Below are 72089 nucleotides of genomic sequence, written 5' to 3'. Positions count from 1 at the left end.
AGCTTAAATGAACGGTGACCCCATTTTTCTATTAAGTAAACAAATGTATATGATAAAGTTCATTTATGAAAAAATATAGAGAAATCCTATATTAGGAAAACAAAAATGATTTAGACCCCGCGAGCCCCCTTAAAGCCATATGCATGTCTTTTATATCTATGCTGTCACCATACCAGGCTGACCACAAACAGGTTAAAATATTGGGAATTCTTCATTGCTTTTTACAGATCAATTAATGGAAGTACAGATGCAAAATATAATTTTCAAAATATTTATTTTTGAAGTGTATTCAAGTAAAAATAATTTATTAATATTCTAATATGCATTTGCATTCAATTTGTTTTATATCTAATCTTTTTACGAAAAGAAACATAAATTTAAGTAATATATTGTGAACGGGTGATAACTAAGGGGAAGTAATCAAATTGTTTGTTAAACTTATTTGGAATTCACAAATTATTTATGAGTTAAAGCTAATTTAATTGGTGTTAATTAACAATGTGTTTGACACCAAAGTCGTCAGGTAAAGCCATACACTTAATGAGTCACTTAATTTGACAGCTTGCACAGGAAGCTGAACTTTTTATTCATGGAACAATTATAATTTTACCGATATTCAAAGGCAGAAAAATGCCGATTTTTCAGTGATAAAAACAGCAGGGCGCCCGAGGAACAACAGAAAAAAGGCATGGGCGTCAATAAAAAAGGGTGGCTCTGTGCACTGTTCAAACGTTGTCATAGAGACGAAACAAACAATTAACTTTGCTGTAAAGGCTCATGGTTTTAATATCAAAATACCACTTCATTCATTTTTTTTTTATCTTTATAGAGTTTTTGGTGATTCATATCTTTTCTTGTGTGGAACATTTTGAAAGTATGTCTATATTATCTAAAATTCTGTTATTTACTGGAAAACTAACTACTTTATGTCATATGGCCTAAATTCAGTTTAATTCTGTCATACCATAAATAACATATGAATAAAGTTTAGTGTGTACAAGATCAGTAGTTACATTTGTATCTACCACATGTAAAAACAAAGCTTGTAAATCTATAATAACATTTACAATATATTGATAATGAACTGGTTATCTACAAACCTCAATAGATTTTCCTGTATGTTGTGTGAGAATGATCATGTTTATCAATGTTTCTGGGTTGTTGGAATCCTGAAATGAATAACTTACATTTTAGTTAAATGATACAATTTAATTATTTTTTGTTTCATATCTTTATCGAGTGAAGGGAATCTTTTTTCTGAGTATTAAGTAACAGGAAAAAATCAACAAATGTTCTTATTTATTGCAAAATGCTACTTGTTGGACCAGATTAACACTCAAGTATAAATAATATCATTAATAACGTGCTATTCACATTTATGGACCAATAGAATTGATAAATCTCGTACTTTCAACAATTCTAAGTTTGAACTCACAACTCACATTCAATTCAGGTTTGACTTAAGAACGTAAGATTGCTCTATAGTAAAACCAGATGCTCCGCAGGGCGTAGCTTTATACGACCGCAGAGGTTGAACCCTGAACAGTTGGGGCAAGTATGGACACAACATTCAAGCTGGATTCAGCTCTAAATTTGGATTGTGATTAAATAGTTGACACAGCATAGGTTTCTGACACAGAATGAATGTGTTCTAATGAACTTAAAATTTTTGTTTTCTCTTAGAGCAATTCACTATGCTGTTGAATATTAATCCTCTCAAAAAAATGTTTGAAGAAATTTTCTTTTTTATTTATGAAATTTCAAATGAGAAAAATTGAACCCAATTTTTTTAATCACATCCCCCTTTCCCTTATTCCAAAACTAATCTCAATTAAAATTTCTAATGGAGTTTGCAACAATAACTACTCATTTAAATACATCATAAAATATTAAGATGTAAAAAAACTGCTTGTTATCACTGAATGGTAAAGATTATTTTAATTTATCAGTTGGTAGTAAAAAGTGAATATACATTGTATATTGTATATAACAAAGATTTAAGTTGATTCTGGACAAAGAAAGATAACTCCAATTAAAAAAAAATCTTGCTATTGCACAATATTTTGCAATTAGATATTTCTTGCTTACTATTCTGGACAAAGAAAGATAACTCTAATTAAAAAAAAATTTGCTATTTCACAATATTGTGCAATTAGATATTTCTTGCCATTGCACAATACTGTGCAATTGAAAAGACTTGCTATTGCACAATACTTAATATAATAATTTTAGATCCTGATTTGGATCAACTTGAAAACTGGGCCCATAATAAAAAATCTAAGTACATTTTTGGATTCAGCATATCAAAGAACCCCAAGATTTCAATTTTTGTTAAAATCAGACTTTTAATTTTGGACCCTTTGGACTTTAGTGTAGACCAATTTGAAAACAGGACCAAAAATGAAGAATCTACATACACAGTTAGATTTGGTATATCAAAGAACCCCATTTATTCAATTTTTGATGAAATCAAACAAAGTTTAATTTTGGACCCCGATTTGGACCAACTTGAAAACTGGGCCAATAATCAAGAATCTAAGTACATTTTTAGATTCAGCATATCAAAGAACCTAACTGATTCATTTTTTGTCAAAATCAAACTAAGTTTAATTTTGGACCCTTTAGACCTTAATGTAGACCAATTTGAAAACGGGACCAAAAGTTAAGAATCTACATACACAGTCATGACAGTTAGATTCGGCATATCAAAGAACCCCAATTATTCAATTTTGATGAAATCAAACAAAGTTTAATTTTGGACCCTTTGGGCCCCTTATTCTGTTGGGACCAAAACTCCCAAAATCAATACCAACCTTCCTTTTATGGTCATAAACCTTGTGTTTAAATTTCATAGATTTCTATTTACTTATACTAACGTTATGGTGCGAAAACCAAGAAAAATGCTTATTTGGGTCCCTTTTTGGCCCTTAATTCCTAAACTGTTGGGACCTAAACTCCCAAAATCAATACCAACCTTCCTTTTGTAGTCATTAACATTGTGTTTAAATTTCATTGATTTCTATTTACTTAAACTAAAGTTATTGTGCGAAAACCAAGAATAATGCTTATTTGGGCCCTTTTTTGGCCCCTAATTCCTAAACTGTTGAAACCAAAACTCCCAAAATCAATCCCAACCGTTCTTTTGTGGTCATAAACCTTGTGTCAAAATTTCATAGATTTCTATTAACTTAAACTAAAGTTATAGTGCGAAAACCAAGAAAATGCTTATTTGGGCCCTTTTTGGCCCCTAATTCCTAAAATGTTGGGACCAAAACTCCCAAAATCAATACCAACCTTCCTTTTGTGGTCATAAACCTTGTGTTAAAATTTCATAGATTTCCATTCACTTTTACTAAAGTTAGAGTGCGAAAACTAAAAGTATTCAGACGACGACGACGACGACGACGACAACGTGATAGCAATATACGACGAAATTTTTTTCAAATTTTGCGGTCGTATAAAAATTAAAGACTTTTCCCTTCATGCGGTAATTGCGTAATTATGATTTCAATAATATTGAAACAGGAGCCAAAGGAATGAAAAATGTTCTCTAAACTGATTAGTCTAGTCTTCATCTTAATGCAGAATGAATAGATTTAATTGTTTTACAAAGGAGGACAATTTTATCTGTACAGGTTTTTGGTATCTGGACCATAGAATATGAAAAACTTAAAAAAAAAATCCAGATTAAGAAGGATAAATCAAATTATCTCCCTTTTATTCTATTATGTCCAATATTAATAATGTACCTTATCCATAGCTTCCTGTAATACAGATTCAGCATCGTCAAATTTTCCTTGGGCCATATAACATGCTGCTTGGCCGTTCAGTAATAGTGGTGTAGCGTTATGTTTGTCTGACATTTCTTGGAAGATATAATATGCATCTTGATATTTGTCACCTCCCTGCAATTACAACATTATCTTATTATTTGAAATGAAATTAGTCAATTATCTATGCCTTATTGGTGACACGAATTAAAATTACTTTGTTAAACGATGAAACAGTTCATGGGTATTTGCTTCTATTTTAACAAAATTTATACAGATAGACCAATCTTAAAATAAAATTTGCTTCCCATTTTCAATCCTACCATCTATACATTTATTTGAAGGTATGTGACATTTTTTGTCTCTGAAAATGATCATATATTTCAAATAAACAATTGAAAACAATGAGAACAAGAATGTGTCCCCAGTACACGGATGCCCCATCCGCACTATCATTTTCTATGTTCAGTGGACCATGAAAATGGGGTTAAATCTCTAATTTGGAATTAAAATTAGAAAGATCATATCATACAGAAGATATATACTAAGTTTCAAGTTGATTAGACTTCAACTTCATCAAAAACTACCTCGACCAAAAACTTTAACCTGAAGCGGGACAGACGGACGAACGGACGAATGGACAAACGAACGAACAGACGGACGGACGGATGGACGCACAGACCAGAAAACATAATGCCCCTAAATGGGGCATAAAAATAATTGGTATGGGCCAATCACTATGTGAAATTACGAAATGGGGAAATACATATAATTTTTGCCTCATTCATTTGCAAAATTTCTCACTACAATTAACCACTATTCTACACTATGTACTAACCACTGATAAATTAAACCAAGCTTGTGCTAACTGTGTCAATACACTGTCTTCGTCTATTTCTTGCATTCTTTTCAATTCTTTCCTGAAAAATATCAATATTACTGTAAAATAATTGGCATGACATAGCCTTTTAAATACTTAAAATAGCTCTGAATCTAAGAATCAAAAACTTGTTCTTCTGTGTACATACTTGAATGAGATTAAGGAAAATTTTGAGACGAAAAAAAATGTCTCGGAATTTTGTATTAGATAAATTGTATGCAAATTTTAATAATTGATCATCTGTATCATTAACTAGTTAACTCCCCTTCATGTGGGAATACCACTGGTTTGCTGACATAAAGAGTGAATGATAAGCATTTTGAGCTTCACTGTTTTTTCTATAATTTCAATAACATATTTTGTTTGCACGAGTATTGATTGTTTGACATGAAACAAACATAAAACATGTTTTTAACTCATGTAAATAGCTTGAAATAAAAAAAAATCAACATCATAAACAATACATCTTTATAGCTCTGCACTTCATTGATATGTTGAAAGAAGAATACCTTTTTATCAAAATGTCTTTTGATGAGACAATTTAGGGTATTCATGATATATTGATTTATTGAATGTTGGTTGCTTTACGCCGCATTAGCACAAAAAGGCATTTAATATAAAATATCAATGCACTTATAATAAAAGAATTACCTTCCCAAATCAATTCTGTCCAATTTTATTAAAATCTGTATTGCTAAAGCAATGCTGAAAAAGATATAAATATAAATAAAATCTATTCTTGTATTTTTTGTCTTTTAGTTATTATGGTACAATTGTAATATCTCAATGTTTTGATTTTTTTCATCCAAGGACATTTAGTTTTGATGGCAGACCTTAGAAAGTTTCTCTAAAATGTATTTGCAATTTGTCTAGACTCAGGAAATTCACTGAAACCTGAGAAGTTCAAGAGCTGATAATTTCAACAAGGTTTTTTTTTATCTGTACCTGGCTCAAAAAGTATGCAATTATTTCAAACACTTCACTGACAACTATCATCAGATATTCTTACAACTGAATTGTTATTTCATAAGTACTATAACATTACTAATACAGTTGCTAATAGACATTTTCAGATTTATTTCAAACTTTTACCACTGGGTACCATTTAGTAAGACTTGAATTTTATTTCCAAAGTTTGATTTTTTTACTACTTCAATAAATTTGATATTTTATGAAACAAAACCTGTTTTTAAAGCATAAACATTATTATTGTTTTAATCTTACAATAATTTAAAACAGATGGCTTTTTTTTTACAAATTGTTACTTGGATGGAGAGATGTCCCATAGGCACTCATACCACTTCGTCTTATATATATTAAAAATAAATAAATAAAGAGTGCACACGCTGAAATGTCTCGCCTTCTATACTAATCATTGATATTATGTTGATAGTCCTAAGTATAAAGCTAAACTTTAATACAACTGTCACATAAACTTAACATTAACCAAGATAACTAAACAAAGACCAATGAACCTTGAAAATGAGGTCAAGGTCAGATGAACCATGCCAGACAGACATGTACAGCTAACAATGCTTCTATACAACATATAAAGTCGACCTATTACTTATAGTTTAAGAAAAACTTAACACTGTGCAATGAACCGTAAAAATGAGGTCACAGTCAAATAAAACCTGCTCGACTGACATAAAGATCATAAAATATTTCCATACACCAAATATAGATGACCTATGGCATATAGTATTAGATAAAAAGACCAAAACTCAAAAACTTAACTTTGACCACTGAACCATGAAAATGAGGTCAAGGTCACATGACATCTGCCCGCTAGACAGGTACACCTTACAATCATTCCATACAACAAATATAGTAGACCTATTGCATATAGTACGAGAAACACAGACCAAAACACAAAAATTTAACTATAACCACTGAACCATGAAAATGAGGTCAAGGTCACATGACACCTGCCAGTTGGACATGTACACCTTACAGTCCTTCCATACACCGAATATACTAGCCCTATTGCTTATAGTATCTGAGATATGGACTTGACCACCAAAACTTAACCTTGTTCACTGATCCATGAAATGAGGTCGAGGTCAAGTGAAACTGTGAAAACTGTCTGACGGACATGAGGACCTTGCAAGGTACGCACATATCAAATATAGTTATCCTATTACTTATAATAACAGAGAATTCAACATTACCAAAAATCTGAACTTTTTTTTCACATGGTCACTGAACCATGAAAATGAGGTAAAGGACATTGGACATGTGACTGACGGAAACTTGGTAACATGAGGCATCTATATACAAGGTATGAAGCATCCAGGTCTTACACCTTCTAAAATATAAAGCTTTTAAGAAGTTAGCTAACGCAGCCGCCGCCGGATCACTATCCCTATGTCGAGCTTTCTGCAACAAAAGTTGCAGGCTCGACAATAAATCAACTTACCATTCCAATGCATCTGAGGGATTCAATACTCTTAAAGCTGCATCATAATTCTGAAGAAAAAAAATATAGCAGTTTAATATGTTTGTTTTCTACTATCTTGAAATAAATCTTAATCAAACTATGATTTTAATAGTTATTTAAAAACATCTACTAGTATGTCATTTGGTCTCTGGTATAGAGTGGTCTCATTGGCAATCATACCACATCCTCTTATCTTTATATGAAATAATTTGGAAACATAAATATAACTTTAAATAGGACTTTCATATGTCATATCTACATGTACAAATGTATATGTTGATTTTACATGTAGCCATTAATCCTTTCAATGCATTTATATACAAGAACATGACAAATCAGTGGAAGTAATTTTGCATTAAATGTAAATAAAATACTTTTTGGCCACAACCATGACAGCACTTTAACAAGTCAATTGACAAGGCAGGGATACATGTAAATTTAATAATTTATGATAAGTTTAAGAGCAAGCACCAAATGCATAAACCCATCATCCCCTTTGAATCAACCACTGATAAAGTTTACCTGTTCATGAAAGTAAATAGAAGCAGCCATCACCAGGAATGTTGTGTTAGTGATGTCTACATTGGCACTCATTCTACTGTCTAAGTCTTTGACTATAGAATCTCTGTAAAAAAAAATTAAAGAAGTTTTTAAACAAATTTAAGAAATGAAAATGAACTATTCTTAGTGATCTTACATTTTCTAAATTCATAAACTACATTGAACACTTTATAATAATTTATCATCTATTTGTAACATGTTATCCTTCGCTTAATGATAAGTCTTTATTTTTAATGTTATTTTGATAATTAAAAGATATTGTTGTTTTCAAGCCAAAGAATACAGAGTTATCTCCCATATCCATACTATACCTTTTTGATTGATTGGACAGGTAGTCAGCAAAGAGCTTGACGGCTTGCATTTCATCAGGATGTGCTGAATTTATACCATCTAGAACAACTCCATATTTCCTTTGTGCAATGTATGCTCTGTACATAATTACATCTTTATCTACCTTTGACGTTGGATTATTTGTCTACAATATATAGAAAATCATTAAAGATGTTAAATGACGATCAAAATTATTTTCATTTGACTAAACACTCTTATACAAGTGATGACTGACTGTGATCTAATACATTTTGTACCAACAATTATTTCACACTTACAAGTCTTATAAAATCTAGTTTGTCTAATGATTAAATGAGCAGACTTACAAGGTAAACAACTAGCATACATGTATTTTGCAGCATTGTATATATACATAATTAGGCTGATAGGGGAAAATGCCTAATGCCACAAAGCAACAGTGGTTGTTGTATGACATCAATAGTTCAAATGTTGCAAATATGAAATGTCAAACTATAGGTTCTGAAGTTTGTATAACAATGAAATAGCTTTTGCAACATTTGACCACACTACCCATTTGTCCAAAGGTCGTTTAGCCATACTTTTTCATATTACAGTAATTCAGTGTTCTCCCCAGGATTTTTGGATAGCACTGTGGTAAGCGCGTAATTTTCGACAATTACTCTGTAACTTTGTCGCGGCGCGCTTTGTTTGTTATTTATTTGTTATGTGTTTTCTTATATTATGCTATTGATGCTTTCTCTTGTAATGCTGTCCTCATCATGCTCATGGAAGTTACCCCTTTGTTTGTTAATGTTATTGTCTGGGTATAAAAGAAGAGTCTTTTTTCTCCATTATAAATTCATATAATCCTCATACGATACATGTCATTTTATCTGTGTATAAAACCCAAGAAGAAATCTTTTTCCATGATGGGTCTATACCAGACTGCCTATGTGAAGATTTCTTAGTACTAACAGGTGCAGAATAGTTATTTTTATCTAGGACCAACAATAAAGGTCATTGTCAGGTTCTGTGTTTGGTTTTGCAACCCCGATAGCAGTGTACTGTTAACTTTACGACGTTTGACAGTAATTGACATTTTTTAGCATAATGATTTCTCATTTTTCTGACCTAAACGTTTTATAATATTCAAATGGCTTCATCCAAGCTGAACATCGAGAAAGTGAATTTCTCAAGTCTAGTATCAGTTTAGTGTTTGTTTCTAATCATATTCCTCTCAATTGTTTTCAAATGGTAAAATTCATTACTGTAAAAGTGCTTACTAAACGATTATTAGTTAGAATAGGTGATAATTTATACTTCAAAGACTTGCTCATTTTCGGGGTATGTATGGATAGTAAACCTGGCAAAAATTTGTAACAAACCCCTGTGTTTGATCGTTTTTAAAATCATGGTTTGTTCAAAGTTCGTAAAACAAGTTTGTAAGTGTCGTCAGGAAATGCGGTCAATTTATTTCATCTCATTTCATTCATATATGCCTCTATATATTCTTTTAATAAAAAAAATATATGTCAATGTTGAAATCTCTGTTTATTTTGATCTTTCAAAATTGCCATTTTGTAAAATTTATTAGACTGGTTCCGCCGAGTTACTTAACCCTTTCGCCGATGAGTCCCGGTTTACCGGGATTCACGCTTCAGACAGCTGACGATGAGTCCCGGTTTACCGGGATCGGAATACCTCTTTTATGTTTCCCGCTTAAAACAGTGCAAACATGAGTTATCTTTCTTTGATGGATACCCGGATGAAAGTGTAAACATTGCGCTTCCGTTTGTTGAAAACCGTGTCAAAATCAGAGGAAATTTACGGAATTTACGAGAATTTGAAATGAGGGAACATTTTTTTTGAAAGAATATGGAAGAATTGAAGCCAAACTAGTATACTTTTTTGACATAAAATGTGGTTTTAAGTACAAAACACTTGGAATGGACATCGTTCAGTGTGAGGAATTTGTACAGCCTCATAAAAATTTTCAAAATTTTGCCGTTTTGGGTTAAAAAATTACGATTTGGGGTCAAAGAGCAGAATTTTGAGAATTTCACCTAGAAAATTTGAAAATTTGAAAATTTGAATATTTTAAGAAGAAAAAATTATTAAAACATGAATAAAACTGTGAACATGGTGTTAGTGAATGAAATAAATACACAAATAACTACAAACAAGTTTTTATTGACATTTATTATGAAGATCTCCCACTTGAGTAATAGTAGCCAGGGAAGCCATCGTCTCAGAGTAGCTTCTGTCTGGGCAGCAATCGGTGAAAGGGTTAATACAACGGAAATAATTCATTCAGAAATAGTAAACCAGACGATCACGTGATCTGAAGTGAAAAATAAGCGGGAAATTTGAAAAAATTACGAATAAAATATAGCGACGCACTTGCGTTGGATAGCGGGATTAATGGATTTACCTTAACAAAAAAAAAAACAATCAGGCATTCTGTGTTCCATTTATGATGCAATTGTTGATACTGCAAAGGTCTACTTTAATAAGCAGTTTGTATTGTTATAAGAATATATAATCAGTTTGAATCAGCTTAGGTTTTACTGTTTTATAGTTTTCTATAATAAGCAATTATACCTTGTAATAAAATTATTATTCATTAGGCCAAAAAAAAATATATGTCTGTTTACGGTTACCGACCAACCTTTATTTGAGCGCCAACCCTGAGCCATTTTATTTCCGTTGTAAAGTGAAAAATTAATAGAATTTGTGTCAATAGCAAAGTAAGGGTTGCCAATAAATTTAATCAATTGCCTGATACATCCCAATGTTCACAATTTTGAATATGACAGCTGGTTTAATGAAACTCATGAAATGAAAAAAAAACATCGCCGCCATTTTTTTTCAACCAATAACCAAGGGAAATAATCCAATCATTAAAAATACGGGTAAACTCGGCCCATGGACAACTCAGACCACGGCAAGACACACTGCACAACTCAAAATCATGGCAAATAATAAAATGAAAATACCGACCTTCCTACCCTATTTATTTTGATGATGTAAGTACTAACCTTAAACAGATATGTTTTATCATGATTATGAGTGTCATAATGATATGATGATTCATGAGGTAGGGGAATTGGGATTGGCATACACCTTATCGCTATTTAGTAAAATCTGGAAAAAGTCATTTATAAAACTTCCTGTTTGGGTCAGGCCGCCGCAAATAGAGGTCATCAGAAGTGAGGTGAGGGAGGAAAAACTTTAGAAAGCGATCATCAAGAAACTTTGATAAAGTATGATCCACTTTTTCGAAATTAAAATTGAAGTAAAAAAATATTTTGTTTGAAGTATTTACGGTAGTTTAAACAGGTTTCATTAAAAAGTATCATGCATGGTGAATTGTTTAAACATGGTCCCAGATAGCATCAACTGGAGGAAAAAGTTGTGTAATTTTAGAACTGATCCAGAATGGAATAAATAGCAATCAGGTGTATGCTCCGCTTTATTAGTAGTCCAAGATTACTCTGACGTCCAACGGCTGCTTTGCCAGACAAGCTGGGGCTGGGAAAATGAACAAATTGATACTTGATTTATATAATTTCTAGGCCGATTGTCGGCACCAGAAGTGACGAAGCAGCACATCTATTTTGGACGGGCAAATATCCACTTTTTGGATATGGGACGAGCTCTGACATCTCACAGCCCCAGCTTGTCTGGCAAAACAGCCATATGTCAGAGTAATCTCGGACTACTGTATAATTTTGTAGATACATGTCAGCCGTTGGTGGTTGAGCTAGGGATGTACAGTATGTTCGTCTTAAGCTTAGTCGGTAAAAATCATGATTAGTAACACAAAGGTCCTGGTTTCAAGCCACTAATGAGACAAGCGTTTTAGTAATGAAAATCATGCTCTCTTGTTATCATGGTTAGAACCCACAAAATTTATGTAACTCCTCAGTCAGATTGAGGAATGACAGAGTCATTTGTTTTACCAAAATAAGAATGGTTGGTTGGATAGGGATTTGGTTGGAAGTAAGGAATAAAGCTATGAACTCAGAACCTAAACATGATCTTTTTATGCAATGTGTATCCTACGAGGCTACGTTGCCTGCTGAAACGAACAAAAAATATGGTGAAAATGAGGATAATTTGCTATGGCAGATAATGCAAGTAACCATTCTTTTTCCACAAATACGATTGGAGTGATGAAAGTACCTTTAGTTTAGGTGCCTCATTTATACATAGCTGATAATTTCCAGTATAAAATGCAGTTCTTATTTCGAAAAGTTCATCAACATCGGTGTTTGACATGTCTGCAACGATGGAGCTATAATAGCTTCTCATATACGGCTAGTAGCCGTAAGGATCAGCCTCAGTAGGTCTCGTTAATTGAAACCACGCGAGATGTGCGGGAGCATTTCTTTAATGTTATCGTATTCTTTTAGACGCTTATCGACTCCACATTTTAACCTCAACACGAAAGAGTAACATATAGAATAATTTGTAAACATTCCCGATACTTAACTTGATATACATGATATATATACATATGGAACTAAGCAAACAGGTGGATAAGATCATTCTTGCAAAACAGAATGCAAAGCGTTATCCTAGAAGGAGCTGTCTCTGAACAAGTACCAGTACTCTCTGGTGTTCCTCAAGGAACAGTTCTTGGACCGCTACTGTTCCTGGCCTACATAAACGACATGCCAGAAACAGCAACATCATCAGAGACCAAACTTTTTGCAGATGACAGCCTCCTCTATCGGACTATCAGTAACCAAGCAGAAAGTGACCTACTACAGAAAGATCTGACATCATTAGAGGAATGGGAAGATAAGTGGCAAATGAGCTTCAATGCAAAAAAATGCATTGTAATTAGAATACAACCCAAGAACCGTCCGGTAATACCAACTAATTACAAATTACACGGACACACACTGGACACCGTTGAAGCTAGTAAGTACCTGGGAGTTACTATCAGCAACAATTTAACCTGGGACAGACACATCGACAACATAGTGGGAAAAGGAAACAAAACACTAGGCTTCATACGACGTAACTTAAAGGATTGTACTAAACCGGTCAAAGCAGCAGCATATTCAACAATAGTAAGACCTTCAGTTGAGTATGCTTGCACAGTATGGGATCCTACGAAACAGGCTAAAATAAAAGCAATCGAACAAGTACAGAAAAGAGCAGCTAGATTTGTAAACAACAACTACACAGACCGCACACCTGGCTGTGTAACAAAAATGGTAACATCTTTAAAATGGGAAAGCCTCGAAGACCGCAGGAAACAAAATAGGCTATGCATGCTGTTCAAAATCCAACATGATCTGATAGACATAGATAGGCACCAATATCTGACACCAAAGGATAGCCGGACCAGAGGTAAAAACCGCTTCTTCCAAGAAAGGACCACAACAGACGCCTTCGGACAATCATTTTTTCCAAGGACCATTAGAGACTGGAACCAACTTCCAACATCAGCAACATCAGCTGACACAGTTGATGGATTCAGAGCTGCCCTGAAGGCATGCTCTGCTAAAATTTAGACAGTAACATCCTGTAAATAGTTTTAATTGTATATATATAGAGAACGTTTTATCCTGTAAATAGTCAAGAGAAAACTTTCTGTGTTGTCCGACATTGCGTTAGTTTTCGCGGGACCTCATACATTCAAAATTTGAATTCGGTTCCTTACCTGGAAGAAGAAGAAGAAGAATAAGCAAAGAAATTGACATTTTGGGCAGAACATTCATGAAACGACTACTATCTATTTTGACGAATGAGACCAATCTGGGAACAGTATATATCTGTATATATGTTCCAGGGGCGGTCCAGCCATTTTAAAAAGGGGGGGTTCCTAACCCAGGACAAAAGGGGGGGTCCAACTACACCTCCCCATACAAATGCATTGATCGTCCAAAAAAAGGGGGGGTTCCAACACCCGGAACCCCCCCCCCCCCCCTCTGGATCTGCGCCTGTGTTCCTGGACCAATAAGCATGATATTGATAAGGTAAAATGCACAATACAAAATATTGAGATTGGAATTGGCACTTGACTTGTTTCTGTCAATGTGGGGTTTACTATCCACACCCGTACGAAAAATCACAAGGTAGCTTAAACAGAAATTTTCAATGTGTTCACTTCAAACAATATTTTATTACTCCCCTTTCTTTTCTCGCAAAAAAAACATACACCAGTATGTCAGTAATTGAATTATTTTTACACTAAAACAACTTTCACGTACCTTGACACAGGAACTTGTTTCTATCTATTTGAAGACCCTCCTATCAACGTATATTTATAAATAATTTGTAAATATGCGTTGATAGGGGGTCTTCCAATGGATAAAAACAAGTGCCTGTGCTGTTGATTGTAGAATAAATGGGGGGAGGGGGTAAATCCCTCCACTATATTGAGAACCACAGGTAATCTGTGTAATCAGAGCAACGGGCTTAAAAATATGACACTAAACTCCCTCTGCATGTGGGATTGCAGGTCTATGTTTATATCTGCATACACAGTAGAATTAGTCTGTACAGCATTATATAAGCAGAACATATATACAATTCATCTGAATCTGTCCATTTGTCCCTCCCTCCTAAACTTAACCCCTGTTGTGTTCATTAATTTATACTGTCTGTCTGTCTGTCTGTCTGTCTGTCTGTCTGTCTGTCTGTCTGTCTGTCTGTCTGTCTGTCTGTCTGTCTGTCTGTCTGTCTGTCTGTCTGTCTGTCTGTCTGTCTGTCTGTCTGTCTGTCTGTCTGTCTGTCTGTCTGTCTGTCTGTCTGTCTGTCTGTCTGTCTGTCTGTCTGTCTGTCTGTCTGTCTGTCTGTCTGTCTGTCTGTCTGTCTGTCTGTCTGTCTGTCTGTCTGTCTGTCTGTCTGTCTGTCTGTCTGTCTGTCTGTCTGTCTGTCTGTCTGTCTGTCTGTCTGTCTGTCTGTCTGTTTGTTTGTTTGTAAGGAAATTAAACATAAGGGAAAGAAAAAGTGTTTCTTTTGTTCCTTTTTTTTTTTTAATGTGTTTTCCTTGCCATTGTCAGTTATGTATAAAAAGAGACATTTCTATAAGATTGTTTTTTTGGAAAAATCCTTCCTTTACAATGAATTATGCATAATTTAGTTTGTATCTAATGTTATATCAAATTTCAATTGCTTGATTGTTTAAACAACAATTCCATTGATTTATTTGTTAGAAAAATGTAACCCTAATCAAACAGATTTTCTTTGTAGGTGTTACCATGGCCAGTATCAAAGTAGAAAGCGAAAGAGCAAAATGCTCTGAAAAGAGTGAAGCATTTGGCCAATAAGGTTTGAATAAGTGTTAGCCAAATTATAGTAAATAAGTATAAAAAGCAAAAAAAAAGTCATGATCTCGGTTTTAATTACATTCAATTATCATAAAGTATTATGTACCAATTCAAAATTGAAATTATTCCTCAATAGATTTAGTACATGTCAAGCAGTTTTAACTTCTTTTTGTAATTGTAGCTGAACAACAGTTTATAAGAATAAAAACTCTTTGAGAAAAACAAAACATTACATCTTTGTTCATCAGGCAAAAGACTCAAACAAATATTTTAAGAAAGAGAAAAACATTTTCTTATAAATCATGAATACAGAATAATAAGATATGGTATGAGTGCCAATGAGACAACTCTCCTTCCAAGTCACAATTTGTAAAAGTTGACCATTATAGGTCACAGTAGGGCCTTCAACACAGAGCCTTGGCTCATATGGAAGATGGAACAGAAGCTTAAGGGCCCCAAGAATGACTGGTTTAAAACCATTCTCACAGGAAAGTGGTATAAAAGCATGAACTGAAATGTTCTATTTTTAATGTTCCCATCATATCTGAGGGGACATTAAGTTTAAGCCTTGTCTGTAAGTCTGTACATCTCTAAATTGGTTTCTGTTCTCTAACTTCATTTTGCCAAAACAAAATGCTATAAAACTTATACCCTATGCTTATTACAACAAACACAAATCAAGGCTTCTCTTTTACCAATCTAGAGTTATAATCCTTTACACATGGATAGAAATTCTGATTTTTTTCGTTTTTTGTCTCTAATCCAGATTGCATCAAACAAATGTTATATGTCATTCGTACACAGTGCATCTTTCCACAAAACTCAGATGAAGTTAAAATTTCAGTTGCCTCACTTGTATTGTTCTTAATTTATTCTTATTGTCATTTAGATTTGAAATACTTCTTAAAGTTCTTAGAATTGGATACCTTGGATAAGGGTTATGCTGTCTACTACAAGATATGCATTTTCTATTAAATTTATTATCTCTTATTTAATGGATTATTTGTGAAAAAAAATTAAAAAAGATATTTTTAGGTGTAAAGATTTTCTGCAGAAACAGCATTTCCAGCTATGTTTTTTTTATATTGCTGTACATGCATTTGGTAAGTAGTTTGACTTGTCTTTGCATTCATTTTACAGTTCAATGTTTAGTCAGTGGCTTTACTTATATGTAGATAAAACATATTAGTTTGGTTCAATTCAAACAGGAGAAAATTCATGTACAATTTTCTTATAAACATTTTCCTGCTGTTAATTAATCCCCTGGTGATTGAAGTATGGTTTTTACAAAAAGCTACATGAGAGACAACTGATCTCATTAACATTTACCTGCTGTTATAGAATCCTATGGTGATGGAAATATTATTTGTACTAACAGATACATAAAAAGGCTTCATCTGAAGGAGAATACATTTATTGTAGATTGGTTCAATTCCAATGGGAGACAACTCTTGTACTATTTTACTTATTAACATTTTCATCAAGATATTTAATCCAATGGTGATAGAAATATGACTTTTTACCAACCACTAACAGGTACATAAAAAGTCTTTATCTGAAGGAGAATACATTTATTGTAGATTGGTTCAATTCCAATGGGAGACAACTCTTCTACTAATTTACTTATTAACATTTTCATTTAAGATATTTAATCCTACAGTGATGGTAATATTATTTTTACTCACCACTAACCAGTTCATAAAAAGTCTTTATCTGAAGGAGAATACATTTATTGTAGATTGGTTCAATTCAAATGGGAGACAACTCTTGTACTATTTTACTTATTGACATTTTCCTTTAAGATATTTAATCCTATGGTGATGGAAATATTATTTTTAACTAACCACTAACCAGTACATAAAAAGTCTTTATCTGAAGGAGAATACATTTATTGTAGATTGGTTCAATTCCAATGGGAGACAACTCTTGTACTATTTTACTTATTAACATTTTCCTTTAAGATATTTAATGCTATGGTGATGGTAATATTATTTTTACTCACATTTTACCAGTACATAAAAAGTCTTCATCTGAAGGAGAATACATTTATTGTAGATTGGTTCAATTCCAATGGGAGACAACTCTTGTACTATTTTACTTATTAACATTTCCCTTTAAGATATTCAATCCTACAGTGATGGAAATATGACTTTTTACTAACCACTAACAGTAACATAAAAAGTCTTCATCTGAAGGAGAATACAATTATTGTAGATTGGTTCAATTCCAATGGGAGACAACTCTTGTACTATTTTACTTATTAACATTTTTCTATGTGTTTATTAATGTTTGTAGGAAGGTTGATCCTGTATAAAATTGGATTTATCAGCCTGTACTTTGTTAATGGTTGTTATGAAGGCTGATCCTGTATAAAATGGGATTTATCAGCCTCTACTTTGTTAATGGTTGTTATGAAGGCTGATCCTGTATAAAATGGGATTTATCAGCCTGTACTTTGTTAATGGTTTTTATAAAGGCTGATCCTGTATAAAATGGGATTTATCAGCCTCTACTTTGTTAATGGTTGTTATGAAGGCTGATCCTGTATAAAATGGGATTTATCAGCCTGTACTTTGTTAATGGTTGTTATGAAGGTTGATCCTGAATAAAATGGGATTTATCAGCCTGTACTTTGTTAATGGTTGTTATGAAGGCTGATCCTGTATAAAATGGGATTTATCAGCCTGTACTTTGTTAATGGTTGTTATGAAGGTTGATCCTGTATAAAATGGGATTTATCAGCCTGTACTTTGTTAATGGTTGTTATGAAGGTTGATCCTGAATAAAATGGGATTTATCAGCCTGTACTTTGTTAATGGTTGTTATGAAGGCTGATCCTGTATAAAATGGGATTTATCAGCCTGTACTTTTTTAATGGTTTTTATGAAGGCTGATCCTGAATAAAATGGTATTTATCAGCCTGTACTTTGTTAATGGTTGTTATGAAGGCTGATCCTGTATAAAATGGGATTTATCAGCCTGTACTTTGTTAATGGTTGTTATGAAGGCTGATCCTGAATAAAATGGGATTTATCAGCCTGTACTTTGTTAATGGTTGTTATGAAGGCTGATCCTGAATAAAATGGGATTTATCAGCCTCTACTTTGTTAATGGTTGTTATGAAGGCTGATCCTGTATAAAATGGGATTTATCAGCCTGTACTTTGTTAATGGTTGTTATGAAGGCTGATCCTGAATAAAATGGGATTTATCAGCCTGTACTTTGTTAATGGTTTTTATGAAGGCTGATCCTGAATAAAATGGTATTTATCAGCCTGTACTTTGTTAATGGTTGTTATGAAGGCTGATCCTGTATAAAATTGGATTTATCAGCCTGTACTTTGTTAATGGTTGTTATGAAGGCTGATCCTGTATAAAATGGGATTTATCAGCCTCTACTTTGTTAATGGTTTTTATAAAGGCTGATCCTGTATAAAATGGGATTTATCAGCCTGTACTTTGTTAATGGTTTTTATAAAGGCTGATCCTGTATAAAATGGGATTTATCAGCCTCTACTTTGTTAATGGTTGTTATGAAGGCTGATCCTGTATAAAATGGGATTTATCAGCCTGTACTTTGTTAATGGTTTTTATAAAGGCTGATCCTGTATAAAATGGGATTTATCAGCCTCTACTTTGTTAATGGTTGTTATGAAGGCTGATCCTGTATAAAATGGGATTTATCAGCCTGTACTTTGTTAATGGTTTTTATGAAGGCTGATCCTGAATAAAATGGTATTTATCAGCCTGTACTTTGTTAATGGTTGTTATGAAGGCTGATCCTGTATAAAATGGGATTTATCAGCCTGTACTTTGTTAATGGTTGTTATGAAGGCTGATCCTGAATAAAATGGGATTTATCAGCCTGTACTTTGTTAATGGTTGTTATGAAGGCTGATCCTGAATAAAATGGGATTTATCAGCCTCTACTTTGTTAATGGTTGTTATGAAGGCTGATCCTGAATAAAATGGGATTTATCAGCCTCTACTTTGTTAATGGTTGTTATGAAGGCTGATCCTGTATAAAATGGGATTTATCAGCCTGTACTTTGTTAATGGTTTTTATGAAGGCTGATCCTGAATAAAATGGTAATTATTAGCCTGTACTTTGTTAATGGTTGTTATGAAGGCTGATCCTGTATAAAATGGGATTTATCAGCCTGTACTTTGTTAATGGTTGTTATGAAGGCTGATCCTGAATAAAATGGGATTTATCAGCCTGTTCTTTGTTAATGGTTGTTATGAAGGCTGATCCTGAATAAAATGGGATTTATCAGCCTCTACTTTGTTAATGGTTGTTATGAAGGCTGATCCTGAATACAATGGGATTTATCAGCTTCTACTTTGATCCAAGGGTAAGGACAACTACACATGAGTTGCACGTTCAACAAAAACTCTGCATTCTGATGGGAATTAACTGTGCTCTTCTTCTTGTCGACTTGTTCTTTTCTTTATATTAGGCGGACTTCATACAAACGCCCGAGCAAGAAAGAAAAGAAGCAAATCATATCTTCCAGGGCTTATATTTCCTTGCTGTTCACAAGGAAGCTATCAAAACAAGAGTTTCAAGTGGCGAACTGGAAATTAGCCCTCCGTTAATTCCGTTTGTTCTTCTTCCTGATATTGACCTATCTTCTTATACTTATATTCTCTTTTGCATTTCCTACACAAACACAACGGGTGCCGTATGTGGACTAGGACCTGCTTACTCATTCAATAGCACATGAGATCACCCAGCTTTGTTTTGTGTTTTGTTGGGGTTTTTTTTTTGGGGGGGGGGGGGGTAAGTCCTCGGTATTCCATGATTTGTTGTGTGTACTGTTGTTTGTCTGTTGGTATTTTTTTTCTGTTTCAGCCCTGGCGTTATTAAAAAAAAGCCTGTGGTATGATTGCCAATGAGACAACTCTCCACAAGAGACCAAATGACACAAAAATTAACAATTAATCATACGTCACAGTACGGCTTTCAACAATGAGCAAAGCCAACACTGCAATGCATAGTCAACTTTAAAAGACCACGAATTAACAATCTAAAATCATTTAAACGAGAAAACTAACGACACAATTTATGTACAAAAATGAACGAAAAACAAATATGTAACACCGCAACAAACGGTTTATTCTTGACTTTGGAGATTGAAAACCACTTTTGGTATATTAGAACTCTGTAAATCTTTATTGTGCTTTGATTTAGTAATAACTTGCTTTAATTTGCTGTGCACATCGTGTATAATCACACCAAATGTATCATATAATGCTAAAAAAGAACTAACGAAATCGCTAACTAATCAATTAACTAAGCTGTACAATAATAGTTAATAGCATTTTTTTCTTTTGTTCTAAATATACATGAAATATTTGCTACTAGACATCAATCAACAGGCAATAGTGAATTATACAATGCTCGAGTCCTAAATGACCACAAATTCAATAGTGAATCAATGGGAAAACTTACAAGATTAAAGAGTACATCTTTATGTAATTTATACGTGTTTCTTGTTTCTCGATTTTTTTTATATAGATTAGACCGTTGGCTTTCCCGTTTGAATGGTTTTACACTAGTTAGTAATTTTGGGGCCCTTTGTAGCTTGTTGTTCGGTGTGAGCCAAGGCTCCGTGTTGAAGGCCGTACATTGACCTATAATGGTTTACTTTTTTTAATTGTTATTTGGATGGAGAGTTGTCTTATTGGCACTCACACCACATCTTCCTATATCTATCCATAAAACGATTTTTACAATCATATTGATTTAAAACAAAAGATCAATGATTCATTAATAAAACCGCTGTAAGCAAATCTAACTTTTTATTGTTTTCTGGTGTCTGTTTATTTGAATGCAAAAGTCATTGTACAACGTTTAAAATATATTGGACATCTCTCTATACCACGGCCGACACTCGGCTAACCGAGAGATAGGTCGGTTAATCTATAATGAGTATGCGGCTATATCGGCGGTTGGTCTGTTAATCGGGTTGGTTATACGTCTGTTAAGAGTAAAACGCACAATTTTAATATTAAAATCTATTTAATATACAGATTTTAGGTACATTATAAGAATCAAATAAAAAAAAGAAAAGTGTCTGACAAAATGATATATATCATAGAACATTTTCCAACTGTAAAAACATTTCATAGTCTGCGCAGTTTTTAGTAAAACTAAAAGACGTCGCGCAAGTATGTAGTATTTATGCTTATACGCATAGCAATTTTTGTAATGAAAGGCGAAAAAAACAATTTTAGATATCATTTAAAGGACACAAAATCGTACTTTGGTTCTAAAATATAAATTGAAATTAGTAAATATTTCATAATTGTAATATAACGTGAGTAATACCATGTTTTAGTGAACATTATGAAAATAAAGTCTGTTAATGGGTTGGACAATTGAAATTGTGTCAGTTAAGAGTTATTTAGCCACGACAATAGGTGTGCTACCTTTATATTTTCCCTTTGAAAAAGTTAAGAATGAGATGCTCTTGAGTAAAAAAAAATGACAATACGCTGCAACAGTATCCTTCTAGTAATAACATTTTTATTTTGACTTCCTTTGCATTTTATTAAGGGGTGTGTCACTTCAATATATGGATATGGATTGCCTGCTGGAATATGCATGAATCTATCATTAACGTTTTCTTCAGCCTTAATTTTTGTGTCTGTTCAAAGTAGCACGTTCTCAAATCCGTCCGAAAGTGTCTTTCTAATACAACACAGGATTCATATAACATGTTGTCGTTCTCAGATGCACATGATATTTGTTACTGGACGTTAAACTCTAAATCGTCAACATCATCCGATTGGTTCTTTTCTTCTATTACTGAATCATCTGTTGTTTACAAATCAGTCTAAAGAAGTAAATGGAAAGGAGCGAATGCAGCTACATTTGGTTATCTTAAGTTTTAATTCATTTTATTCCGTTTAGTTCCTTTCTACATAAGTGCAGAGGAGAACTGCAGTTGTCCGCATGTAAACTCTAAGCATTTATTACCGATATGAGTACATAGCAATCCGTTACTGTTTCAACAACCAGGGGTGTTTTATGTCATTCTCAAACAGTTATTATTTTTTTCTATCTTTTTTTATTAATGCATCACTTCCTACTGTCCTTATCTATTATTCTATATATTCTGTGTTTCCATCCAGATTCTCGTGTATACAATGAGGGTCCGGATTGGAGGTGTTGATTATTTCTATATTCTTTAAATTGTCTGTTACTTTTCTCTACATTTTATTTTATCTTACTCATTATTATTTCTTTATTCTTTATATATTCTAGCATCCCAATATATTTTACTTACTGATGTTTAGTTACATTACGACGTTTATCTCTGATTTATATACTGGTTAATACCAATTTAGATACAAATTAGTGTCATTCATGACAACCTAAACAGAATCCACATGATATATGCGACCATTTTTGGATGAAATCAATATGTATAGATTATAACATGCCCTTTTCTATATTAGCCCTGGTATCATCCCGAGACTCCCATATCGGCTTCGAGGCTTTACCCGAGGGCCGATATGGGTCGAGGGATGATACCAGGGCAAATATGGAAAAACATGTTATAATCTTTAAGCTATTTATCACATATTTAAGTGTTGCAGAAAAGAGGGGAAAAAAGTTCAATTATAACAATTTAATGAAACATAACAGGTAAATCTTAAAAATTTATCCGTATCCGTAACAAATATGTGATAAGATATAAATAACACATAGCTGAGAGGGTGATCGAGCAGATTGGGTCCCGAGAAAACATTGTCAACCGCGGCAAAGCCAAGGTTGACAATGTTTTTTTCGAGGGATACCGATCTACTCTATCACACTCTCAGCTATGTGATATTTGATTTATCATAATGAATGTCCTATCATCATTTTCTTTAACAGATGAGTTTAATTATAAAGTATATTCTATGTAGTCACGTAATTGACAGCGTAACGGGTATTTTAAAAATCATCAGAAGTGAAGTAAAGAGACAATAGTAGTGCATTGACCTGACATATAAACGATACAAGGATTAGGCCCGAAACGGGAAAAAAGATCTGCTATCAAGAAAAAAAATATTTTCAATTGTTGTTTTTTTGTTATTGTTATTTATTTTATTTAAATTTTGGGTAAATACCCCTTTCAAAAGGCCTCATATCTGGCTGAGAAATATACATCACAATGAACATGATGAAATGTACATCACCAGTTGAAACCCATCGATGGTGAACGAATGCGTTTAATATCAACAATAAGCATAACACACAATGATTTAAATGGGTTTTAAAGTAAAAATATTAACAAGTGAAATACGTTTTTCCAACAATTGTAAAAGAAATAAGTTTGAGTCGTTCCACGCTTCGTTGTATAGTAAATTAGAACTTTAAGCATTGTCTATAAAATAACTTGATGTAGATTCAATTCATTGTCGTTTAAACTGCCGATTTTTTATTGGTCTAGCCGAGAGGATGACATTCCAAAAATTTGTCACCCGCTCAGCCATATGATAGAGTAAATTAACACATTCGTATTAGGCAATCAAAATATGGCATTTTAACATGATGTATAATAATACTTTAATATTACACTTTTTCATATCAGTTTTCAATATTCATGGCCTAAATTCATTGTTCATGTCAGTGTTTCTGTATATATTATGTTTCATTGCTCATTTGTTGTTTCCGTATATTTTACGGCAGTTGCATCTTCAGCAAATAGAGCTTTAGGGTTGGTAATAGCCAAGTGTAAACTTTTAGGTGGTGTTTGTTTCGATGTATTTGTAAAATTATATGAAAGTTTGGTTTGTCCTATAATAGAATATGGAACAGGTATATGGGGTGTAAAACATATTCTTGTATAAACTCCATACATAATAGGGCTTGTAGATTTTTTCTCGGAGTAGGAAAATATGCACCAAATGCTGCATTTACTGGAGACTTAGGTATAACACCTATTTTTGATAAGCAGTGGAAAAGTATTATACGTTTGTGGTGTAGATTAAATAACATGAGCTCAAATCGGTTAAATGCAAAAATTCACAAGTGGGCTGATAGTATGAGTATTAAGCATAAGTGTGTTAAATACTGGAATTTTTTAGTAAAGAAAACTTTCTGTGAACTAAATTTAAGTAATGTATCGTGTCCCGAAAATATGGACATAACTATGTTATAAAAAAATTATGTCAAAATTACACGAAAAACATGTCGATAATTGGCATGCTGTTTTACATTCTGATAAATCTATATCGGACAGAGGTGGCAATAAGCTACGAACTTACAGACTGTTTAAGGAAAATTTTGAACCGGGGGAATACTGCAAAATAGCTTTACCCTTCAGTCAGAGAAGTGCTTTCGCTTAATTTAGATGTGGTGTTGCTCCCCTAAGAATTGAAACAGGGAGATATGAAAATATTGTTTAAGAAAATAGAGTGTGCCATATATGTGACGTTTTTATTGAAGATGAAGCGCATATTTTATTAAGGAAGTTTGCTCTTCCATTTTTTGATTTTTTGCCAGATTTTCGGAATCCTCTGGTTTTATCCATGTATTGTCATTAAAAAAATTTGCCCACTAACCCCTACTTTTCTTTTCATAATTTATTACATAAAGCTTGAAAAGCCATATTTCAAAATTTTATAAAATTCTTGTTATTTTTTCATAGTTTTTGAAACAGATAAGGTGCCAATGTTAAATATATGAAAAATCTAAAGAGATTTATTTCCCGCCAAATTTTCAATGGCTTATATCTCGAAAACGAGCACACGGACCCTCCATTTTTTTCTTCTTTTTTAGTTTCTTTATTTATATACTATCAATCCATAACAGTCTTTTAAAAAGCTTGTTATTTTTTAACAGAGTAGCGAACATCCTTAAGATGTCCTCTTTATGACGATTTTAGAAACCATTTATATTATGTTGCTGAAACTTTTAATGATAATTTTTATACTTTAGATGATAATCAAAAGTTAGTGTTTTTATTCTCAGATGTAAATATGATACGTGTGTGTGCCAAAACCTGTCATTTGATTTTAAAAAGACGTAGAAATTTTATATATTGTAAATAGTATTTTATTTCATATTGTGTATTATATTTATGCATTTTAATAGTCTCTTATAATTCTGTATAGAATGGCTCTCATTTTATCTAGTGTTATCTTACAATGTATAAAGATTGATTGTACTTGTTGAGAGATGAGACTTTAATAAAACATTTGAATTGAATTGAATTGAATATATTATGTTTCATTGCTCATGTGTTGTTTCCGTATATTTTAGCCACTCGTCTTGAGCCTACCCATTTGATCCGATAACACCCCATACAGCAATAAAATTATACTTTTATTGCCATTCATAACTCTTAACAGACCAATTAACAGACCGGGTTTTATACATCCGACCCATTAACAGACCAGGTTTTAAATAAAGATTGATTTATGTCACCAAAATACAGATTTTTGTGTAGATTTTTCACACAATGATATCAATTTGGTTGACAAACATAATGCCTGTCTTTGTTCGATGTTCAAAATATCGCATGCAAGTAAATTCAACCAACGTGTCTTTTTGTGTACATTTTGTGTGTGTAAAATGTGTATAAATTTATTGATGAGTAACACGCCTTTTCATTTTATAGATCGTACATCGAAGCTAGAAAAATAATAATTACACCACTGGATTCAGTACATTGAATTGTTTTGTTAGACATGAATAATTTTTATGATAAACATATATTTAAAAAGTTATACAATGAAACATGCAGAATTTCCAATGATTTCCTCGATAACACCTGATTAACAGACTTTAGCCAACCCGATTAACAGACCCACCGCCGATATAGCCACATACTCAATATAGATTAACCGACCAATCTCTCGGTTAGCCGAGTGTCGGCCGTGTATACGGAGCATTACATCTCTCCTCCGGGTGTCCTAGTATAGTCATCTATAGTTGTTTATATTCACTTATTTGATCTCCTATGGTTATATATATATATCAAAATTTACTAAATTTTATCATCGGTACAAGTACATCATTCGTAAATAAAAATCAACATGCAGACATATTATACATTCAGGTATTTCACATAAAATATTTCTGGGTAATATTCTTAACAAAGCACAAAACTTTCGGCATTCACCTCAAAAGCTAACAAACCTTCAAATTTTGTTTTCGGAAGTGATATGGTTACAATACTGCTGTCACGACTCAGGTCTTTAAGAATTGTGTATTTTGGTGCTATTTTGATTCACTCATAAGGTCTTTGCATTGGAAATAAACACATTGATTCTAAAAACCAGTTGTTGGCATGATGCGGGTTATGTTCCTCTCATATATTTTCAACAACTAATGATGAAGACATAAACTTTTAATTAGTTTGATTGATGTCTTCGGCTGGTATGTAACTAACTGCTTGTAGTCATTTGTTGATTTATGTATTATTGTAATTTTGCTTAGTTTTTTTAGTCAATTATGACATCGCACTCGGAGTTTTTCTGAGCCTATTGATAATGTGTTTTTTAAATATCATTGGCTAGAGGTATAGGGGATGGTTGAGATTTCAAAATCAGGTTTAACCCTGCCGTATTTTTTTGCGCCTGTCCCTAGGCAGGAGCCTCGGTTTTTTAAGTTCATTTACATATTATGAAGTTTAGTCTCATAAATCATATTTCCCAGCCGCACTATATAAACTTGATAGATAAACCGATAGTTTGGATGAGCAATTTATAAACTCTGTCATCACTAGGTTATCACATAATTTCTATTTTACAATGGTGTTGCTATGAAGAAAAAAAAAACGACTGTGCCATGTCAATAGTCAAATACTTTACAAAATCTTATATGTTTTATGCTTTTAAAATCCTTAATCTTAATGCTGTGAAACTGAGGTTAATGTACAGAGAGATTCTTTTTTCTGATATAAGTTGATAATACGTGGATGATGAATAAATGACAGGAAACTCAACAGCACCGTAATAACTATTATATTGTAGTGATACAAATCAGTATACATGTACCTGGGATTATTATACTAATATAATAATAGTCCCAGAGTATACACTGGTTTGTTTTTATATATTATATTAATTGAATAGTTGCATGTATACATAATTGTGTATATCATTCTTATAATAGTGCAGTGCACGTGCATGGTGGCCACTCTTCTGTAAAAAAAAATCGAATTTTCTAAAAGATTGGATATGTGAAGCCATTCATATTTTCCCGAAAAAAGCAATTACAGAGTTACCGGTCCTTGCCAGGAGTGTCGTAAAACGTTCTTGAGATATTCTTGCGCAACCTTTAACTCAATTGTCGGTACGTGTGCAATATTTTTTTTACTTTTATATTATATATATATCTAACGGAAAAACATTTTAATATTTAAATGTGTGTGTTTTTTTTTAGCGTATCCATTGAAAAAGTGAATTTGAAACAAGTGATAAGTAGTAATGTTATCTTGCACTAGATAATGTCCGCGGATCTTTAATTTTTATAGATTGGTTGAAAACCCAAAACTAATTTGCATAATGTAAATTTAGGGGATAGCAATACATCGGAATGACCAAACGGTCATCTCGATGTAAAAAGGCATTTTAAAAATTACAATTCATATTCCGCTTCCAAGTACCAGACAGTTCATTTAGAAAAACATAAATTTTGAAAATGTTCTCATCATTTTCCTTTACCTTACTTGTCAACATCTGAAAGTCTGAATAGGTAAAATACGAAACCGTTTTGAATGTAGAAGTCTATAGTTGCCACCAGAGACATATATACACGTATATATGTCTCTGTTGTCACCTATTCTGGGTATAACAAAGGTTAAAAGTTTAATCTTTCAGTTGCAACAGTCTTTGTACATGTACTGCCTTGAGTATAAGTCTGGATTCAAATTTAGACCGGAAATATTCAAGAAGGGAAAATTCATGAAAATTATATTTTTGGTGCCCTCTTAGAACCAGTTCATATTCATAGTTTGTAGTACCTGCCCAAGGGCTATAGATTGTATCATGCCAAGTATCATGTAATCTATAGCCCTTGGACAGGTACTACAAAAAGAAATAACAACTTTTAGTTGTCCACGTAACTTGATGGTTGCATGGCAACCTATTCATAAATTCAAACTTGCAGTGTCTGCTTTCTGTCAAAGAAATTTTTCTCTGTTTTTTAAGGGAGCTACCATTTGATTTTTATGGGGGGGGGGGGGGGGGGGGGGGGGGGGGGGGGGCTAGGATGAAAAATTTTGTCCTGCATTTTTTTTAGCTGTAATATCTGTCCTGCCTTTTTATTTTTCACTCTGTTCGGTCCTGCCTTTATTTTATAGTTTATCCTGACTTTTTTTTTACCTAAATTGTCGTCCTGACTTTTTTTTTTTGCAAGTGTCTCATCCTGCCTTTTTATTTTACTCAAAACTCCTGTCCTGCCTAATTTTTTCAAATATCATCCTAGCCCCCCCATAAAAATGAAATGGTAGCTCCCTAAGGTATATTATGTTTAAAAATAACATTATATCTTAATCTGTATAAGGGTTTCTATTTCCTTTAAGTTTAAACATCGTAAATTATTGTATTATGCTTAGCAACCATACTATTGCAGGCGTTTCATGCATGATATAGCACAAGTAACCGTTACATTTAGCGTTAGACAACACCATATTATTGATACATACCAGCTAGTTTGTTCCATGCATGACTTTCAGACAGGTACTTTGCGTAGAAACTACCTACCAACATGGATTTTACAGAGCAAACATACTATTGCAGGCGTTTTATGCATGTTTTTGCACAAATAACTGTTACATTGAGTGTCTGACAACATGTACATGCTAGTTTTTGAGATGCATCAGTTATAAAGTGTTATTTTCAATGAAATTTAGTAAGCAACCATACTATTTCAGCACTTACTATATCTATTTGCCCCCATTACTTACATTTAGTTTTTGAAAACATGTTATTGATACGAACAAACTGGTTTGTTCCATGCAGCAGTTTCAGGCTGGTATTTTGCTTAGAAACTACTTAACAACGAGTGTTTTACATATCAACCATACTATTTCAGGGAAATGAAGTATGCATTTGCATATAACACTTTCATTGTATGACAACATCAAAATATTCCTACATACAAGTTACATTGCCTCTTGATAAGTTTTGATTCAAACTTTCATCTGAAACTTCCTAGCAAAGTTGATTTTGCATAGCAATTAATTTTTGTTATCTCTTTTTGTGTGTAGAAATCATATGATTTATTTCCACATATCCAAGGTATTATTCCTTTATATAAGCTGCAGTAACTTTCCTAATGAACCAGCATACCAATGTGTGTAACTCAGGATTTGGACAGCATACTATTATAATAAGTGCATGTTTGTAAAAGAAGATGCATCGTTTCAGCATTGCCTTTCTTTGTATGTCTAGTTTTTGTACAGATGGGTAGAGTAATTGTGATTGTTTGTTGTACATTATTTACTGCAGTAATTTTGAAAAATTCTGTGTATTGTTTCTGAAGTAAACTCACAAAAAGGATAAGTAACTGCAAACAATCAGTCTCAACTTTTTCTGGTAAATAGTTTTTCCTGTTAATTCTTCAAATAATAATTATATTTTACACAAATTCTATATAATAAATAAAGTGTCACATTTTCTATGTTTTCAGCTGACAACACTCTGTTGATTATAAAAATGAAATATTTCATCTCTGTTTCATGACACATTTTTTAAGAAATAGATGTTAAAGTGTCATCCTATTTTTAACAGATTTTATTTGGTACTAAAGAAGAAAATAACAAAACCATAAAATGTTAATAAGTAAAATAGTACAAGAGTTGTCTCCCATTGGAATTGAACCAATCTACAATAAATGTATTCTCCTTCAGATGAAGACTTTTTATGTACTGGTTAGTGCTTAGTAAAAATAATATTTCCATCACCATAGGATTAAATATCTTAAAGGAAAATGTTAATAAGTAAAATAGTACAAGAGTTGTCTCCCATTGGAATTGAACCAATCTACAATAATTGTATTCTCTTTCAGATGAAGACTTTTTATGTACTGGTTAGTGCTTAGTAAAAATAATATTTCCATCACCATAGGATTAAATATCTTAAAGGAAAATGTTAATAAGTAGAATAGTACAAGAGTTGTCTCCCATTGGAATTGAACCAATCTACAATAAATGTATTCTCCTTCAGATGAAGACTTTTTATGTACTGGTTAGTGGTTAGTTAAAAAATAATATTTCCATCACCATAGGATTAAATATCTTAAAGGAAAATGTTAATAAGTAGAATAGTACAAGAGTTGTCTCCCATTGGAATTGAACCAATCTACAATAATTGTATTCTCTTTCAGATGAAGACTTTTTATGTACTGGTTAGTGGTTAGTTAAAAAATAATATTTCTATCACCAGAGGATTAAATATCTTAAAGGAAAATGTTAATAAGTAAAATAGTACAAGAGTTGTCTCCCATTGGAATTGAACCAATCTACAATAATTGTATTCTCCTTCAGATGAAGACTTTATATGTACTGGTTAGTGGTTGGTAAAAAATAATATTTCCATCACCAGAGGATTCATTAACAGCAGGAAAATGTTAATGAAGAAAATAGTTAATGAAGTCTCCATATTTATTCTAAAACTGAAAACAAAACCAGTAATGTCAGTAATATTTACAATTTTCTTTACCTTTAACGTCTTCTAACATATGTTGTAGTCTTGCATTAAAAACGCTCTGTACTGGTTGTCAACAGGAACAATAGCATGCATTGACTTTAATAGACTATTATAAATTTCTTGTCCATCAAATTGAAGATTTTCCTGACAAAATAAAGAAATATAAATACTATTCTTTCAATGCTATTATTCATTTTACAACGATATTTTCAAAAACTTACAATTCAGCTTGAAATTAAAATTTAATCAATTGTGATGTATATTTGGGATGTAGGTAACCACAGTTTTGGCTATAAACTAAAAATAACTGTCATACAAGTGGGAGGTTGAGTTAGCATAAAAAAACGTTTACTTGTACTAAGTAAGAAATATGATACATTTTTTGTTGTATATATTGTGAAACAATTAATTTGTCATATTTTAACGGACTTTCCCCTACAAAAAATTAACATTGGAATTTGAAGTTTTTAATAATCACTTTTTTATAAATGAAGTTAAATTGTTGTTTTCAGTCAAGTTAGATTATTTGAAAATCCCACATAACAGCCTTGATATAACAAACAACAATAGTGAGGTTAAAATATATCATTTCAATCCGTATCAGCCTTGATAGAACAAACAACAAAAGTGAGGCTGATAATGGATAATTTCAATCCATAACAGCCTTGATAGAACAAACAACAAAAGTAAGGTTGATAATGGATAATTTCAATCCATAACAGCCTTGATAGAACAAACAACAATAGTAAGGCTGATAATGGATAATTTCAAACCATAACAGCCTTGATAGAACAAACAATAATAGAATGGTTGATAATGGATAATTTCAAACCATAACAGCCTTGATAGAACAAACAACAAAAGTGGGGTTGATAATGGATAATTTCAAGCCATAACAGCCTTGATAGAACAAACAACAATAGTGAGGCTGATAATGGATCATTCCAAACCATAACAGCCTTGATAGAACAAACAACAATAGTAAGGCTGATAATGGATAATTTCAAACCATAACAGCCTTGATAGAACAAACAACAAAAGTGGGGTTGATAATTGATAATTTCAAATCATAACAGCCTTGATAGAACAAACAACAATAGTGAGGCTGATAATGGATAATTTCAAACCATAACAGCCTTGATAGAACAAACAACAATAGTGAGGCTGATAATGGATAATTTCAAACCATAACAGCCTTGATAGAACACACAACAATAGTAAGGCTGATAATGGATAATTTCAAACCATAACAGCCTTGATAGAATAAACAACAATAGTAAGGCTGATAATGGATAATTTCAAACCATAACAGCCTTGATAGAACAAACAACAATAGTAAGGCTGATAATGGATAATTTCAAACCATAACAGCCTTGATAGAACAAACAATAATAGAATGGTTGATAATGGATAATTTCAAACCATAACAGCCTTGATAGAACAAACAACAAAAGTGGGGTTGATAATGGATAATTTCAAGCCATAACAGCCTTGATAGAACAAACAACAATAGTGAGGCTGATAATGGATCATTCCAAACCATAACAGCCTTGATAGAACAAACAATAGTAAGGCTGATAATGGATAATTTCAAGCCATACCAGGCTTGATAGAACAAACAACAATAGTGAGGCTGATAATGGATCATTCCAAACCATAACAGCCTTGATAGAACAAACAACAATAGTAAGGCTGATAATGGATAATTTCAAACCATAACAGCCTTGATAGAACAAACAACAAAAGTGGGGTTGATAATTGATAATTTCAAATCATAACAGCCTTGATAGAACAAACAACAATAGTGAGGCTGATAATGGATAATTTCAAACCATAACAGCCTTGATAGAACAAACAATAATAGTGAGGCTGATAATGGATAATTTCAAACCATAACAGCCTTGATAGAACAAACAACAAAAGTGGGGTTGATAATGGATAAATTCAAACCATAACCATGATAACAGGCTTGATAGAACAAACAACAATAGTGAGTCTGATAATGGACCATTCCAAACCATAACAGCCTTGATAGAACAAACAACAATAGTAAGGCTGATAATGGATAATTTCAAACCATAACAGCCTTGATAGAACAAACAACAAAAGTGGGGTTGATAATTGATAATTTCAAATCATAACAGCCTTGATAGAACAAACAACAATAGTGAGGCTGATAATGGATAATTTCAAACCATAACAGCCTTGATAGAACAAACAATAATAGTGAGGCTGATAATGGATAATTTCAAACCATAACAGCCTTGATAGAACAAACAACAAAAGTGGGGTTGATAATGGATAATTTCAAACCATAACCATGATAACAGCCTTGATAGAACAAACAACAATAGTAAGGCTGATAATGGATAATTTCAAACCATAACAGCCTTGATAGAACAAACAACAATAGTGAGGCTGATAATGGATAATTTCAAGCCATAACAGCCTTGATAGACACACAACAATAGTAAGGCTGATAATTGATAATTTTAAAACATAACAGCCTTGATAGAACACACAACAATAGTAAGGCTGATAATGGATAATTTCAAACCATAACAGGCTTGATAGAATAAACAACAATAATTGGGTTGATAATGGATCATTTTAAACCATAACAGCCTTGATAGAACAAACACCAATAGAGAGGTTGATAAGGGATCATTTTAAACCATAACAGCCTTGATCATTTGATAAAACACACACTGGTTGTGCATGTTTTTTTTAATCATTGAAATTTCCTTTGGAACATGTCCAACTGGGATGCTGAGAAAAAGACACCAAATCTACTTTAAATAATTTTTTGGCATTTTATATAAATAATTTACAAAAACCTTTCACGTTTCAATCTTCTTTTTCCTTTTGATTTGTCAGCTACCTCTTTTTCCAATCCACCATTGAGCACACATTTCACCTTTCTAATATCTGTACAAAAGTAAAAAAAAGCTTCAGTTCAGTTTGTGTCCAAATACTGTTTTTAACATTAAAATGGGCTAAAATGTTGCCAACTCTACACTTGACAAAATAATGTTGTTAGTATAGGCAAATGCATATAATTTTGTAATACTAAGATTAATAAAATTAGTTCTTGGTGATTCTGTGCTACCAAAAAGAGACAAATAACAAAGATTGGTATTTAGCTCATTGATTTCATATTCTTTTCACTTTTTATACTGCAGCTAGAACATGTAGAACCCTTCATGTTGTCTTTAGCTACCAAATATATTTACAAAGAGATATTTCATGCTCTGTTGTTTTCATGTCACAATATCATGTTATTTTAATTACAATTTAGGGTTTGTTAAGGGATCAACCATTATATCTTTGTGATAACATATTCATAAACAATAACTGTTTAGTGTCTTTAAATATCAGCTGTATTTGTATGAAGCTAGGAAACAGGTGTAATGCAAGCTTTAGCAAGCTATTATTCCTGTTTCGAGCAAGTAAAAAAAATACAGCTAATACAATGTATTAAAAGACACTAAACAGTTATTGTCTTTATCCTGCAATTAATTCTGTATATTGGTTGTGATTTGAAAGATAAAAAAACTCACATTTTCTGCATTTATTTTTCAATTTTAAATGTATGCTGAAATTGACATGGTGATTTGGTTACACAATCATACACATTCAAGTTTTGAAATCTGCAATTGACATCGTAGAAACGACTGCTGTTCATGTGTGTATGTTATCAGAAAATTTGTGTAATTCTTGTAGCTTTAAAGAAACGTTTGAAAACAAACAGAACCTATCAAAGTAATTCTTATTTCCCATAAGGTCAAACAATACATCATTGGAATGTGACTGCAATACACATTCTGAGATGGTTAAACGACAAACTAGTTTATGAGGCTCCCTTACAAGTAGACCCATGTTAGCAACACTCTGAAACCGATTGTGGATGGGCGAGTGTCATATGCTGCCCAGATGTCTGAGGGCTATGTGTATTTAGCTTTAGTGCAGAATGCAGTCATCTACTACAGATTCAATGATTCATCTAACATAAACACATCGTTCTGGTTAGCCAACTGCCCAGCTGATCAACCTGGCCCTAAAAGCAGTTGTTGTGGAGTCCATATGAAAAAGAAACATCAAAATAGTAAAAAAAACAAACCAAACCAACTCACAAAACTAAGATGGCAGCCTACAAAAAAAAGGCATCTTCACCTGTTAACCTTATTTAATTTCAAACTCACCTGCCATTGTATTGCATAAAATGCAGAGAGACGTCAATCGTGTCAATGTTTGCAAATGAACACAAAGAATCTAGCCATAATCATATGAGAAACAAAAATTGTGTGAACAGCTAATGTGGATTTTTTAGAAAATGTCATGATTTATGACTTTCAGTTTATTTCATGTATCTAAAGTGAAAGAATACAAGGTACAGTACAGAAATTGGACAAACATGCCACTGATACATATGTGTATGTGACAAAACAACATCAGCTTGTACTGCATTACATGTAACAGTATCGTCCCTATCCATTTTAATCAAATAAATTTGTCTCGCAGGCCTCCAGAATTAAGTGTTCACCCCAAGAAGCTGAACTGAAATTAGGTGTAAAAATTCTGGATCAGTGGCTGGTGCTAAGTATAGTCTATAGATATGTTCCAGACCATACATGTTATACACCTTGTCGCTAATCCCGCTAACCCCGCCGCTTGAACTTTTGACGCATACAACAATCGCTTTTCCATTGTAGCGTTAGATGTTTTGTTTTATGACGTAAAAATTTTACGGGAACCGGTGCGATATCCAGTAAAAAATGAATTTGGTGTTTTTACTGTCTTCTGGTTGGTTACAATTATTAGTTTTATTTTCAATGTTGTCAATTTTGCTGGCGACATGCCCACTCTGACGTTGTGTATTCATACGCCAACATGTGCATGATGTGTGTACGTTGTTATTGTTAATATAAAAAATATAAAAAGTTTTTTGAGCCTTATTTTTGATAGAAATTTATTTATAATGAATGGCAATAATTTATTTTGATTTTATTGAACCATAAAACTAATTTTTGACTCTTCACATTTTACATAATTCGCTTCGCGGAAGAAGTCAAAAACTAGTTTTATGGTTCAATAAATTCAAAATAAATAACAGCCATTCATTAAATGGCGTTCAAATAGCGATAAGGTCTATTGGATCATATGGTTTAAATTCAAAAAACATTTATCACATTCTTTATTTTAAGTTTTATTTAAAATATCATAAAAATGTCCTGTACCAAGTCAGGAATATGGCATAGCTCATTTCAGTGTGTGTTACATTTCCTCTTATTATTGAGTGTGGGTTCACATTACTGTAAGACGTGTCACGGTACTTTTCTAACCCAAATTCATGTGTTTGGTTTAGATGTTATGTTTGTTGACGTTGCTCTCGTGGGATTTTGTCTGGTGCTTGGTCCGTTTCTATGTGTGTTGCATTTTGATGTTGTGTGGTTGTTCTCCTCTTGTATTTATTGCGTTTCCCTCGGTTTTGTTTTTTGTCCATGGATTTATGAGTTTTGAACAGCGGTATACTACTGTTGCCTTTATTTACAAATTGTTATTATTACAAATTTTATGAGATGGATAAAATGAACAAACGAACAACTGAAATTAAATATCTGTTGAAATGTATATCTGAATCCTATTTCATGTATTTAGGTACTCTTGCCAAAGGTGACACAAGTATAGCACAACCATTTCCTGCATAATATACCATGTAGTCCTGGAAATTAGGAGACAAGATTTTCAACCTGTCTTGTATAAATTTTTTAATTTATAGTACAGTGGTCAGTTTATTCATTTGCTGTATTGAAAAAATAACACAATAATATATTACTTAATCTAAAAACCCAATCACTACTGTAAGCATGGTCGTTGTCTCATCCTTAAAAGTGTTTTCTATGTTCAAGTGTCAGTGTCAGTATGTAGGCAATCGTGGTTCCCAAAAATATTAGATTGTCTTGATCACACATGCGTTTGACTGAAAACTTATTCGAAATAATTTCTCCCTCAATTTGTTTATTCCGATTTACAGAATAATGTCAATTTTTTTATTTGAAAGTAAAAAAATAACACTAAATTAAGTTTAAATAGTATTTTAGTTTAATTAATATAAAAATAAAATAGTTTCCCAACCATTCTGAATGTTTTGTAATGGAAACAAACGAAGGCTGATCGCTAAGGTTGATCGCCATATACACCTTGCTCTAATACCTGAACGATGATGTGGAAGTCGGAAATGAGAATATCTTGGTCTTTCCGGCGCTTTTTAAATAATTTAACTAATAACCAAATATTAATCTAGTTATACACTAAACTACAACGTTCTTAATTTCTCGTCCGTAATTGTGTAACTGTCATGTTATAATACTTATTTTTGCATGGAGCTTCTAGAATATGTTACTTTTTCAAGCTGAAGTATATATAAGTTTAAGAAATTGAGACAAAATATCTGTTGATACGGTTGATGATCATAACAATTAATCAGAAGTTGAGAACTGGGAACAGTATGTTCTTGTGTATTTTAGTCTAGATGCCAAGGGAACTTATTAACTATCGAGATGACATCAAAAGACTTTCACATAATCCGATATAAACATAAAGGTAAATATAAATAGATAGCGACCTTGTGCAAATGGATTTCTTCTAGGTCTGTTTGATTTCACGTATCATCACGATATGTAAAAAATAAGTTAATTATCGTTTTTATCTTTTACGAGACTGATTATTTGCTAATCGAATCAGTCGACGAAGTGAACATCTTTGTGTGTGTGTGTTTATTTTGACAAATTTGAACCAAATTGGCTACTAAAAACGAGTTATTATTTCATTATTTCAGTTCACTTTCATAAAGTGATTGAACCAAACAAAATCCTATTCTATTTTTCCCCCATAACTTTTAGCTACAGTGGAGTGCGGGTTCCCTCCCCCTTCCACAGTAGTGCCATATGATTAATTTAAAGACAATAACAATCAAAACCTAGGAGTAAACAAAGACTCACAAAACCAAAGGACATTCACATCAACAGTTATAAATAATAGTTAAGAAACAACACGAACTCCACTAAAAACCGGGAGTGAAATCAGGTGCTCCGGAAGGGTTACAGCATTTCCTGCACCGTATACGGCACCCGTCGTGTTATTTCTTTGTTCAGTTCGGTAATGATGGAAGGTTATTATGACTGAGGAAGAATATCAGATATGATTTCTGACACACTTTTGTCATAATGGCCTATCAGCTCATGATGGCGACCGTAAAATTTCTTGAGTGATGACCTTAATTTGATTGATTCATAGCCCTGTCTTCAGTATTCCTCGTTCAACAAAATCAACGTACTTTGAGCTATCTCTAGAGTAACGTATCAATTGAGACACATATACTCCATATGCTGGTGCCGCTGGGATGTTGCTACACAGAAATGGAAAGTTGACAGTATAGGGAAATTAAAATTTGATAAAATAAAAAAATAAACAAATTGTCAATATGCTAAACTAAAAGTAAGTTTATTAAGTTTTAGTCTAGACTAATTTGGCTGCTTAAGTGATCCAAAATAATAATATTAAAAAGGGAAAGTCAAGTCACTCTGAGATTTAAAACACAAAATATGGTATTCCATTTGAATTTTCAACTTATATTTTTTTTTATTTTTTTAAATACTGAATGTAAACTCACACTTGATTTCAGTTATTCGTCAATAATGATTTTTATTCTTGGAATATCCGAAATATATATAGAGTACTTTCTGACAGACTCTGGAAATAATTACACCGTGTTGCAAATATCGATGTCATTTTTATGTCAACCACGGTAAACAGGCCGTAAATACCGCACTGTTCCGGCATTGATTTATGTTTAGTCAACATTGTTTATTTCCGAAAATATCAAGTTGCGAAAACAAGACGATTTCACCACTGATTCACCAGAGAACCATGTCGCTTTACTGAAAAGCATCCATATTCTAGAAAAAAAAGTCAACATAAAATTTAAAATGAAATATGCCAAGATGAAAAATGCAAAAGATCAATGCCTGAATGTATGAACTAGTATATAATTTTTCTATGCTGCTACATGTATGATGGGTTTGCAGGTTTAAGCCAATCCTTAAAATCATGGGTTATTTTTATGCCCCACCTACGATAGTAGAGGGGCATTATGTTTTCTGGTCTGTGTGTCTCTTTGTGTTCGTTCTTCCGTCCGTCTGTCCCGCTTCAGGTTAAAGTTTTTGGTCAAGGTAGTTTTTTTGATGAAGTTGAAGTCCAACCAACTTCAAACTTAGTACACATGTGCCCAATGATATGATCTTTCTAGTTTTAATGCCAAATTAGAGTTTTGACCCCAATTTCACAGTTCACTGAACATAGAAAATGATAGTGCAAATTTCAGGTTAAAGTTTTTGGTCAAGGTAGTTTTTGATGAAGTTGAAATCCAATCAACTTGAAACTTAGTATACATGTCCCCTATGATATGATCTTTCTAATTTTTATCCTAAATTAGAGTTTTACCCCTTATTTCACGGTCCACTAAACATAGGAAATGATAGTGCCAGGGGGGCATCCATGTACTATATGGACACATTCTTGTTTTTTGCACAAATTTATATCCATTTCGTGAATTATAAATAAAAAAAACAGTATATAATAACTCATTTTGGTCAATAGTGTCCTATATATAAATATGCATTCCAGGTTAGTTTAGTTTGATTTAGTTTAAGGTTCCACTATTAAAGTCAAAATATAGGACACTTCATCAACATCTAAACTTTGTCTGTAGTTTTCAACCTATAATGAATAAAGTGAAAAAATATGGGAACATATGTTCATTTAAACATACTTAACATATATTTACTCTACATACATGTATGAATGGCCTATTTATACTTTTAATTTGGCTAACAGCAATTAAGCAATTAACTAAAATAACACAAAAAGACACTTTAACATCACTACTAAAAGGGCAATTCACTTACTAAGTAGATGAAGCGGGATGCAACATGTACAAAATGTATGCTAAAAGGAAAATATGCCCCTTTTTTCTTAAAATCACCTATTTTAATCTTTAGAAATTGAAGGTTTGAGTGTAGAAATTAATTTATTTCTTCCATGCGTACACCAATTTTGACATACATGTAGGAAATAAAAGTCTGTCATTATAAATCTTGCTGAATTTTTTTAGGTGATTCCAAGTTGTAAACCTTGAGCTATCTTGCTGTTAAAAGGGGAAAATGAGTCAACCTAAACCAATGAAGTTACCGACTGCAAGGATGCCCCCAGTGAAGGCCATGCTTGAGAAAGGTATCCCAGGGTTGACATCACTTGATTCTATTATAGCAGACCTGGATCAACAGTTAGAGGCAAAGAATAAACAGTAAGCCAATAAAACTCTGACATGCTTGTAATTTATTTGAGTGGAAAATTAACACACAACTCTTTTCTTACAGCAATTTGTTATGGGGTTGGTGGGTATAAAACAAAGAGGCAGTTACCAAAATGATGTAAAAAAAAAAGGTAAAAGAACCATTTGCCTCTATTTCAATACTTAATTTCATTTACAAACTATTTGATATGCCATTAACAAAAAAGTTGTTTTGATTGATATGTTTATTAACCTGCTTAATAACATTGAAATGAAGTTAAAAGTATGCGCACCTTGTTAAAAGAAATCTTTCCGATGACAGAGACTAATCAATGAAACTGGTATAAGAAATTATAATTTTTTAATTTTTTTTTAAATTTTATTTCATAAAATTAAAATCTGTTGATTATGTGGTGTCAGACAAGTTGTTATGTAATTTTTCAGGCCTTTACAAATTATTTTTTTCTTTCAAAGTGAAATATGAAGTTAAGGAAGTTAATAATAATACAAAAAATAGAAACAGTAAATTTACTCCACATTTTTTTTTATTTTTGTCAGTACATATATCATTTATATCATAGTATTAATAAAGTTAATATCCATCATTTCAAACTAAAATCAATGAATGTATTTTCTTTTATAAACAGAATGGCAGACTGTCTGAAAGGTATTGTGAAGACATGTAACGACATGCCAGGCAACAAGCAGTCAGACAACCCTAAAGATTGTATTACGTACATGTTAGATTCACACCTACTGGAGAAAGATTCATGTTATGATCCAGAGGCTGATGATATCAATACAATCTTAAGTCATGTGGTAAGTAGGTAATACATGTAGAAGTTTTCTCAAGATGTGCAACTTGTTTAAACCAAATATTGTTTCTAAGGGAAACAGGAAACAATTATGCAATCTGATTAAAATATAGATCCTGTATTAACATTATCTAACAACACTGCATTCTACTTTCAGTTGAATGTCTTGTGAACATCTGAAGAAAATTGAAATAAAAAAACAAATAAATAGTGCAAAAAATTCTCATTGTTTTTCATTCTTTTACATGTCTCTATTTTACATCTATTGTATACTTATACTATTTTTAAATATTTAAGGTAAGAAAGTATGATGTACCCCAGCACAATAAGTTATTTTTATTTTCCCATACTTTTTTAGTCCAGTACTCTTCAACAAACACCAGGCAGTGAAGAAATTATCTTCCAGGATTTATTGTCCCTGTCATCTTGTCAGGGGCTGACATTGCCACTGAAATCATCCAATAAAGACCCACTACAATCCATGACATCACTGAACACTGTCACTGACAGTGTGGAACAGCAAGTGACCGAAGAATGGGAACACATAGCCCGGCGCTTCCAACAATATTTTCAACATTCCTTAGAAAATATACCAGTCAGTGCAAAACCGTTAAGTATAGATTTATATGAGAAAAAGCGAGTGAACCATTTACAGAGTCTCTCTGTGTTATATCCCACTGAAGATGTCCTAGTGAAATATCAGACACTGAGGTCGCTACAACTTGATAAGTGTTTTCAAAATTTACTTGCTGGTGTTAATGCTGATAATTTCAGTTCTGTTGATGTGACCAAGAATTGCTGCTACCTAGCAGACATCATATTGAAAATGATCAAGGAAGATTTCATTGTTTTCAATTCTGGAGTTTTTAAACGTTCCTTTAACATTGCACGAGCCATGCATGACATGTACTTGGAGAAATATTCAGATGAAATGTCAGCCCTTGTAGAGGACATCTGGGAAGATATTGAAGAAATTATGAATCAGAAATCGTCAAAAAATAGTAGTAGAGCCAAGCTCCCTGTTAGAAATGAGAGTAGTGATTCTCTGCCCTCCTCTAAAAGCTTTAGCAGTATAACAGCAGCTATGGACAAACTACCTCGAGACTACATTGCTTCTATTGTAAATGTAGTCAACTCAATACTTTACATAGAGGAACATGTTGAAAAGTTAATACAGACTTCAGCATGGGATTCATCAGGGTTACCTAGTAGGAAGATTAAAAGGAAGGGAAGCTTAAAAGGTAAACAAATACAGTCACATGATAGGTAGGAGGGAAATATTATTGGTTGTTTCATATATAGTTTATTAAAAACTGGTCACCTTAAAACGTTTAAGAAATAAAGCTGAGAAAATACAACACGAAAGAAAGAAGTTTTATTGCAAATTATGTACAGCATGTATACATAAATGAGATGGATAATTACACTTACAATGATTCTATACATAATATTCCTGGTTTACAAAAGTATGTACATTATATATATGCATGAACAAGCATAAAAAATTTAAACTTCATCGAACATTTTAATTCCTGGTTCACCTTTAACCATGAAATCCAAGAAAATAAGTATCCCAACGATAATAATTAATCCACAGTACATTTATAATATTAGAAACGATAAATAGATTATAAATCTAAATTGTCAAATTTTCAAATGAATGAAAAAAGGTTATAGTAATAAATGTGTGATTAATTTGATGACTGTATTCATAGACACATTAACAATTACATACACATTTTACAGGTGTTTTGAAAACCAGTTCCAGTCCAGAACCACCTAGAAGACCAATGAGTTATACAGGATCTGGTCTCGAGGACTTTACTGATAGTCTCAACTCATCATTTGGGTCATATCCTGGATTGTCAGATAACACACCAGCACCCAAAGGTTGGTTATTGGACAAAAAAATGTTGGAATGCATGTTGAAACATTTGACACAAGAATTTTGTCTGAATTTTAGATGATTGATTTTCAATATTGAAAGTTGATGCTATTGTCAGACCATTTTCATAAAGTTATATATAATGACAGTTTAGAACACTTTAAAATGTATATATGTAATAAAAATATGTTAAGGGGAATGGGGATTCTAAAACTTAAGGATGTACTTAGGTGATCTAAGTTAAAATTAAAAAAATAGAAAATTGATACTTTAAGCTGAAATAGTGTTAATAGTTAAGGATCAAAATAAGCTAGAAATATTGATAGGTCATAGAGCTCCTTTGATATTTGATTTATAAAATATGGCGGGAAAAGGCTGACTCTGACTTTTACCTTATATTTGCATTGGTATTATTTGGGTCTCAAATCAAAAGAAAGAAAATCAAAAATCTGCTTCAATTTTGTCAACTGACCCTTTCAGAGCTATTAATTAAGTCTTATGTTAAAAGATAAATATGTGTTATGGGGCAAAATATTTCACTTTGTATTATATGGAAAAACACTAAGGAGTCCGAACATTTGACACTTATTCCAAAACCTCACCTAAGTACATCCTTAATGAAAGATAAATATACTTTAGGAATTTAAGAGTTATCTCCTATCTACTAAGTGAGTTATCTCCCATGTACAACTACACACATTTTGCATTTAAACTTTTAAAATCATATATAAAAACATTATTAAAATGATTGATAATAATCTTATTTGTTTTCTGGCAAAAACTTACGCAAATATTTATTCTATGCTATTGTCTGACAATCAAAAAAGAATATTTAAATGAATATTACATGTTGTATTTACAAATATTGTTAGTTGCATCATATGTATCTACAAGACGTAAAGGTAACAAATTTAATTTACAAGCACTTTAAATGGCGTTGAAAAGAGATGCATTGGGATGGGGCATTCTTGATTCAAGTTAATCAAACAAACAGATTTAATTTAAGGAACTACAATGTATCTGTTAATTTTCTTCTCAAAATGCTCATGTCTTGATATCTTCGTTTTTTATTTGTGATTATTTTACAATACAGAAAATCAATTTTAAGCAATAAGTATACCTAGCATGACATCAGTATGGGAATTTCATTGTGTTCTATTGTTAAAAACAATGAGTAGTCCCAAAATGAATCTATTTCCCACAAATAAGTTCTAAAGCAGTGGTGTACCAATCAGGTAAATAATGAATACTTGATATTGAAACTCCATAAGGAAATTGAGAAGCCCAATTGATGTGTTTTCGTCAATCAAAGCATAGCCTAGTCATAAATCAAAACATGATACAAATGATTTGTTTGTGTAAAACAGTGTATGCATAGTTTTCTTGAAAATATAATAAAAAATTCCTTACTGTGCATCAATTAACAGAAACATTTACAACTTGATTACTGTTGGTTCCTCAATCTAAAGATTGATTTGCAACTCAATAGACCATATCTGTGTTGGTTTTTATTTATGTCTTTAACCGCTTAACTAAATTGCTTTTAAATCATGAGTGCAACATTGTATAACATCAGACCATAACAGGGTTCTTTAACCCTTGTTGCTACCTGTTGATCAAATGTTCAAAGACAAATTCATTTAACATAATTAAATATACAAATGACCCATAATGATAAAGGTTAAGTCATTGGTGAAGCTTTTTTCTCAATGAATAATCTCAATTAAATGTGATGACACATTAATGCTTGAAGAATTTAAAAAAAATATTTATAGAAATGAAAGAAAGGCTCCTAATCCTAAGTTCATCAGCAGTGTAAACCAAAAGAAAAAAGAAGATATACAATTTATTACACAAACTAAAAAAAAACCAAAAAACATGCAAAAAAGCTGCTAAAAAATGCACCCCATTAAATGTTTTAGCTTGCACAATCTAGGTGAAAACACCATGAACAATTTCAAAAACTTGCAGCTTTTGTTTTGAGGTTATGGATAAGCTTTATTGACCACTGCCACATGCATCTCTAGGTACATGATCTTTCTGTCTGTACCAAACAAGTAGTTGATAATTGTAACTTAAGAGAAGGTTTTCCAAAACACTTTCATACATGGCAGAATTTATACTCAGGACCACATACTGTATCATAATTTATTCTTTATTTTGGAAGACTTCTTGAATTGTTTATACATATCTGGCCAAATGATATCACACTGAAAGCAAATAAAAGATCTTGTTCTTTTAGTCTTGTACAAATGTATATTTGACACCAAGTTTGTTGGTTTGATAAGAGCATTCAAAGGGAATATTTTTTAAATGATTGTGTTTTTGAATTTCCAAGAATGGGGCAAATTTAGAGAAAAAACATAAGCATAAAAATTATAGCATTTGTTTGTAATTTATAACTCCTATACACTGTACCAAGGTCAATATCAATGGAAATGATGGTGATCTTATCCATCAGAGTGATCAAGGTTTTTCATTATATAAAAGTAACACAATTATTTTTTAATACTCAGTATCAGTACAATATTTCTTATATTTTATAGTTGTGGAAAAATCCAGGGAAGAAAGACTTCGTTGGGAATGGAAGTTAATGTTTAAGAAGATAGGTCATGACCTTGCTCAGTTTGTCAATAATCAAATACGCAATCAGTTTAAAATTTCATTGGATAAAGAATTGGCTGACTGGACACACCTACATGTCCTAGTTACTGAACCTGTCAAAGAAGAGTTGTGGGGAGGAAAACTGGATTATCCTAAATTTGTTACTAAGGTTAGAAATAGTTATTAGAATTATTAGACTAATATTGATGTTTGCTATTTACTGTAATATCTTTTTATAATACTTGATAATCAGAGGCGGATTTAGGAGGTCCTAGTGTGCCCAGCACCATTCCCCTTTTTTGTGGGAAAATTTTTGTTGATAATACAAGAGATCGCTGAAGCATATGTTTATGAAATATGAATATATCCTGTCTTTTACTAAATTATCACACTGAGTCCGATTTTTTAGTTGCTAAATGATAATGCAAAGTCTGCAGAATACTATTTTTCTATTTGGAGATATTATTCAGAATCTGAGTTAACCAGTATCTATATGCAGTCTGCTGCAAGCCTTATGAAGCAAGATATTTCTCTTGAAATTAAAATGTTCAACAAATACTAAATTTTCTATAGGCTTGCATGCAGATTTCGGCAAAACCATGAAATTCAATATCCACAAACATGTAAGCTTTCCTTAATCCAGGAAAATTGGTACCCACGAAAATTAAGAATCCACAGTATGCAGATTATGTTTGATCAAATTCTATGCATGCAAATATTAGTATACGTTTTTGTTTTTTTAATTCAAAAAACGCAAATATTTAAAGGTGGGAACAGGCTTTTCATATGTGTTACTTATTGCAAAAAGATTTAGAAAATACCACAGTGAGAATGAAAGTTTCCTTGCAAGTTGCCAATAAGTGAATTTACCCTTAGTACATGTTTACAGCATACCAATATTGTAATAATAATGGAGACGTTTTACATTGCAGGCTGTGTTAGATTTTATGAATGAATTGGACTTCCTGTTACCCTTTGCTAAAGCAGGTTATGATGGAGCACTGCATTGTGTTAGAACAGCCTATGTGGACTCAGTTTGTTTATGTTTACAAAACTTGCATGTTCATTTGACAAAGGTATGTTGACTCAGTTTGTTTATGTATACAGAACTTACATGTTTATTTAACAAGGGTACCTCCTGTTTAAACATTTATTTTCAAATGCCATATATGAAGAATTTTTGCATCAGATATTTTACCACAGAATTTATCCTTCATCAACATTTCACTTTCATGTAAATCATTGCTCAAGGCCAAAACTTGTGAACAATAAAGAACGTTACCAGTAGAATATATTTGAATACAGTACAATATATGCAAAAAGTTAAAAATTTCAAATTCTGAAAAAAATGAACAATGAAATATATTTTAAAAACTTATTTACCAATGAAATAATTTATTTTTGTCTTGCATAAAGAAAAATTTTGGAAAACCTTGTTAATTCAAAATGAACCCTGTTTTCTATCTACAGAATTTACAGTTTATATATATTTTTTTGTAGAATTTTATTTTTATTATAATTTTATGTTTTACCAGTTATGCAGTGACATTCCTAGAAATGCTCCAATGAAAAGCTTGTATGCCATTCTTTCCAGTGCAGCTTATGTCAGAAATCAGTTGCAGTATTATGAGACAGTTTTGGTCCCAGAAGAAAGCAGGTATGTGTATAATTAGTCTATAGTTCTCTCTAGCTCGATCTCTTGTCTACAAATTATATTTATAACCCGTAATGCAAAAGGATATGTTTCAGCAGCCACTTTTGTGTCTGAATCTTACACAAACACATATCCATACATGCTGATCATAGTTGTTTACAGACAGCAAGTTTATAGACATGTCTACATTTTTTTTTATATTTGTAGAATTGAGTGTTGATGCTATTTCTTTGATAGATTCTGTTGAATTTATTCACAACCATTATGCTATAGAAATTAGATATTTTATAGATATAAGGAAATGTGGTATGAGTGCCTATGAGACAACTCTCCCTCAAAGTCACAATTCTTCAAAGTAAACTAATATACAGGTCAAAGGAATACCTTCAAGACAGAGCCTTGGGTCACACCGAACATCATGCTATAATGTGCCAAAAATGACTTGTGTAAAACCATTAAAACAGAAAAACCAACTGTCTAATCTATATAAAAAACCACTCATGAACTTTAGTACACTTTTGTAGTTTTAGGCTGCTACTCCCTCTTGTAAATCATGAATCATCCACTGAATAAATAAACATGGGTGTAATTTATGATTTAACAACAATATGAATATTTCTTATGTTTATCTTTGATGATAGTTTTATTTTTATTCCAGTAAGAGAATATTTGCAGAACCATATAAGAAGTTTGTTGAAGTCGTAGATGTTGTCACTAAACTTATGATAGAAATACATAAAAACTATATGGCTACCAGTATACTACATGATGCTGAAAGTTATAACTGGGCGGACATGAAGGATTTCCATGAGGTTAGTGAAAGATTGTGTGAAATAAACAGGGCCATAGATGGTTCTAAGATACTATAAATTCCAAATAAAAATGTGTTCAATTCTTTATTGCAAAACATGTGACTACTAGCCCAGTAGATGAGTTTTATGAAAGGAAAAAATGCACTTAAAACATTTTGAAAATATGTTTCCTGATATCACAATTTAAAATGAGCATTATTGCAATATTTGCTAAAAATTATAAGAAATTATATGGAAACTTTTTGGAAAGCAGACTTTGGTTAAAACACTGCTATTTAACCCTTTTGAATGGTTTTTCATTCTTAATTACTATTTGTATTACAGGGAGAGAGATGTTCCTATCCCATACAGATGTGGAATTATCACATGAGAGGTCTTCAGTATGATTTATGGACAATGTGTCCACCAAGACTCGGTCAGAAAATATTTGGTGAAATTTTACAGGAATCATTACAGATATTGGGACAGAGATATGCTCATGCTCAGCCTTCCTATAAACGCATTCCTCAGTTCAGGTATTTTAAAGATAGCTATAGAAATTTTGAATTTTTCATATAATTATATTTATAGTTAGCCGAGTTAGGGGTTTAAGGGGAGAGTTGGCTATTTCCTAAAATACCTGACAAAATATATCTTTACAGCAACTTTTCTAAATGATATGAGACAATAAATCGTTATTTAATATTGATGTGTAGAAATTATCTTATATATAATGCTATACAATTTCAAGTTTTAAAAATAATTAGATTTTTTTTTTTTTTTAAACTCGGAGTGCAATAACATATTTTTTTTTAAACTTTTATAAGACATTTGACTTTTAATTTTATATAGCTTTTGTAAAGAATGCCATGTATAAATTATAACATTTATTTAATTTTCAGATGTGATATTATTACTGTTTTGTTATGTACAGTAGAGATGTTATTTCATTCATGTCGATCATTGTACCAGATATTGGACGTAGGTGATTCTCATATCCCACACTACAACATACAGAACCTGTGTACTACATTACTATCAACCATGGCTATTGTTAGCTCACCACTGGAAATCCTTTATAGGTAATTCTTACATTATAGGTTTATAGATTTATACTTTGGTCAGAAAAGGCATCCCTTTACAGTTAATGGGGCTATCTGTTAGTCTTGTGGTAGTTTGCTTGTTTTGTGTATATATCCAGAAAATAAACTTCAATATAAATAAGAAAATGACACAGAAATTAACAATTAAAGGTCACCGTACAGCCTTCAACAATGAGTAAAGTCCATACCGCATAGTCAGCTATAAAAGATCCTGAAATGACAAATGTAAAACAATTCAAATGAGAAAACTAACAGCCTAATTTAAGTACAAAAAATGAACGAAAAGCAAATATGTAACACATCAACAAACGACAACCTCTGAATTACAGACTAAAGTATACATTGTCTGGGATATGAGGCACTCAAATTAATTGAATATGGGTTGAGGCATTTTCCTTGAATATGTGTAAGAACAATATTTCAAAGGAAAGGTTGAAATTTCGTGGTGGTCGATATTTAAGGAGCGCCTCACATGTCCCCATGCATTCTTGAAAAACCATAAATTTATTATTAATTTAGATTTCACATATTTTATTTTTATTTTTACAACTGGAGCTCACATATAATACATAAATTCATATAGAAAAAGATTATTGATTAAAAGTGAATTGTCCTTAAAATATTGTTAGCAATCACATAAATACTATAGCAAATCATACAATTTTATTGATATACATGTATGTTATAGAGAATTTAAGAAAGGATACATGGAAAAAACACAGAGAGGTGGCCAGTTTTCTCCAGTGGCCAACACAGCAGGCACCAATACTGATTGGTTGTCATGGATACAGCCAGGAGTGTTCCAGAAAAGTTTAAAACAGTAAGTGTTCTGAAGAAAATAGGGGATAATGCAAAACGAGGTGGGTTGTGGTCATTTGGATAGCTATTTGAAAGAAAATATTAAAATTTTTACCACATTCCACACTACATTTTTAGTCAAGAATAGCTTATTATTGCTGGCGAAATAATTTATAAGTTACAGGAAATACAAACAAATCAAACTTTCTTTGTTTGTAGAACTTTTTTGGGATTCATTCATCACCCATAAAACAGTCCTGATGAAGAAAATGCTATGTAAGAAATATGTTATACTATCTTAATTGGTTTATTTCTTTATTTTAAGGTATGATGTAATGCAGACAACCACTGCAGTATACATACAATGTAAATTATTACTAACTCAACCAGAAATAGATTGGGCAATGACACTTCAGGTAAAATAAAAGAAATTCTGAATGACTAGACTTTTAAAAAATATTAACTATCAATTACAAGGCATTGTTGGATTGATGTTAATTACATTTACTTAAATAAGTCAAATGTCGCTGATGTCTAGATTTATACAATGTTTTTCTTAAATTTGGATTGGAAAAAAATAAATGTTTTGTAAAAATGACTATAATAACAGATAAAGGCCATTCCAAATTGATTATTTTTTTATGGGCAAAAATTGGATTTTTTTATTTTGAAATTTTTTTTAGCAAGAGATTCCTGAAAATTGGTGAGAGGAAGGCTTATTCAAAGTTTTATTCATCAAAACTTGGCTTCAGAAGCAAGAACAAATATTTCTACATACATTTTATTTTTATTTTCCATTAAATTGACAAGCGAGCAATGACATTTGAAGATGTTGATTGCATTTGAATGAAGCCATAATTCAGAAAGTCTTCAGGGAATAAAGGGAACAAATTTTTTTAATTACAGTGAGTTGCTTGTAGGTGTTATGGTAAAATTTTACCTATAGCTCAACCTGTTTTTAAAATTGTCAACACAATAGGGACATTTAAATTGACCAGTTGGTATTGTTAGATTTAAATCTACCTTGATGCTACCTGTAAAAAAATTTATTCACCTAACCAAAAGTTTCAGCATGCTTTTTTCCTGAACTTTTTTTTACCTAGGATTATTCTATTGAGAAATTTTTATTTTACTGTCATTCAAAATCTTATGAGTGATCAAGCCAAACAAGAATAACTATATCATATATTTTATTTTCTTGCAGTTACATGTAATTTAAAATTGCATGACCTAAAATGCACTACATTTCATCTAAATGTTTGCATAGCCACTACTAGCAGTGTTTAATACCCTAAATAATCCAGCCGTGATATTTCACTCACTTTAATGAAACCTCAAAATCATATTTGAATAAACAATTTCATTAATTTATTTACACTAATATTTGACATCTCATCCAGAATTCCAATGATTTTAAATAATTCCCAATTTTATTCATTTTTCACTACTTTACTAGATTTTTTTCTAAATCCATAGTATAAATTCTGATTAACTTCCAATTATATACATCCTAATTTAACAGGTGCAGAATCTATACATAATTCAGAATCATTTCCATTACTATATTCCAAATAGTTATCCTCACTTATATTTTGTAATATTTTATTTATATTTTTACTATATATCACCTGATTTTAATATATCCACAGTAAACATTTTATTTCATTTCCTATAATAAATTTCCAAATCAAACAATATTTGATTCAGAATTTTATAATGACTATTTCCAATTTCACATTCACTTAAAACATTTCCTCATGTTTGGAATATTTTAGAATATTTTACTTTCATTTTTCACTTTATCACTGGATTAGACCATATCCACTGCATTACTTCAACATTTTATTTCATTTCCTATAATAATTTCCAAATCAAACAATATTTGATTCAGAATTTTATAATGACTATTTCCAATTTCACATTCACTTTTAAAAAACATTTCCTCACGTTAGGAATATTTTAGAATATTTTACTTTCATTTTTCACTTTATCACTAGATTAGACTATATCCACTGCATTACTTTAACATTTTATTTCATTTCCAAGATCCCATTTAAATAGGGAATCATCTTAAATTTGTAATAGATCCCAAAATTAATAATGAATATTTCAAAAATCACATTTAAAGCCACAGAAACATGTTGGATGAACTCACACTATATCTCCTACTTGAATTCCAGTTTTGAATTCTTTAAATCTTTGACATAACTAAATCCCATCGTATGAAAAATTGAATTCCTTTAGTGAACACAGCATTTTATGCACAAAACTCCCACTAATATTATAATAGATTTCAAAGAAAAAACACAGCAAAGTATACTCCAAAATTATTTCGAATTTTATATGTACAACATCATATGTAAGCCCCACAAAACGGTTTGAATGAATTATTACCTCCTTGATGTCCTTCATGACAATAAAATCTTGAAAGAAACACATCACATTTTAAGAAGCAAAATTGCTATAAAAAGTCTGAGTAGTGAATTCAAATAAAATAAATCCAATATTGTATGCACAATGACACCAAAAGATTTAAAACATTGCAAATAATAATCCAAAATGAGAATCTTGAAGGGTCATGTGAAGAAAAAAACAACATATCCCTCTGAAAATTTGAACTGTAAACACCCTGAACAGCTATTTCTTGTTTCACTGGCAGCTGGACAATACTATGTATAAGGGTTCGAATTTTAAAGAAGCATTTTGGTGTAAAAACAGTTTAAATTTTCAAACATAGTAATACATATTTATTTTAATCTTTTACTGATTTAGAATTTTAGGTAAAAAATAGATAAATCAAATATATCAGGGATTTAAAACAATGAAAACCAAATTATTTTCTTCCCTATCAATTTTTGATAGAATAATCCTAGGTAAGAAAATCTTCAGGAAAAAAGCATGCTGAAACTTTGGGTTAGGTGAATAAAAATCTGTACAGGTAGAATCAAGGTATATTTAAATCTAACAATACCAACTGGTCAATTTAAATGTCCCTATTGTGTTGACAATTTTAAACACAGGTTGAGCTATAGGTAAAATTTTACCATAACACCTACAAGCAACTCACTGTAAGAGTTGATAGCCTTTGTCAAAGATAAAAAAATCATCAAAAATCAGAATTTTATAAAACAAAGAATATAATATTTATTTCCAATATGGTAAAAAATTATTTTGATAACCATTTTTTTCCATTTTCAGTCCTTGGTGATGAAAGACTATACCTTAGCCATCTTAGTTTTGACACAGTGTGTGGCGGGAGAAGATGGACATACAGTGACAGGTTCCATGGAAAATGTGAAGAAAACATTCCAGTGTATGACTAGGGTCTTATCAGAATGTCCACACTTCCCAGATGCAGTGGCAAAGACAATCCTACCTGTTATTGACAGGTAAGTACACATGAAAAGAAGGTGGTGTGGTATGATATTTTTTAATAACAACCTTGCATTTAAGGCCAATTGAAAATTATGAGATCAATTACAGGTCACTATACAGCCTTCGAAAATGAGGAAAACCTATACCATATAGTAAGTTATTTATAAGGACCTGGAATGATGAAATATGTTTTTGATTGACATGTATGGCATGACAATGTAATTTATCTGCTTTATAATATTTATCAATTTGTCAAGTATGCTATATTTTACAACATGTCATCAAATTTATTGAATTACAGTTAATTCTCATTGCTTTCAACTCAGTTGACTTTGAATTACAAATGAGGTAAAAGATTCCCATAGTTCTGAACTTGGTTCCATGACAATATATATATGTATTTTATCATGATGATAGATATGCAAGAAAAATATGATTCACTTCATGTGCATTTCTAAATTTTATTCCACATAACCAAATATAATTCCCTTTGAAATGGGTCTTTCTTCATAGTAATATATATTTTTTTGCTTAAAGAATAAATGTAGCATGTCAAGGATTTATATGAACTCGATGCTATTCACACAAAGTTATAAGTGACAGTTTTAAACTATTATTCATCAATGATCTGTACTTTCAGATGCAATGACTGGAAAGTATTTGAACCAAAGACAATGCCAGGGAAAGATTTCATTGTAAGTACAATTATTAACAGAGAAACTGTGTATCTTATAAATACTAAGTCAAGACATTCAAGCTGTATAAACTCAAACAAGAGGCTCTCAAGAGCCTGAATCGCTCACCTGGTAAACAATGCCTTATTGAACATATTGAACCATGCCAGGCAAACATGTACAGCTAACAATTATATATGACTTACTGTTTATAAATAAAGAAAATGAGACCAAAACACAAACACTTAAAACTTAGCAATGGACTGTGAAAATGAGGTCAAGTTCAAATAAAACCTGCGTAACCGACATATAGATCATAAAATATTTTCATACACCAAATATAGTTGACCTAATGCACAAAGTATTAAAAAAATAGACCAAAACTAAAAAAGTTAACTTTGACCACTGAATTATGAAAATGAGGTCAAGGTTAGATGACACCTGTCAGCTAGACATGTACAGCTTACAATCATTCTATACACCAATTTTAGTAGACCTATTGCATATAGTATAAGAAAAACAGACCAAAACACAAAAACTTAACTATAACCACTGAACCATTAAAATGAGGTCAAGGTGAGATGACACCTGCCAGTTGGACATGTACACTTTACAGTTCTTCTATACACCAAATCTACTAGACTTATTGCTTATAGTATCTGAGATATGGACTTGACCACGAAAATTTAACGTTGTTCACTGATCCATGAAATGAGGTCGAGGTCAAGTGAAAACTGTCTGACAGGCATGAGGACCTTGCAAGGAACGCACGTACCAAATATAGTTATTCCATGTCAGATTTGCTCTAAATGCTTTCGTTTTTGAGATATAAGCCAAAAACTGCATTTGACCCCTATGTTCTATTTAAAGTAAGGGCGGCCATGTTTTTTGACGGATCAAAAATCTAAGCACAAACTTTGTGCAGGATAATCTAAGGAACTATCATGCTAAGTTTCATCCAAATCCATTCAGTAGTTTCAGAGGAGAAGATTTTTTAAAGTTAGCAAATATGATGAACAAATTGTGAAAAATTGTCATTAAAGGACATTTACCCCTTAAGGGGTCAATTGACAATTTTGGTCATATTAACCTATTTGTAGATCTTACTTTGCTGATCATTTTTGCTGTTTACAGTTTATCTTCATCTATAATAATATTCAAGATAATGACCAAAAACTGCAAAATTTCCTTAAAATTACCAATTAAGTGGCAGCAACCCAACAACGGTTTGTTTGATTCATCTGAAAATTTCTGGGCTGATAGATCTTGACCTAATGAACATTTTTACCCCATGTCAGATTTGCTCTAAATGCTTCCGTTTTTGAGATATAAGCCAAAAACTGCATTTGACCCCTATGTTCTATTTTAAGTAACGGCGGCCATGTTTTTTGACGGATCAAAAATCGAAGCACACACTTTGTGCAGGATAATCTAAGGAACAATCATTTTAAGTTTCATTCAAATCCATTCAGTAGTTTCAGAGGAGAAGATGTTTGAAAAATTGTTAACGACGACGACGACGACGGACGCCAAGTGATGAGAAAAGCTCACATGGCCTTTTAGGCCAGGTGAGCTAAAAAGCTTGATAATTTGACACAGTTTAATTGTAAATGATAGCTGCTAGAATAATACTGGACACAGACCTTTTTCTTCCTGATGAGTTCTTATTCAAACAAATAAACTGGATGACAATTGGAGGGAGAATAAAATATCACAAGTTTGTGATAATGTTTTAGTGAATAAAAATGATGCCACAACATATCTTACTAGCAAGTTTTATTATGTTTCAGACAGAAATCCATACACCTTGAGCAATGCTGTTCAAGGAAACCTCATAAATCCTTAATCAGAAATCGAATTATTTATGTATTCTCAAGAAAACTTTTCACATCTTTCAGACTTTTGATTGTTAATTAAAAGTTTAATTATCAATACTTTACTTGTCTATCAAATCTTTAAAAGGATCAGGATTTTATGCTATATATAGTGCAATAATAACAGTAACTTTGGATTTTCTCTTCAAAATAAGAATCACTGTATTATTCATTAATTTAGGAAAAAAGGTTATTGGTAATATTGTTAAGTACAAAATTAAAGACTCTTTATTATTCCCATGATTTACAGTAAGATAGTGTAAATGTAAGTTCAGGTAAAAAGTGAAAAACATATTTCTTTATGTAACTACTACACACTGTATTCAGCAACAAGTACCTAGCGCTTTTTCTTAAATTAACACTCATTAGACATGATTTTAATCAAACTTTTCTTTTTTTCAGATTCCAGTATGGATGGAGTCATTGTTTGAACTAATGGAACCATTTGTATTGAGGTATGTTTGGTGAAAGCTGTGGTAAGACCTAAAAAAAAAAGTCTTGATATAAAACAATTCATAAGCTAAATGACTTCCAAATTGATTTGAAACTGTCCATATCAATTTTCTGTCACATTTTTCTTAGGAACTACAAATCAAAGCTATATTTGTACCAAGTTTCATGTTGTTAAGCTAAACCATGTGACACATTTTCACATTTGTCACTTATGTACTTCCTGTTTGTCACATACATATTGCCGGTATTTTTAACGACCATTCTGTTAAAGACCAAATTCCTGGATATTTTGATAATACTGAACTCCCTCTCATTTGTTATATTTACAAGAAATCTACCCGAAAATATGTGTTTAATTATAGCCAATTGTGTAAAGATGTAAATATCACTGAAAATACACCTATGTCGTGTAATTGCAGTAATTCAGAATACACCTATGGACCAATTTCCCATGTTATAACAGGAGACCTTAACATCGTTCGCGACCGAGAGTTAAAATCATTCCTCAGTAAAGGACCTAAATATCGTCCCCCGTCAACTATTAACTGGAATGAGTGTCGTAATATCATCAACGACTCACTCCGCGCCTACTGTTTGAAATGGGTAAAACGGGAAAAAGCTGACAGAAAATCTTTGGACTCTTTTTTTAATTCAGTAATGAAGATAGTTGATATTCGAATACAACATTTTAAAGAACATTTTACCCTCAACAAAAACTATAAAAACCCTATTTCGCGTATCAAAAATAAACTAACAGAACTAGCCAAGGAATTTGTTTTTGTCCCGGCTGATAAAGCTGCTAATAATATCATTATTGTTTGACGTAAATTTTATATAGAGGTTCTGCAAAAGGAAATCACGAATTCACCAACATTCCAACTGACTTCATTTTCAGAAAACGACATCTGTAACAAACATAAACTTTTAGCTACTTCTTTACAAGCAGAACCAAACACAATGAAAGTCCCAACTATGTACTGGCTTCCGAAGCTGCACAAAAAACCTTACAAATATAGATTTATTTCATCTTCCAGCCATTGTTCAACTACTAAATTGTCTGTTTTACTTACTAGTACACTTGGTACAATAAAAAACCTGATAATAAATTGTTCAAATAAGGCCTTTGAAAATAGTGGAATTAATTACTTTTGGAGTGTCAAAAACTCGTTGGAAGTACTTGATAAATTGCATGCATATATTGGTGATTTTGAATCTGTTCAAAGTTTTGATTTTTCTACCCTATATACCACTTTGCCTCATATTCTTATTAAGAAAAAATTCACATCCCTAATTAACTGGGCATTTAAAAAGTCGGAATGCGAGTACATATGTTCAAACTCTTTTAGATCATTTTTTAGTAGCAATAAACAAAAGAACTATGTCAATTGGACATGCTTTGATACTATTTATGCACTTGAATTTTTACTTGATAACATTTTTGTTCGCTTTGGAGATTCCGTATATCGTCAAGTTATTGGAATTCCAATGGGGACTAACTGTGCACCACTTATTGCGGACCTGTTTTTGTATTGTTATGAGTTACAATTTATGACTAAAATTAGCAAAGACCCATCAAAACAACATTTGATACAAAAATTTAACAATACTTTTAGATATTTGGATGATATATTGGCTCTAAATAATGACGACTTCAGTATGTATACTAAAGAAATTTATCCTGTAGAACTTACTTTAAATAAAGCTATTGATAACAATGACCACTGCCCTTTCCTCGATCTTGATATCTATATCATAAACGGGAAGCTTAATACAAAAATTTATGATAAAAGAGATGATTTTTCATTTCCTATTGTTAATTATCCATTTTTAGATGGTGACGTTCCCTTGTCACCATCTTATGGTGTTTATATATCTCAACTTGTACGATTCGCTCGTGTATGTAACAATGTATTAGATTTTAGCGAGAGAAATTTATGTATTACTGAAAAATTATTACACCAGGGTTTTCGATATCACAAACTGGTCAAAACATTTACTAAATTTTATCACCGGTATAAGGAAATAATTCGTAAATATAACTCAACATGCAGACATCTTATACGTTCAGGTATTTCACATCCAAAATTTTATGGAAATATTCTTTATAAAGCACAAAAATGTCAGTATTCTCCTCAGAAACTAACAAAACCTTTAAATAGACTTATTAAAAGGGGATATAGTTACGATACTGTTGTCAGGTCATTAAAGATTGCATATTTTGGCTTTAACATTGATTCACTGATAGGGTCTTTGCATCGGAACTAAACACATTTATTTCTAAAAAAACAGTTCTTGGCATGACACGGGTTATGTTCTTCTCATATATTTTATGATAGTATGATACTAAACCCCTAACGGGAGGGATTGTACCTGATATTCATATGATGAAGACATAATCTTTCAATCAGTTTAATTGAGGTCTGGAGCTGGCATGTCAGTTAACTGCTAGTAGTCTGTTGTTATTTATGTATTATTGTCATTTTATTTATTTTCTTTTGTTACATCTTTTGACATCAGACTCGGACTTCTCTTGAACTGAATTTTAATGTGCGTATTGTTATTCTTTTACTTTTCTACATTGGCTAGAGGTATAGGGGGAGGGTTGAGATCTCATAAACATGTTTAACCCCGCCGCAATTTTGCGCCTGTCCCAAGTCAGGAGCCTCTGGCCTTTGTTAGTCTTGTATGATTTTAAATTTTAGTTTCTTGTGTATAATTCGGAGTTTAGTATGACGTCCATTATCACTGTACTATTATGCATATTTTAGGGGCCAGCTGAAGGACACCTACGGGTGCGGGAATTCTCGCTACATTGAAGACCCATTGGTTGCCTTCGGCTGTTGTTTGCTCTATGGTCGGGTGGTTGTCGCTTTGACATATTCACCATTTCCTTTCTCAATTTTATTATCTTCACTTTACTGATTATATAAAAAAAATATTAAATATTGGTAAGCTAAACCTGAAGCCTGCTTCCTTATTGCTTGATCAGTTTATATTTATTCATCAACAAGTTAGAGATGAAACTACATCTGGTTTCCTATTCGGCAAGCAATTCAATTGCTTATGATAAATGTAATGCTGTTGTAGCATAAAATGCATTACAATCACCCAATACAAAATTATAATTTATAAGAGACCCATCTGATACTAGTTTAGTGAACAACAATCGAGTTAGCTTATGTTATATTTTATGTTTTTCGTTACAGAGTCTTACAGCCATTGTTAGAACATATTTTAACAGAGACCCATCCAAAACCAAACATTCGACCAATCATGTCAGTAATAGCTGATCTTCCTTGTGGCTGTCAACCCCATACAAATACTACCTCAAAGCCAAAGAAAGGAGATGGTAAGAAAAATAAATCACTAATGTGAAACTTTTAGAAAAATTAATTTTATGATCAGAAAATTATATACTTTTAGAAATAGACCGAAAATAAATTGTGAATTAGATATTCATGAAACTGTTTGTATTTAAGCAAATATTTGTATCAAAGAAATATTATCAATTAATTTAGTTTATTGTATCAAAGTGAACTTTTTTCAGTGTCTTAGTGTTCTTCCCACATATTTTATAAAGCATCCTGGTAAACAGTAAATTTGAAAAATCATCTTGTTTCTATAAATTTTAGCATCATATCCATTACACCTTTTTAAAGAAACTTTTACAGATAGCATAACATTACTATGATAATGATTATAAAATGACCTTGAAAGATCACTGAATGTCTTATTACAAGTGGAAGCATACTTTGATCTGAATCACATTCAGCTGTTTGTTATGTCTCTGTTTTAGCCACAAAGGAGTTGATAGACACTTGTTTGACTTTACTTCTTGGACAAATAACAGAAGATATATTTGTTTTACCTACATCTCTGTGTATCTTACTGAAAATGATCCAAGAAAGATGTTCTTCTAATGGAATCAAGACACCACATCAAAGTGCTGGTATAAAGGTAAGTTCAGAGATTGATCTTAGCTAATGGTATCCAAACTCTGAATATTCCTGGTTGAAAGATAGGTTTATAGATAGGACCTGTGATCACCTTGTAATATAGGAACATCGCATAAAAGTGCTTGTGGGTTATTGTACCATAATACTGATCTAAAAATATAATTTTTTTTTTATGCCCACCTAGGGGCATTATTTTTTTGGTTTGTGCCTCCGTTTGTCCATCCGTCTGTCCTGTATCAAGTAAAGGATTTTGGTCAAGGTAGTTTTTGATGAAGTTGAAGTCCAATCATATTAAGACTCAGTACACATGTTCCCTATGACAAGTAAGTAAGTAAGTAAGTAATATTTATTGGTTTGAAATCCAAAATTACAGGATTGATACCAAGACAATACAAATGATATGATATTTCTAATCTTAATGCCAAATAAGAGTTTGGACCCAAATTTCATGGTCCACTGAACATAGAAGATGATAGTAAGAGTTGGGCATCTGTGTACTATGAACACATTCTTGTTTTATCTATATTACCCATCACAATTCTGGTCTAATGGTATCTTCACAACACTTGAGTTTATGTGGTGGTCTAAAGGTAGGCCTAGATGTATTGTATTTATTACCACATTGGTCAGCTAAATGTTAAATGCATAAAAAAAAAATAACATCAAAAAAGGATTGATTAGTAATTTGGTGTAGAAAAAAAGGCTGAAATACAATGAGTGTGTAAAAGAGTATGGTCTGCTTGTTTGTTAGGTGAACCATGTATTTTTTTTAATAATTATTGTTTAAAGTACACAAGACTGATGTTCAGCAATCCTTTTGTAACCTGTCCTTTTCTGTCCTTTGAATGTATTGGCTAGTTAAACTGTTGTATCTCTATCAAAAAGGAAGAGCAAAAACAGATAAAATAGTTTCATGGTCCACCTAACACACAAGCATCAAACTTGTAATGGATATTTATAGTTTTTTTGTCGAGCCTGCAACTTTTGTTGCAGAAAGCTCGACATAGGGATAGTGATCTGGCGACGGCGGCGGTGGTGTTAGCTAACTTCTTAAAAGCTTTATATGTTAGAAGGTGGAAGACCTGGATGCTTCATACTTTGTATATAGATGCCTCATGTTACAAAGTTTCCGTCAGTCACATGTCCATTGTCCTTGACCTCATTTTCATGGTTCAGTGACCACTTGAAAAAAAAGTTCAAATTTTTTGTAATGTTGAATTTTCTTTTATTATAAGTAATAGGATAACAATATTTCATATGTGCGTACCTTGCACGGTCCTCATGTCTGTCAGACAGTTTTCACTTGACCTCGACATCATTTCATGGATCAGTGAACAAGGTTAAGTTTTGGTGGTCAAGTCCATATCTCAGATACTATAAGCTATAGGGCTAGTATATTCGGTGTATGGAAGGACTGTAAGGTGTACATGTCCAAGTGGCAGGTGTCATCTGACCTTGACCTCATTTTCATGGTTCAGTGGTTATAGTTAAATTTTTGTGTTTTGGTCTGTTTTTCTCATACTATATACAATAGGTCTAATATATTTGTTGTATGGCATGATTGTAAGGTGTACATGTCTAGCGGGCAGATGTCATGTGACCTTGACCTCATTTTCATGGTTCAGTGGTCAATGTAAAGTTTTTGAGTGTATGTCTTTTTATCTAATACTATATGCTATAGGTCAACTATATTTGGTGATATTTTATGATCTTTATGTCAGTCGCACAGGTTTTATTTGACTGTGACCTCATTTTCACGGTTCATTGCACTGTGTTAAGTTTTTGTGTTTTGGTCTATTTTTCTTAAACTATAAGTAATAGGTCAACTATATATGTTGTATAGAAGCATTGTTAGCTGTACATGTCTGCCTGGCATGGTTCATTGGTCTTTGTTTAGTTATCTTGGTTAATGTTAAGTTTATGTGACAGTTGTTATAAAGCTTAACTTTATACTTAAGACTATCAACATAATATCAATGATTAGTATAGAAGGCGAGACATTTCAGCGTGTGCACTCTTGTCATAAAATGGGGTTATAATTTAGTAAGATTTATATAGATTTTTTTGATTTTTTTAGGTTTTGGCTATGTGTTTGAGATCTGCTTTAATGGATAAGAATTTCATTGAAAGAACCACAGGAGTATCACCAACTGAGAGTCAAGAAGAACATCTGACAACATTAGCAGAATGTATCTACTATGTCCTGGTTAGCACAAAAGGTATAGACAATATTTTTTACTGCAAATTTGTCAACCTTATTGGATATATAAGAGTTACAAATATTATTGAGGTTTAATTACATGTCCCTAAGAAGATTACCTGAAAAAAGAACAACATATGGCTTTTCCACCAGATGAGGAAGGGATCATGGACGCATTTGTATTGGAACCTTTTCAGGTCCCCCTCCACTTTAAAAGTAGACGCCAATCATTTGTATGCCTGACTTTTTTTTTTACCTCATGACCGTTAAAAGTGCAATGAAAGTAAGGACATTATTATTGATTACAGATCTTCAGTATTCCCTGTTGAAGGAAAATATCAGGACTTACTGTAATCCAACTAGTTTTCACTATGTGAGAAGAAAATAACCCAAAGTCATTCAGTATATGTGAAACTTGGATCTGCCCTTTTATAATTATATCACGAAAATTAGATGAGGGCAAAAATAAATTCCCACAAAGTTGGATAGAAAATTAACGCCAAATAAAGTATGCGCTAAGTTGGTTTACAGTATTTTGCTCTGTTTATTTATAGAAAATTAAAAAAAATATGTGATATGATTACTAATCACAATTTTTAAACTTCAGAAGAAAGGATTTCAGGAAATGAGAATGTTGGCAACACATTGATCACACAATTTAAATGTGATTTTTTTTATGAATAATACATGTAATTCCTTATCTTGTTATACGACTGCAAAATTTGAAAAAATTTTCGTTGTATATTGCTATCACGTTGGCGTCGTCGTCGTCTGCGTCGTCTGCGTCGTCGTCGTCGTCGTCCAAATACTTTTAGTTTTCGCACTCTAACTTTAGTAAAAGAGAATGGAAATCTATGAAATTTTAACACAAGGTTTATGACCACAAAAGGAAGGTTGGTATTGATTTTGGGAGTTTTAGTCCCAACATTTTAGGAATTAGGGGCCAAAAAGGGCCCAAATAAGCATTTTCTTGGTTTTCGCACTACAATGTATAACTTTAGTTTAAGTTAATAGAAATCTATGAAATTTTGACACAAGGTTTATGACCACAAAAGAACGGTTGGGATTGATTTTGGGAGTTTTGGTTTCAACAGTTTGGGAATTAGGGGCCAAAAAAGGGCCCAAATAAGCATTATTCTTGGTTTTCGCACAATAACTTTAGTTTAAGTAAATAGAAATCAATGAAATTTAAACACAATGTTAATAACTACAAAAGGAAGGTTGGTATTGATTTTGGGAGTTTAGGTCCCAACAGTTTAGGAATTAGGGGCCAAAAAGGGACCCAAATAAGCATTTTTCTTGGTTTTCGCACCATAACATTAGTATAAGTAAATAGAAATCTATGAAATTTAAACACAAGGTTTATGACCATAAAAGGAAGGTTGGTATTGATTTTGGGAGTTTTGGTCCCAACAGAATAAGGGGCCCAAAGGGTCCAAAATTAAACTTTGTTTGATTTCATCAAAATTGAATAATTGGGGTTCTTTGATATGCCCAATCTAACTTTCATGACTGTGTATGTAGATTCTTAACTTTTGGTCCCGTTTTCAAATTGGTCTACATTAAGGTCCAAAGGGTCCAAAATTAAACTTAGTTTGATTTTGACAAAAAATGAATCAGTTAGGTTCTTTGATATGCTGAATCTAAAAATGTACTTAGATTCTTGATTATTGGCCCAGTTTTCAAGTTGGTCCAAATCGGGGTCCAAAATTTAACTTTGTTTGATTTCATCAAAAATTGAATAAATGGGGTTCTTTGATATACCAAATCTAACTGTGTATGTAGATTCTTCATTTTTGGTCCTGTTTTCAAATTTGTCTACACTAAAGTCCAAAGGGTCCAAAATTAAACTTAGTCTGATTTCAACAAAAATTGAAATCTTGGGGTTCTTTAATATGCTGAATCCAAAAATGTACTTAGATTTTTTATTATGGGCCCAGTTTTCAAGTTGGTCCAAATCAGGATCTAAAATTATTATATTAAGTGTTGTGCAATAGCAAGTCTTTTCAATTGCACAGTATTGCGCAATGGCAAGAAATATCTAATTGCACAATATTGTGAAATAGCAATTTTTTTTTTAATTAGAGTTATCTTTCTTTGTCCAGAATAGTAAGCAAGAAATATCTAATTGCAAAATATTGTGCAATAGCAAGATTTTTTTTTAATTGGAGTTATCTTTCTTTGTCCAGAATCAACTTAAATCTTTGTTATATACAATATACAATGTATATTCACTTTTTACTACCAACTGATAAATTAAAATAATCTTTACCATTCAGTGATAACAAGCAGTTTTTTTACATCTTAATATTTTATGATGTATTTAAATGAGTAGTTATTGAGGCAAACTCCATTAGAAATTTTAATTGAGATTAGTTTTGGAATAAGGGAAAGGGGGATGTGATTAAAAAAATTGGGTTCAATTTTTCTCATTTGAAATTTCATAAATAACATTTTTTTGAGAGGATTAATATTCAACAGCATAGTGAATTGCTCTAAGAGAAAACGAAAAATTTAAGTTCATTAGAACACATTCATTCTGTGTCAGAAACCTATGCTATGTCAACTATTTAATCACAATCCAAATTTAGAGCTGAATCCAGCTTGAATGTTGTGTCCATACTTGCCCCAACCGTTCAGGGTTCAACCTCTGCGGTCGTATAAAGCTACGCCCTGCGGAGCATCTGGTCAGATTTTGGCGTTCAAAATCTGGAATACATAGTTTACTGCTTACTGTTCTGGAGCAACTAAAATAATATTTAGATTTTGGTAGGGTTTGTGTTGCTCAGTCTTTAGTTTGGTCTCTTTCTTTTTTGCCATGGCTTTGTCATTTTAATTTTGAATTATGAATTTGAAATTCCCTTTGATATCTTTGCCTCTCTTTTACATATGTACTTGTTTATTTGACAGCTAAAAGTAGCAGTACCCCAAAACTTGGAGGAAAGTTCTGTAAAGAAAACAAAGAATTAGCTCTTGAGAAGGTCACATATCTTGGCAATTTCTTTAATACTGAGTAAGTATTAGATAATAATAATGAATCCAAAGTACCGTCTTTTGGTGTGTATAAAATGCACTCCTGCATATTACCCACCCCCTTTTTAGCCCTTGAAACTTGAGGAACCAGTTTCTGCTTGGGCTTACTTAACAGGCAGGGACTTTCTTAATGCATATATATTTTTGTCAGTAATTAATATTGATACATTTAGATGTGATGGTCATTTAATTTGACAATAGAATTTATCAACAGAATTAAAAACACAAAACTACATCTATGATTAAAATCAACCTATGTCAATACAATGAAAATACCAAAGCATATTTGTGTACCTTCGAGATTCAGACTGTAAAGGCTGCCATCTTGTTCACTATTAAAGGAAGGCTAAGATACTTGTTCATGTATGCATTTCTTACTGGAATTTAACAAGAATGGAAAATAAAACAATCAGTAAAGAGTGAAAATGTATTTTGCTAATAAGATCAAAGTGTATGAAAACAAAAGCAGTCATTAAAAAACCATGAATATAAAAAAGTAGTTTTAACCACAAGAATTTGTCTTTTGCTTAGAGAATTCTCTTTTCAGATTCGCTCTATTTTAGTATCAGAGATCCTTTATTACTAATATTTATGAATGTTATAAATAGAAATTTGTTTTGTATTTGTTATCAATCTTAAATGATAAATGGAATATTTTTCCTCACAGGATATTTGAGATACCATCATCGTCAGTGTTAGAGGCAGCTACTAATGAATTTAAAGCACAGTTGTTTTCAGTATGTGCCAGTAATATACTAGATACATCTATAGGTAAGTACATTGAAGTAGTTAATTTATGACCCCACATTTTGAAGTGTAAAAATGTACTGAAAAATGAGCAAAACCCATATCGCATAGCATATGCCTTTTGACAAAAATTGATTGAAATTACATAGTATGTAAGCCAAACTTGAAAATATAATACTGATATACAGAACCAATAAATGTGTTATACATATGTGATAAAACCTGTAGACTGTCACTTTAAAATTTATTACATAAGAGCTACTCAAAGAATATTAAAGGTAGAAAAAAGCTAAACATAGAACATGGTATATTTTTTTTTGTAAGTTTATTGTATGTTTTTTTCCAGGTGCATCAGATCTAAGATGTTTGTACAATATAATAGCTAACAACTTCCTGTGGCTGGAGAAACACTTGGACATTCAGAATGCTCTCCCTAAAACTCTAAACATTCCTGAGAATTTTACCATTTCCACTGATTCACCTACAACACCAACATTTGATCCAACTCTAGAATTTGAATTGATAGGAAATCGAAAATTTGATCATGTAAGTCAATATTGCAAATATTATTATGGTTTCTTTATGAAAATATTTTTCTTGAAAACAAATATATTATCAAATGTTTGATCATTAATTTTACAATATGTTTATGTTCATAACAAAAATATTTTTTTCGTAAAGTAAAACTTTCTTAAATGTTTATTTAAGATCAAGTTGTCTCTGTTATAATTTGTTGGGTTTCAACAAATAAAATATGTGCAGCCTATTTGCAGTTTTTAGCCCAGGTTATTTCAAGAATATTTAATTTCGAAATGAACAGATGAACAGTAGTGTGTATGTACAGAAAAAAACAGTCTTATCGAATTCATAGTATTAATAGAATACCAATACATTAAAAGGAATACTGTGTAGCAAGTTTTTTTCATGTGTATCTCATTTTTGCCATGTTCAATAAATGCAAAAAAATGTCACACCTTAAAATAATATCTATATGGTAAAGTCAAAATTGGCTAGCATAATTTAAACAAAGCATAAATTAACTTTTGTCCTTTATTCATCAAATTATACAAACAAATTATATGGTATTTCCTACTCCTACTATCAAACTGCAGAAAATAAATGTTGTAAAATACATAAATAGAAACTGATCAAATGTACAACTTTCAGACATGAATGGTAAAAAAAAATTAAGAAGAGCTAAAAACCAGACAATGGGAGTTCTTTAATCTTTGCATGTTAAAAATCTAAAATGTAACTGTCTTGTGTGAAGAGAGAAGGAATATTATATGAAATCATTTGTAATTTGTGTTGTTTTAGGAAGCACTAATGAATTTCAACATTGATTGGCAGAAACTATTATCCTCTGACCTAGGCCTCAGTGAATATGGATTTAGAACATTGCTTTATAACAGACATGAAATGCAAGATGGTGAATACCTGGAGGAGAATGAAAAGAAACCAGTAGAAGTACTGAAATCTGTGTATGAACATGAGGACAGAGAGTTAGGATAGTCAACCAAATATACTTAATGGAGAATTGTTTCTCCTTTTTACCAAAGATATTATTGTAGTAGTTTTTCTCTTCCAACATATAAGTAGATCGTCATTTACTCATAAATTTGTCAGATTTCTCAGCCTTGAAAAATGTCTTTCTAATCTCATACTGCAGACATTATTTATGTATGCCATCAAACTAATAAATTGATTGGTATTGAGTTTATCATATATACCAGTATATTTCATTTACTTTGAATGCATTTTTCTACAGTGAAACATGTAGCAAAATAATGTTTTATATCTTTTTTTTGTTAATAGTTGGGTTACCCCTAATTTTATATCAATAACCTAACAAATACAGTTATGCGTTATAATTACTAAAAAAAATTCACAATTTTTAGTTCCCTTTTTACAATTCAGAGATCGCCATTCCATTACTGAAAGAATATTTTTTATTTTGATTTGAAAATTTCCTGTATCTTCCATTTAGCAAAACTTTTAGGAATTTTTGGTCCTCAATGCTCTTCAACTTTGTACTTTATTTGGCCTTTTAAACATTTTTGATTGGAGCGGCACTGATGAGTCTTTTGTAGACAAAACATGCGTCTGGCGTAATTATAAAATTTTAATCCTGGTATGATATCTATGATGAGTTTATCCCCATAGGTTAATGAATACTAACTTTTTTAATGTGGAAGGTGATTTTTTATCCCTTTTTATATACTTGGAATGTCCAAGCCAGTTTAAGTATAAGATATTGCAGGAAACTTCAAAGTGAAAAGGGGGAAAAAACATAAGACTCAGTAATTATTTTAACAATGAATTCATAGAAATAATTTTGAAATTTTTCAAAATATTATTTAAATGTATAGCAAAACAAAGCCTTATCATAGTTCAAATAATGTATTTTAAAGATACGAATTAAAAGTACATTGAATATGGCAACCATAGAAATAGAGATTTTAAATTATTATGAAAATAAAAAAAATGGTCATAATATGTCAGATAAATTACATACTGCCTTTAAATCTTTAATTATTTTTTTGAATATTTTATCACGATTATTGTATTTATTATTTGATACTTTATTGAATTTTGCTCATTGTTAACCATGACAAAAGAAACCTGCCGATTATTGTGTTGATGTATGTGTGAAATCAAAATTTGTTTTTGTCTCATCTGTGATGAAATTTACTGAATGGGAGAAAAATAACTGTTATTTTAGCTTGGCTGTGACACCCATTATTATTTGTGTAAAGCTAAATATCTAAAAAAAATAAATAAATAGAAGAGCTAGACACTAGACATTATCTGTCTGACAAATATCACATATTTTGTCCTTGTTTTTACCTTTTCAAGACTAACTAATGTCAACATTGAGTTTGCTTGATTCAACCAGGTTTTTATAGAGGTCTAACAATTTGATCTTTAAAATAATAGTAAGGTGAATATATCTCTCTGACCTGGGTCATGTGACCTTTTCCTCATTTCCATCATTCATATACAAATATCAATATATTGTCTTATATAATATGTAGAAAGACATTTATTTAAAAAACTCACAATATATTATTCAGTAATGATCAGATCAGCAGTGAAACATATCAGTATGTACTATCTTGTGAAATTTTGTTTGTTTTGTTCACACATAGTTGACAATGTAATGGAATTTGATGCGACTGTCATATAAGTGAGAGGTTTAGCTAGCTATAAAACCAGGTTCAATCCACCATTTTCTACATTAGAAAATGCCTGTACCAAGTCAGGAATATGACAGTTGTTATCCATTCATTTGATGTGTTTGGACTTTTGATTTTGACTTTTAATTTTGGACTTTCCTTTTTGAATTTTCCTCGGAGTTCAGTATTTTATGTGTTTTTACTTTTTATTTTTTGACTTTTATTGATTTTTAAGTAACAGCTAAAAACATTTCAGTTATAATTAAGAACAGTCCATGACATAGAAATATATAGAATCATTTACATCAAGACAGTGTAGAAAGTTACAATTTTTTTTAAAAAGATCAGTATAAGATTTATCAATATTATTTCCATTCAACCTGAACTTTTGAGTTCACTTACTCAAGTTCAGGCCATTAGGTTTTTATGCTCTCAAAACATTTTATATTTTTTGTTTTCCCCAAGGTTTGGTTTCTAGAATACTTGATACAGGTTTAATATTCTTAAAACATTGAAATCACATCAAATGGTGTTTTGGTTTTGTACTGTCTTTACTTTTGAGAAAAGATTTTATGTTGCAGTCCAAATTCTGTTGGGCATTTCAGGAGGGATGGTGATATTTTTTTTACAGGTTAGAACTATTCCCTTGCCATTAAATGTTAAAAAATACTCAAAAACAGCTTAGATTTTTTAATGGTATATGTTTAATAAGGAGCATACATTTAAAATTTTATAATATCATGAAGAAATCCACAAAAAAAACATTTTTATGTATTGTTTGTAGACTGTTATTTGCCTTTTGACGGTTTTCCATGATTTTCTAAGTATCTCTTCAACTTGAGAAATTTTATTTGCCATTCAGCATATATGTTTTTTTTTTAGATAGATCTTTAATGGTACTAGAATACTGAATATCTATCAACATTTACACATAGTAGTGCTATAGTTTCTAGTCATTTTAGTGTGTTTTATACATGTTTTATTGTAGGATTGATTTCCGTCCATTGTAAATGTGTACCACCAATGTATCTTTGTGTCCGTTATATATATTTTATACCCACCAAAGCCATGTTGAATGTGCCAACCCTTAATATTGTTATATATTGATATTTTAAAGCAGGGAGATTTTAAATTGTATAAGATGAAAAACTTTTGTGTTGTGAAATAGCAATAATGTCTGAAGACTATTCCTCTTGTTTAAGATATCTACATTTCAAATATTACAACTATGAAAGCTATTTCATATGATGTGTGAGAACCTTCTTTTGAGCAAGAATGTATTTTATTTATATGAATTGTTTACATTAATTATTAAAACATCAAACAGAAGATACTAAGAATTTTAAACCCAAGTGGAATAGACTAAACATTTGATGCTTCAAATTTGTTTTTTACATTTTTGTCAAAGTTTATTTGAAAGTTGAAGCTTATTGTCTTTATAATTCGATACACGAAAAAAAGATAATTAGGTTATTTATAATTGGAGTTGAATAAATTAGGTTTATATGGCAGAATAAAAGGGTTGTAACTGAAATATTAGAAAATGCTATGATAATATTCGTGTAGAAAATACATTTTTTTTATACATAATTATTCAAGATTAATTTATGATCCTATATGTAACTTATTAAGAAACTCTTTTAAGATCTGTTTGTGGATTGTTGTCTGTGATATCAATTTAATTTACCTATTTATTAAATCTATTTCAATCTGATCTAGCTTTTTCAATTAATGCCTTACTTTTGTCCTAAACAACATTTTATTTCAGTAGTGTATAAGGAGAACAGCATAGCTCTTCTATTGGCACACACATATTTGACTGTAGGTTTTTAATAGTTATCCAGTTTCACAGTTTAAAATATATGTTAATATTTACCTCAACTGCTGAAATGCTCCTTGAAAAATTTTCACTGAAAAGACATAAGTCCAAAATACCTCTATTTGTCAACTAACTGCCTTCATCATTTGTATACTCAATCTGTCAAGCTGTCTAATAATTGTGAATAAAGTTCTGGTTTGGGACCAAACTGGCCCTTAAATCAATTTTATTTCAAACTTTTTCTAATTTGTAGAATCAAAATCTTACTTCATACTTGAATAAAGCATTGCAGTTTGGGTTTATAAAAAAAGCCCTATTATAGTTTATGCAGTCAAAGAATAACAAAACAATTCAGCATATTGCTAAATTATGCTAAATTATGACTATTTTACCTCACACGCTAAAAATACCATAGAGCTATTACATCACCCAAAAAGTCCAGCAAACTTTTATGAAGCAGCCTACTTCAAATGACATGCTGCAAATTCTAAAACCATGCAACGGTCTAAGTAAGAATATTTTCTTCTAGTCTCATGCTTAGGGTTGTGCAGTTCACACTGTGCCAATTTCAAGTCTTCCAAGCAAATATATGAGGGTGAGGGCTCCAAAATGGTTAAATGTCTGGTCACAATGTCATCTGCCAAAAACCCCAAAGTTGCTAGTCACCTTGCATTCCCAGATCTCATTTAAAAGAAACACTAAATGTGTTCAAAAACAAGAATCAGATCATTTCAGAACTGTTTAGTATACTTTAAAGTGTTCCGGTGACCCATGGCAATTTTGAAACATGACCTTCTGACCTAAGAAGGAACTACAGGAGCCCCCAAGTGATTTCAATACTGAATTTCTTACTTTTGGCTTTTGACCCATGAGCTTTGTCCAACATCAGGTTC

General features: G+C 31.7%; 2 protein-coding genes across 3 annotated transcripts in view; one reads left to right on the top strand and one right to left on the bottom strand.

The window, feature by feature from the left end:
- Positions 1-12232, bottom strand: part of LOC143072117 (coatomer subunit epsilon-like) — a 17792-nt gene extending 5560 nt beyond the window's left edge. Inside the window, exons 1-8 of the mRNA XM_076246920.1 lie at positions 12128-12232; positions 7963-8126; positions 7613-7715; positions 7070-7119; positions 5302-5355; positions 4609-4690; positions 3750-3905; positions 1101-1169 (exon numbers count right to left, since the gene is read on the bottom strand). Of these exons, the coding sequence (XP_076103035.1) occupies positions 1101-1169; positions 3750-3905; positions 4609-4690; positions 5302-5355; positions 7070-7119; positions 7613-7715; positions 7963-8126; positions 12128-12223 (774 nt within the window). The 5' untranslated portion in view covers positions 12224-12232. The remainder of the gene's footprint in view (positions 1-1100; positions 1170-3749; positions 3906-4608; positions 4691-5301; positions 5356-7069; positions 7120-7612; positions 7716-7962; positions 8127-12127) is intronic.
- A 26537-nt stretch (positions 12233-38769) lies between these two features.
- Positions 38770-71091, top strand: LOC143072120 (uncharacterized protein KIAA0825-like). 2 transcript variants are annotated; one of them, XM_076246923.1, is made up of 24 exons: positions 38770-38920; positions 40060-40251; positions 40887-41058; positions 41413-42295; positions 42801-42944; positions 43812-43841; positions 45486-45712; positions 46476-46619; positions 47079-47200; positions 47856-48009; positions 48334-48524; positions 48891-49070; positions 49780-49911; positions 50215-50305; positions 53088-53278; positions 53905-53959; positions 56215-56267; positions 59472-59614; positions 60062-60222; positions 62299-62440; positions 65332-65434; positions 66122-66225; positions 66548-66747; positions 67519-71091. In XM_076246923.1, exons 2-24 carry the CDS (start codon positions 40109-40111, stop codon positions 67711-67713), a joined length of 3960 nt encoding a protein of 1319 aa, XP_076103038.1. In that variant the 5' UTR covers positions 38770-38920; positions 40060-40108; the 3' UTR covers positions 67714-71091. The 2 variants fall into 2 exon arrangements, with proteins under 2 accessions (XP_076103038.1, XP_076103039.1); XM_076246924.1 differs by lacking the exon at positions 43812-43841 and having other exon boundaries at positions 38771-38920.
- The last annotated feature ends 998 nt before the right edge of the window (positions 71092-72089 follow it).

Source organism: Mytilus galloprovincialis, chromosome 4 (genome assembly GCF_965363235.1).
Source record: "Mytilus galloprovincialis chromosome 4, xbMytGall1.hap1.1, whole genome shotgun sequence".
NCBI classification, from domain to species: domain Eukaryota; kingdom Metazoa; phylum Mollusca; class Bivalvia; order Mytilida; family Mytilidae; genus Mytilus; species Mytilus galloprovincialis.
The sequence above is the reverse complement of the archived record's forward strand: the minus strand, read 5'-3'. Positions and strand labels throughout refer to the sequence as shown.

Bases quoted from the DNA above. Each gene is read 5' to 3' on its own strand.
- LOC143072120 (XM_076246923.1), top strand. From the start codon at position 40,109: ATGAGTCAACCTAAACCAATGAAGTTACCGACTGCAAGGATGCCCCCA. The intron at 42,296-42,800 runs GTAAACAAATAC...CACATTTTACAG, and splicing joins AAGGAAGGGAAGCTTAAAAG to GTGTTTTGAAAACCAGTTCC. The intron at 49,071-49,779 runs GTAATTCTTACA...TGTATGTTATAG, and splicing joins CCACTGGAAATCCTTTATAG to AGAATTTAAGAAAGGATACA.